This window comes from Gallinula chloropus, assembly GCF_964237585.1.
Source record: "Gallinula chloropus genome assembly, chromosome: 1".
NCBI lineage: Eukaryota > Metazoa > Chordata > Aves > Gruiformes > Rallidae > Gallinula > Gallinula chloropus.
Genome location: NC_140085.1, coordinates 120,817,772 through 120,889,860, shown reverse-complemented (window position 1 = coordinate 120,889,860; position 72,089 = coordinate 120,817,772). Strand labels below are relative to the sequence as shown.

Here is a 72,089-nt window from a genome sequence, read left to right as displayed (position 1 = left end):
AGAGAAGATTTTTTTTTATTCTGGAGTTGAAATGGCAGGTATAATCATACAGCAGATTAAACTTGGAGGTATCAAAGGTATCTAATATGTCTGTAGTTTATCACACAGATGCTACCATCATGAATGCAATATATATCAGTGCAATTTCACCAGGAAACTGTTGAGTCATTTTAAGCTTTACTTAAATAATTTTGCTTTCTGTTAAATCCTGCTCTCCAGAAGCCAAGACAAATCTGAACTAATTCCATGGGCTTTTATTAGGGGACTGTGGTTTCCACATCAGTGTAAGGAAGAATAGCTGACAGCTCACACCAGCCATGTGTTAATGATTGGATGCAAAGTTATGTTTTGTAAGAAGTATCACAAAAATAACACACCTTCCCAAGGACAAAAAAAGGAGCGAGGAGCTGTGCCAAAAGGTTTTGGTTGGAGTATCCACATTCTGAGTGCTTTCACTGCATAATGACTTTCCTTCACTGCTAGCTTTCATATTTTGATGAAATAGTACTTCATCCTTATTATCTGTGAGAAGAGTTTTGTGAGATGTTCATAGGCTGAAGTTTGCAGACCGAATCATTCCAGATTTTCTGTGGGCCCGATTCTGCACCAGGAAAGTTGATGTGATTTTTATTACTGATTTGTCAGGGCATCTAATGCTTTTATCTTAGAAAATGTTCATATGAAACAAAGTTGAAAGTACTTTTGATGTTACATTTTATTCTTCTAATATGCTAACAGAAATTAAATGAGACATGCTGGTAGAGACTTAGATGATATGGACTGTATAAGATTGAAGGCTCTGAGGAGCAGACTGCAAGTAGTGGGCAGCAGTGGCAACAAGTAGGAAGCAAAACTAATCTTTAAAAATGGATTCATTTTTATTGAAGAAGAGGTTAGATGTGCTGGTAACACACACCTTCTAAACAGTTTTAGAATATGGGAGGCAAAGTGACGAAGCATTCCCCCAAAACAGGGGAAATGTAAAAGATCTGACCAACCTCAACCCTGACTGAGAGTTTCTATACTTTCCATGTCAGAATGTAGTTTTCAGTTGATATGACATGCAAATTTTAAACAGAGAATATTCTTCTTTTAATGTGTATTGAATAGTAACTCTAAAATAGGATGCTTCCTGTCATTTCGGGTGTGCCATCCCCTGTTGCCTTCTCTTGCTGTCCTGACGGTTTCTGGGGAGATGGGCTGAGAAGCCATTCACTGGACGATGCAAAATGTGCCAGGGTATTGCTTTGTCCTCAGAGATCATTTATTTATTCCTTTCTATCACTGGTACTTATATTACATTACGTTACATAAAGTTCTGGTGCTGTATCCTTTAGAGTGTTAGGGATGAACTTAATAAGCACATGTTGGTCATGTTGCTTGTTGAGTTCGCCCCTAACACTCTAAAGCATACAGCACCAGATATACCAAATACTGCTGGTGTTTGTGACAATTATTCAAAGCACAGATCTCTGCTTTGCACTAAATTGCATTTCAAGGGCTCCTGCTGTGCATTAAAAAAAAAAAAGACAAAAGGAGATGGGTGATGGTGACATGGTGCCATGGATCAGACCTTGTGTTAGGTCCCTGCTACAGCCCTGAGCGTGGTAAGGGCGGGAGGAGCGAGCAGGACAGCAGCCCTGGGCTGCCCCAGGCACTCTGCCTGACGCTGCTTCTGCAGAGAGCTTCCCTGGGCTCTGCACAGCTCCAGCTGCCCAACGGCCGGCCCAGCGCTCAGGCGCCATGGAAGAAAAGCGAAGTGTCAGCACTTGGCCAGCCCTGGTCACTATGAACAAGTTCCTCTGTAGGCCGTGGGGGTGGGTTTTGTCAGTTGCAAGTGTTCACTGGTGACACGCTGGGAGGCCTCTCAGGAGCCTGGATAGATGCAGAATAGCGGGTAACGCTACCAAAAGGCTGGAAGTCACTGACCGTGTTTCAATGTGGGAAAGTAAATGTTTAAGGATATGTATTTATTTGTTACACAGGGAGCTCTGGTTTAAAGCAGGTGCCCATGAGACATTCATTTCACATCCCAGTGTTTCCTGAAGCCAATATTCAGTCTCCTGATGAAGGCAGTACATTATTAAGGGTCTTTAAAAAAAAAACAACAATCCAACACAAACAAAACCAGGACTCACTCTTTATCTTTAGCACACACCTATTGGGATTTGGTCTGATGAAGATGATCTGAAGAGTAATCAGGTCCTTACACAGCTAAGGTCTTTAAACATGAAAAACTGAACCTGACTACTTCGACACGGTCCATAGATAACTGCAATTTGCCAGAAACTGAAGTCCCTAGACAAAGCTATAATGGCTTCCGAAATGGATGTCATCAGCAATCCCTGACAGGTTTCCAGTACTGCGTATGTTTAATTTTACTCAGAAAATATTATACCCTGGAAGGATCTCATGGCATTTTGGGATGCACACCCATATAGGACAGAATCAGCATGCTTCATGTGAACTCTGTCATGTCATTGAGGAAACAGAGTTCCAGCAACACTACCCATTATTTTTTCGTATTAAAAATCCTATTACATTGTTGTGGTTTAACTCCAGACAGCAACTAAGCACCATGCCGCTGCTCACTCACTCTCTCCAGGGAATGGGGGAAAGAATCTGAAGAGTAAAAGTGACATAACCCCTGGGTTGAGATAAAGACAGTTTAATAGGTAAAGACAAAACCAGACATGCAAGCAAAGCAAACCAAGGAATCCATTCTCCACTGCCATGGTCAGACAGGGGTTCAGCCATCCCTAGGAGAGCAGGGCTCTAGCATGCCTAACATGGGAAGACAAATGTCATCACTCCAAATGTCTCTCTTTTTCTTCTTCTTCCCTCAGCTTCACATTCTGAACATGATGTCATACATTATGGCATATCCCTTTGGTCAGTTGGGGGTCAGCTGTCCCTGCAGTGTCCTCTCCCAACTCCTTGTGCACCCCCAGCCTGCTCGCTGGTGGGGTGGGCTGAGGGGCAGCAAAGGCCTTGGCTCTATGTGAGCGCTGCTCAGCAACAGCTAAAACATCCCTGCATTCAGCATGCAAAACAGCACCATACTAACTGCTATGATGAACATTATCTTAGCCAAAGCCATCACATGCAATTCAAAAGAATTAGATTAAGCGGGAAAATCCTTGTAGTTCCAGCACATAGTCTTTGTGTAGAACTGCAGTGGCAATGGCAGGGTATTTTAGTCTGAGAAGGCAGCTTGGGCTGTATCAATGATGCTCCTTGCTAATGTAAGCAAAGCCCAAGCAAGAAAACAGAACGGAATTCACTCACATCAGAAGCAGGTGCCACTCTGCTGACTGCAGGCTCTAAACCAGCATGCATTTGGCTCAGGTCATCGCTCACATCTAGTCTGGGTATTGCTGGCAGACCCTTTTCTGCCCCACTCTTTCTACATGCAGAAGATCTCCTCTTTCTGCATGCAGGAACTCTGTTACTGAAGTCAAGACTTACCCTGGCCAAGATATCTGGTTAGTTTGACTTCATTTTCAGCGAGTCACAGTATAGTGCTGGAATCAACCATTCAGTCTGCTGAAACACAGGGTCGCCCACTGAGCTCTGTGCCAGCCGGAACCATCCCAGAGGGTGCCTGTCGGAGCATCACTTCCCCCTGTGCCTCCCTATTACCTCCAGCTCTCTAAGGCAGGTGTTTCCAGCGTAGTGTTTGTGATCTGTGGAGAGGTTAAAGCAAGCTAATGCAATCTGGTTCCAGTTCAGCAGAGCTTGTAAGCACATAGCTTAATTTGATTGGAGTCCCTGGGACTATTACGTTGTGTGTTATTAACCATGTGCTTATGTGCTTTGCTAGACTGGGAAAGTACTTCCCAATTTTGTAGATCTCTCTTAGACAGTACAACTGTCTAGACAGGGCCCAAAACAACCCTTGTCTTTCAGTAGTTGTTCGGTAGGAGCCTTTCTTCCCCCATGCACTTTGCAACAAAGCTTTGCCTGAATATTGCACTGAGCCAAAGAGCCCGGGGTCTGCATGCACAGGATTTATGCAAATTATATCACTGGATCCTGAAGTCCCAAGCTCTGCTGTTTGCCATCTCTTCTAAGAGAAGTTTCAGAGGAGGCTGGTTATGTATCTACTTCAACCAGCCAAAAGTTCCCTCTTTCCTGCTCTGACTGCATTGAGCCACTGTATGTGTCTCAGAAAAATTGCATTACCTACATGTTTTTATCAGCTTTTCTCAACCTCACAATGCCAAGCCTGAAGATGGACAGTCCTCTACTTCACAGATCTGATCTGCCCAAAAACTGGTCTAGCTTTTTGCCTTCTTTTCAGTGGTCAGCTACTTATTTAATGCATAAAAGATAACAGGGGATTGGGAAATTGTAGTCATGGAAGAGCAGGTCTTCTACCCTCACAGGACAGTCCTTCATGATCAGCCCTGATGGGCCTCGTTGTCCACTTGTTGTGTACTTTTTATCATAAATGCCTCAACAGCACCAACAAATGCCTCCTCATGAATGCCTATGATGAGACAGGCACATGCTACTACCATGTATGTATCTCCAAGGAAAGTCCAAATTAACAAATAGCAAGAGTTCCTTGAAATCAATCACAGACTTTCATGGTATGAAACCCTAATGTCAGAGCCTTTCCGTGGAAAATGAAATTTCTTCCAAGAGAACAGATATTAACATTAGAAATGAAAACATACCGAAGTCATAAATCTCTGTCAAAGTAATGACTGACCTTAGATCATAGACCTGCTGTGCTAGAACACTCTCCTGTAAACTGGACAACAGAGGGGTACAGCATTTAAAAGTATTGGCTATTACATTTGGGAAAATCAGTGCATTTTTCTGTGTATAAGAAATGGAACATTTCAGTGTTCATTCCCTGGTTGTTTGTGCCATTTCAAAAGAGCAATTCCAATTAAAGGAGCATATGACCTTCTTTTGTCCTTGCAGGAGACTCACATAGTCCTCTGGTGTAATGCAGCTGGGTGCAGCAAGGAAAGTCTTGTAAACCATTTATGTGCAGTGGTGTCATACTAAACCAAAGAGTGATACTGGACAGAGGGATCAGGTCAGAGTATCAGATGACCACGTGAACTCATACAGTTCACAACAAAAATGGAAAGCGCAGCAAAAATCTGTGGATATTTGTCTACCCTTTGGACATTGTTTCCAATTCAGGGCTGTCCCTGGCATTGACCTATCTAGATTTTTGATGAACATATCACTGATTTTCAATAGGCACAAAAGATGAAATCTTAAGTTCTTGAGTCAGTGCACCATTTGCCTCCCAAAACATGCAAAGCAGAGCATGTAACAATAACCTGCCGTGTGTCCATGGATATACATGTGTGTGTGTGTGTGTGTGTGTGTGTAAACAGAGGTGCACTGCCAATTGCCAAGTGATTCTTTGCGGCAGGATTACACACTTCACTACCTAAACCTAAGGTCAAGTTATTTTATGCCTCATTTGTGTGGGGATGTGCCCAGAAGATAAAGAAAGGAAACAATGTAAGAGGTTTAGAATATATGGATTATAAAAATATAGAAAGTCAGGCAACTGAAATGAAATTACATGCTTCTGAATTGATGCAGAAGGACTGCACTTCCAAGGGGTGTTGTGGAAATGCTATAAGCTTATGGAAATATGAGAGCTGTCACAGCCACGGGGAGAGAAGAAAAAGAAATGGGTCCCTGCAAAAGACCCACAGCATAAAGATTCAGGCAACCACTATGCCAGAGAGGGGAAGGTATTCTGCTGACATTTAAATAACAAACCCCAAAGCAGCACGCTCCCAGCTTTGAGTCAGCCAGACCAAGCTGTTGTCCTAGCACACAGAACAATCAGAAGTGATGAAGATGTGTGGGATTTTGCCCTTCTATATCAGGATAAAAATGTGAATCACCTTTTCTCCAGTGAATCCAGTTTATAGATGGAATTAGCTGAGACTGGAGCTCTTTCCTTGTAAAGGCAGAACCATCAAGGGGCAGATGTCCATGGAAAAGCAAATAGTTACCATTTTCTTTCCTGAAGGAATAATAATAACATAGGGATAGCTCTGTTTCTGCTTCTTTGCCACAGGAGAGAGGTAAAAAACCAAAATGCAACAGCAGGAATTCCTAAAAAAAAAAAAAAAAAAAAAAAAAGAAAAGAAATAAAAGAAAAGAAAAGAGAAGATACAGAGAAAAACATCCTTTGACTTTCTTATATTTCACAGCAATTTTTGCATGTGTGAATTCGCAATCAGCTCACGGTGCTGCTGGATGCAACTAATGTAACAACAGGCCTGCTGGGGGCGGCCAGCTCCAAGCAAACCCTGCTGCACACCACAGGAACCCGGAGGACGGGAAAACTTGGGTTTATCGGGGGGGGGGGGGGACGGGGGACGGGGACGGGGGACGGGGACGGGACTATGCGCCGCGGCGATGCAGCGAAGCATCTTCCCGCCGGGGTCCGTTAGCAGGAGCTGCGGTTGCCATGGGAGCGCGGATGCTTTCCATCGCATCGGCGTAACGTCTGTGCTGCGATGCTCTGGCTCTTACAATCGCGCGGACCTTTTCTCTGCAAAAGAGGGTGACTTTCCAAACTTTGGGACCTGTCCGTGTCTGTCGAAAGGAGGGTGGACGATTCAGCCTCGAAATTATTTTCTTCCCCACAGGATTAATTCTTTTTTGGGGATGGGGTTGTAGAAGGGGATGCAGCGGCCCCTGTCATTTGAGCAAAGGGCTCTGTAAACACCCTCTAAAGGGCTCGCTGCCAGGCAGGGATGCGGGGCATGGATGGGCGAGGCGCGGAGCTGCCGCGGGCAGGTCCCGGTGCCGGTCCCGGGTGCGGACTGCGCTGCGCGGCGCGGCGCGGTGCGGTGCGGACCGGCGGGCAGCTTTCCCGAGCCGATGCCGCCCTCTCGCGGGCTGCTGGGCTGGCAGCCGGTGCTGGGCAGCTCCAGGCAGCCCTTCTGCAGAGAAGGGGAAGAAAGAAAGGAAAGCTGAAATAAAGCCGCGCTGCGCCCTGCTCTCCGGGCAATTACCGACCTTTCAAAACGGAGGTGCACGGACGGAGGCTTAGCACAAGCAGCGCTTTTTTGTGTGTGTAGGGATGGGGTTTGTGCCTTTCTTTTCTGTGCATTCATGATGGGACGCCTACCTGTGCGACCTGTCCTAGGGAACCTGCTTTGGCGGGGGGGTTGGACCCGATGATCTCTCGAGGTCCCTTCCAGCCCCTACGATTCTGTGGTTCTCTGTTTACAAAGCTATTGGTATGCGCCTCCCACCGTCGGGATGCAGGGGGAGGGGGGGGGGGGTCATAACGACTGCTGGCGCGTGACAGAAAGCTCCTGCCAGAAGAGCACTGGAGAAACAACTGGGCGTCTGCTGTAGAGCTTAATTAGAGCTCTGCCGAGACAAGCACGCTCTCCCTTCAAACCTAACGCTCGCCAGGCACAAGCTCTCCCGAGCAGCTTGCTGAGGAAAGCACCACGTGTGAGGGCTTTCTCAGGAGAGTACATTGCCTCTGGTTTCAGGTGCCAAAAAAGCCCCACAAAAGCTGCCCTGCAGACCCAACCTGCATGTGAAATTGCCCCTTTGGTAGCAAGGCTCCGAGAAGGCAGGCAATCTGGAGCCAGTCTGAAATTTTGGCCACTGGTTTAAATCATGTGATGTCATCTGGTCAGAGTTACCATAGCTGAGGGTGTCCCTGCCCTGCCAAAGGCTTTTTGTGTTGCCTTAGGCAATGGCTGTGTTGCTGGGACTTGACTTGAGTGCCTGGACACTTCTGAGATGCTGAGCTGGGGGGCTCAGGTTCTCACCTGGATAAAAGGTGCCTCTCTGCTCTGCGTGCTTGGACAGCAGAGAGTGAGGGGACTTAGCTCGTGAGAAATACAATGTGACAAAACTTTAAGCATCACAGACTAGCATCTCCAGAAGAAAAATGCACCAACTACTTAAACCTTGGCTGCACTGTGCTGCCCTCCCAGGAAGAACAACGGGTGAGTTTGCACTAGAAAAGAGGGTTTATATCTTCCTGGCAAGGATGATCCATTCTGATTATCTAAGGTTAAATGCAAACTGCTCAGCGATTACTCGTAGGTTGAATGTACGTATTCCAAGAGCTGTAGAACTAGATGGTCTGAGATGTTTCCAGGCTGTTGTGCTCTGCAGGCATTCTTGGCCAGCAGCAGCAACAAGAAAAGCTGCGAAACATCAGCAACAAGAAACTCCATGCTTGCACCCTACCTGGCTCCAGGCTGCAGGTGACCAAGAAGCATGGACCATCTAGGGGATTGGATAACATTCTTTTCCTCTAAATTAATCTTTCCCTTGAAATTGAGTGCAGGAGCTCCCAAGAAATCACCTCAAAAGAAAATACTGTTTATTTGCTATGTTATTGACAATCCCCTTGGATCAGTAGTGCCCATCTTCTCAGCTCCCAGCACGTTTTTGCAGCCGTACCTCAGAGCTTGATGGCACTTCGGGCACCTTGAAGAAACAGCATTTCAGTGTTGCTGGTCTTGGAGGGGATGATAGCAACACTCATGAGGATTAGTACAAAAGGTCTGGAGGATACAGCCATGGCACTAGAGGGACCTGTAACCATTTCACAGTGAGTTGTTTTTCCCCAGCTGGAAAGGGTAAGAAGGTACCACAGGAAACAGCTCAGTACAAACAAACACTTGCTTGCCAGTGTTGAAAACCCTCCACAAATGCAGAGGCTCTTCCCAAGGACTTTATCACTTATCACAGGCAATAACAATTTATTTCAGTGTCTTCACCATGAGGTATAATAGCCAAACAGAGGTATGAAAGACCCAAGCTGACACTCTGGTTGAAATCTATTGCTCTGCCTCATCATTGTATAACCAGTCACGGCTAAACAACAAATCACCAGTGTGGCTATAAATTGTGTATTTGCATAAATAAATAACCAGGCAGTCTTCTGCATTCAGCTTTCCCATTGCTTAATGTGGTTTCCCTACAACACTTTTGGGGGCTTCTGAGCATTGCTTCTCAAGCTCCCAAATCTTTTTAGTGACATCAGGTTTGTCAGTTTGTCACCAGCTTCAAAAGCTCCAATATTTTGTTTTGCTGAGTCCAGACGACATTTGGGCACATTTGGGCTGCATCTGTTTCAGAGAAAGGGATCCAAACCATACAGAAGAGGAAAAAAATAGAAGAGATGTCCTGGACATTTGTGGTCATGAAACAATCAGTTGCCCTTCTATACAAAGGTAGGGGGACTCACCACACTCTTCTGGGTGCTGCCCATTCCTACCTCCAAACCCAAACCTCCCCCTGCAGCTTTACTGTTGTGTGTGGTTAAGAAGCTCCTGTTTTTCAGCCCCCTGTGGATGTAATTATTGCTGCATATTCTCTTCTGTAGCACACTTTGGTATCTTTGGGAAACAAAAGACAGTGCATGCATAAAGAATGTGATGATTATCCATAGATTTCAGATTTTCTGGATGAATGGAGGGAGCAGCAGGCTACTAATCACATGTGTATGAACCTTTACATTATATTTGCTGTATCTCAGTGTTCATGATTGTATTTTTTTTCTGCTGTTGCTTGATACAGTGAAGTAGCCTTGGACACTGCAGTTCCTTTAATAGGCTCAGTGCAGCAAAGTGTTTTCAGATCATGCACAGATTCACAGAATCACAGAATGGGTTGGGTTGGAAGGGACCTTTACACATCACCTAGTCCAACCCCACTTCAGTGAGAAGGGAAATTCTCAACTAGAGCAGGTTTCTCAGAGCTCTGTCCAACCTGGCCTTGAATGTTTCCAGGGATGGGGCATCTAACCACAACTCTGGGCAACTTGCTCCAGTGCCTCACCATCCTCATTGTAAAAAATTTCTTCCTTAGATCTAGTCTGAATATGCACTCCTTTAGTTTAAAACCATTAGCTCTTTTCCTATCAAACCTGCATGCTTCTGTTGATTTCAAGGAGGGAAAAGCAAAATTAAGGCATCTGCATGAATCACTGAGTAGTCAGGCCTTCCAGTTTTGCTCCAAATCCTTCTAAGAGTTTGCTCTCATTCAATGTAGGCTTGCAACTATCTCCTCTCCTAAAAATGACCCTTTGCCACAATTTGTATCTACAAAGGGTGAAATACATGACTCTCTTCCCCATCTTCTTTCACACACTCAGTGCCAGGATCTGCACTTTAAGTGAAAACACAAAATAGCAGGAGAGAAAGGGAGGCTTGGGAGGTCACCATGAGAAAGATAATATAACAAAGGGATAAATGACTTGGCAGATCTGAATCCCTTTTTTAAAGAAAGTCTGATCATCATGGCTTTGTTTAGGTATTTGTATCATACTGCACAGGTGGTTTACTTTTTCATATTGTTAATGACATTAAACATAAGTTGCTAAACATCCTTCTGAAATAATGAAATTTGGCATTAAAAGGGCATCTAATTTTAAGTTATGTTGTTTCTGTGGACACAGTATGGTCCAACAAAAGGCTAAACATGACTCACCAGCTTAGAAATGGGCTTCTCAGATGATCCAGTCCTCTGGTCTGTGTCCATTACTCCAGCTGTTCCATGCCCAGGAGCCTTGGGCACCAGCCACAAAAGCCCTGAAACCCCAAATCTGAGGTTAAAGCAAGTAAGTTGGGGCCATCATGATATTGCCTGGTCCATGTTAAAGACACATTGAAGGAAATTTCATTCTTTTATCCAGCTGAAGACCTCAGTAAGAGATACATACCAACAAGCTGTTATTTCTATGATTTCCTAAATAATTTTCCTTGAACAAATTTTTCTGGAGAGCTCTGGGCAAGTGCTGCCTTGGACCTGTGTGACATCCGTAGCAAAATCCCAGAAGACAGCAATGTCTGGCTGCCTCTTGTAACAGAAGCATGAGCTTCTATCGTCCCACACTCCCCAACGCAGGGGACAATCATAGTACCCACCAGGCCTCTGCAGAAGCCTCTGCAAATAAGCCATTTGGCCCATCTTTGGCAAAGGCCAAAAGAAGGCCTCAGATCAGATTTGCACCTTCATCACATGACGCCTTCCCGTCCAATCTCTGCAAGGTCAGCCATTTGCTTTACAGATTGCTTTAGACCTCTTTTCCAGCACACCATATGGCTCTGGAGAGGTACTAGCTGATCTTGTTTTAACTGCTTAGCATGTCTTCTACTAAGACAGATAAATAATCTAACCCTGTTCCTTCTTATTTTAGAAAAGAACTTCACTAGGATTCCTGCCAAACCTCTTGTTCAGGCTTATTTTTTAACTCTCCTCCTACCCACGTACATACCAGATGTAGTCTACTGCTGGTTTAAGGAAGACCAAACCTTTCTGTCAGAGTCCAGCTTATTAATTTTAACATAAGAATTCAGAGATGCCAAACAATTTTTTTATATATGTTAGCCATGCCTCTAGAGCTCCTGCCACCTTTAATTCTGACCTGTCTTAATTTCTTCCCTTACAAGTCCTCCTGATAAGGGCCAATCATCAAACAATGCCAACTAAACTGCAGTCCATGTCCTTAGAGGAGCAGACCATCTCTAGTAAACATATAGCCAACACAAAGTACCTCTACGCTTACTGATGCTGATGCAATTTTTGTTCGTTTTTCTGGTTGTTGCATTGAACTCAGTTAATTAAATTAGGGATCTCGATTATTAGTACTTTTGCTGGTGTCATGACCTGCAGCTTGGCTATGGTCTCTGACTGGAACCATCCACATGAGCCATACCCCACTGAAACTTCCTCAGAAGCATAGTTTCCAATCCTAGGAGCAGACCGCGGTGGAAGTTACTCGCATTCTTGCTCTGTCAGGAGCTTGCAGGTTTGGGGCCATATTCTCAGCTGGTACCAGTGAGCATCACTTCTCTATAGCCAGGCCCAAACAATGCCTTCTAGATCCAGTCCAGTGGCTCTTCTCAGATGGGTGATAACACACTATACTTCTAAAAGCCCATATAACTTCCTTCTTATCTGTATTTGAGAAGGGACAGTGAGGGTTCCTCATCTCAGATGTTCTTCAGATTCTTTTTGGTATCCACTGGATATTCTTTGCAGACCATCCTGTCAGGTAGACATAAATAAGATGCACCAAACTATTATTGAAAGCGGAATATTTTATTGATCCTTGCATTCATTTACCACATAGACATTTGGACTTTGGGCAAAGTCAGTCAGAGGTTTTATTTTCTTCTACATTAGTCCCTTTTCTTGGTAATCCACACACAATATATAGGGGCCAGCAGTGTAATTTTGTACCTAATGAACCTTGAAATTATCAGTGGTGTCCACTGATGAATTAGTAGCGGACATTGATCCAAATCATGGAGTTTAAGCCTTTTTAGTTCAGCAATTAATTAACAACGATTAGCATACAGCATGTGGGACATCAGGCATTCTTCACTACAGCAGTCAGTTAGCTTTCTGCACAACCTGCCAAGCAAGTCACCTCAGGATGTAGCTCTGACAGCACAGGTAGGGACTGGTCCATGTGTGAGCACAAACCAGAACAACTGAGGAGGAGAGGGCATGCACAAGAACGGGATCCTGCACCAACGAAAGCATTGCTATGCAACCGTCACTTTACTCACTGATGAGGACTACATTTAACCCAACTTGTCCTGGGCATGTCTTTCCTATTATTCTTTACCATGGGGCCTCCTGAGCTAGTAAGTAATTCCATAGACATCCTGAGGGTTACTCTGTGGAGACTTTGATATTCAGCAGAGGTGTCCCCTCAAGCTCACGGGTCAGAACAGCCCAATTTCCATGCCCAGTGCTGAAGCTAAGGAGAGGAAAGGACTTACTTTTCTTCAGTTCAACAGATATAAGAGCAACTGTTCGCTGAAATGTTTCAATGGTGCTGAAGCATTCAAGAACATGCACATTGGCTAATGTGCAGGGCTTCTTCTAAACTCTTCCCCAGCAGGCACCTTTTCTTTACCCGAGCTCTGTGCATCTTGCACCAACCACTTTCTCCGTTGAAAACACAGAACTGAATTTTGCTTCACAGCACACCCATTTGCAGTTAGCAAGGAGCTTGACTCAGCAGAGCCTTGCATACTTAGCTGGCTAGTCTACCAGAGTACGCAGGTCAGGCCATAAAGTATATGTTAGAAAGACGTGGATTTTTAATGTTTACACCCGCAAATCCCAAATAGGGCTCTTCACACAAAGCAAATATTACCAAGAACCTTAAAACATGAGATTTGACCGTGCACAAAATACAGCAATCTGGGCATGAGAAGTAGTTCTTTGCTCCAACCCCAGGGGAGACGCTAATTTCTCTCAGCGCTGAAAGCCAGACGGAAGAAAATGACCAGGCAGCTTCCAGTGCCTGCCCACAACTGTTTCTCCAGAGCCCCCCTCCTTTCCATTTGCTTCTTGCACCCTGCCCTGGGCTTGGCAGCGCTGCAGTAGCCAGAGCTTGGCCATGCACGGTTCTCCTGCCCAGACCCAGATGTTTCCCCCTGGCAGTGGGAGTGCTGCTGCTCAGGGCCAGAGCCCAGCTCCAGCCAAACCTGGTTAATTGCTTCTTGTCTGAAGCACTCACAGTCCTGAAGTATCAATTAGTGAAAGTGTTCAAATCTCATGGCATCAGCCTAAAATATCCCCAGACAGTGTCTACCAATATTAAACAAGCTTTATGGGGTTTTTCTTAGGGCACATCAAAGTGGTTAGATGTTCAATGCAGAAACAACATTATTTTATCTACAGGAATTAAATATTCAATTAAGATAGAGTAGGGCTGAGTCAATGATAGGCTGATGGAGGCAAATGGAGGCTGATCAGGGCCAACCTCTGAGGGAATATTCTGCTTCAGGGTACAGCAGGCCACAGCCTAAATGAGACACAGGACTAAATGTCACCAGAGTGGATTCTGCTGTCTCTAAAGAGAGTTGCCCAATAGGAGCATCAAAAATGGCTTCCCAGTTACTGTCAAAGAGAGAAAAGATCTTTCAAAAGGTATAAAATTTTCCTAAAGTTCTGGCATCAGAAGTTATGACATCTTTCAAAAGAGATGATGACATTTTGTGCTTCATTATTGTTTATCTGATTTGGTTCTATATCAGAACTCACTTGGGAAGGGAGTTTGAGTAAGTTAATGGCACAATTGGAGGAAAAAAAGAAGAAAAGAAAATACATCACATCTGTTAATGTCTAAAAATCTTAATTTGAGCTTAAAGAACAAGATTGTTGCAAAAGATGCAGTTCAGCTCTGGAGTTTTCTGGAAGGCAGCCAAACTTTCAGAGTCACACTTTATCTCCTCTGAACTGGAAATACAAAATGTCAGGTAGAAAAGGGTATTGCAGCAGCAGAGAGTGGCAGGCTTTAAAAAAGCCTCACTGTAAAGCCTGGTTCCAAGGAGCAGGCAGCATGCTCCTGTGTCGGAGCATGTCTTTCACAGCTGAGAAGTGACCCATCAGGAAAGCAAATGCCTCAGCTTTTCCATCCAGCCCATCAGAGGTGGCACAGGGCCCAGCAGCAGCCTGCTCAGCAGCTGGGTACAGACGGAGGTGACTCCTCAAAACCTGCCTTGGCTGCTTTCCTGGGAGAACGCTTTCCCACATGGTTTAGAGGCAGACTGCTCAGATGGCCCTTGGGTGCCCTACTATTTGGGACAGTGTCCTTCTGGCTCACAGCTTACTCACCCCTCAACAAATTGTAACCCTAAGGTCACCCAAGGAGTCTGCTCAGCAGGAGTGGGGATGGTCCAGTTTGTGGAGATACACACTACCAAAACTCACCAAACAGAGAAATCCCCCTAGGTCAGTCTGACAGAAAGTGTGTGGGGAGGGGATGTGAAGAGAGAAGGGGAGATATCCAAAGGCACAGGTACCAGAGGAGTCACTGTGAGCTGGTTGCAGGTGTCTCTGGGAAGAGCAAGGGGCAGGTCGGGAAGGGGATGCTGGCGAGGTGCAATGGCAGCACTTACCCCTGCTCAAGAGGTGTAGGTCCATTGCAAGGACAGGCTATGTAAGCTCAAAGGAAGCTCTGGTAAACAGGAAGGTAGGATAAAAGCAGCTCCAAGTCTGGGAAAATAATCTAAAACATACCCTTTCCATTTTGCACTCAGAGCTCTTCAGCCAGAGAGTGAAGTATTCAACCAAAATTAAGTTGCCATCAAAAACCTTGATACTTTGTCTTCCCAGAGCGCACATTTTCTTTTTACTTTGGTGCTTTTAAAGAGAACTTGCCTGACTCTGAAAAATAGGGGGCATCTTTTACTTCTCCAGAGGTATCCAGTGTTAACAGAGCTGGCATCTACTTTTCATGCCCATCCCCAGGCAAGCAGGGCAATCTCAGGATGCAAATGACTACCCACCAAGCTGGCAGGTCATCCAGCCTGATGTGCACTTTAAGTTTCAGGAGCTGGAGAGAAAGAGGCAATGGAGTCACAGCCTATGACTGCGTAAGTCCATTGTCACTGTTTTGGCTTAGATATTTTCCTCGCTGTTAGCCATTGGCTAGGGTTTATCACTGAGATTTTTATTCATATTCTGAAAGCAGGAGAACAGATCCAAGCCAGCTATGTTGGACCACAAGAATGTTATTTTTCTTAGCTTGTAAATTATCTGTAATCCACTATTCAAGGTCTGTTACAAGGAGCAACTGTAGCCCCTGATGTTAATTCTTTAGGTTAAGCTTAGACAGCTTATAGACTTATCTCTGAACACCTACATATAAGCCACTGGCGTCTCAGCTGGGACGGTGGCTGTCATACAAGCACATACTATGCTGTCTTTCTCTCTCCAGATACAACTAAAGTTGCAGACTCCCTTGGGAAATGTCATGATGCATGCTAAAGCATTGTAAAGACAACCCTTTCCCATATGTTTAAGAATATCAAGTCTGTCACATTTCTGTTCATTGCCATGTTTTCAAAATGTCTCAGTGAAACACTGCTGAAGCGAAGGAGGTGAACATCGTCATTTCAATTGACAAGTTATGGTTAAGACCAGTAACGTGTTCTGCTGCCAGTGAGATCAGCAGCCTCAGAAGGGTTGTTCCACTTCTGTGGAGCTTAGTGTTCGAAGAATTTAAATAGAAACAGATGTGAAACTCCACCTCTGGCTCACTTTCTGCAGCAGCACTTCCTCTATGCCTGGGCCACCCCCCCTGTCCTACTGCTGGAGCACTGAAGAAGGGACCCTGGTGGCTGTGGGACTTTTCTCTTTGGGTCTACACAGGGCTCATGAGGCTTGGGAAGGGGATTTCTGTGGCAGAGCAGGGTCCAAACTGTGGTGGCAGTCCTTGAGAGCCTAATATCAGCATAGGGGAACATGTCCTCTATCCCAGCCCCATGGCTGTTGAACAGGTTTACGTCATGTCTTGGCCTCCATCACAGTGCCCTGGGAGAGGTGTGCAGGACCTGGCAGGGGTGGCACAGGCAGGCTCCTGTCCACCAGCGCTGTGTGAGAAGCAAACAAGGGACAAGGAGATAAGCAAACTGTTACATATTCAATGTCCAGTCAGCCTGGGAGCCCGCTTTTGCTGCAGTCCCAGGGAGATAACTGCCCTTTGTTGTGCCAGCTGTGTCTGTCCCTGCCTGGAAAGCAACACCTGGTTTATAGTACCTGTCTTACAGTGCCAACACCGTACATTAAGCGGATTTTGCATAACGTATTTGCAAATATTTTACAAACATTTCATACATTGTTCAGCCCATGTTTTGGTCGTGAGGGAAAGCAAGCAAGCACTTATTACAGCTGAGTATTAGTACAAGCACTCTAGATAAGTGTGGAAAGAGATGCCTATTTCTAATTGTCATAAAACATCTTGCCTCCAGAAGCCTGCTCCTGAGGGTGCCAAATGTTTTTATAGAAATGATTACACTTGCACAGAAATCATAAGTGCACAACTGGAAATGCTGTATTTTTGTACCAGCTGCCTCAGGCCTGACTAGAGAAACAGGAATAATGAAAACAGCCCTTGAAAACTCAGTATTTCTCTTCTAAGAGCCATGCCAAAAATTTAGGGTGTTTTCTCAAAGTTGCTACAACTGTTGAATTCTCCACACAACTGAAATGCAAAGCAAGTACTGCCAATTCTTCTGACTCAATCAAAACTCTTGTGGTTATGAAACTTTGCCTTTGAAGAACTGGATTCCAGGTTCCTATATAAAAATCATGGACAGCGCTGTTTTTAAAGAAGTGAGCTGCTTCTGCAGAGAAGAAGCCTCAGCTATAACCTGGTGTAAGATAAGAATGCAAAAGAATGGCTACTTTCTAAGGGTTTTTTTCATTTTTGTTCTACATCTCAAAAGTTTTAAGCCATTTTATGATTTAGCAGAGCCTGTCTGATGGTTCTTGACCATGGTGACCTGGTCTAGTGAAGGTGTCCTTGCCAAAGGCAGGGTGGTTGGAACTAGGTGATCTTTGAGGTCCCTTCCAACCCAACCCATTTTATGATTCTATATGCCACCCACAATCCTGGAAACTTTGTGAGAATAAGACCATGTATACCCCATGATCTGGGAACAACAATTGCCCGTGTGGTTCCCTTCTGTCACTTGCCTACATTTCTGGTAATCAGGGTTGACACATCAACAGATAGCTTCAACCTTTCCTTCATGGCTAGCTGGAGAGTGACTGGTTAGTACTGGAGAAGTCACTTCTCACAGCTTACCGTCAGACAGACTGGAGTACCTGGACAAGGAGAACCTCATATCTACAGGCTGTTTGGCTTCAAAAATGCTCCCAACAACACTTACAGAGCATGACAAGAAGGAGGTATGAGAGGATGCAGAGTCTCTCTGAGGGTGAGATTTCTCTGATGGTCACCTTGCTCTGGCACTGGGGCCAAACACATTGCTTGGAGTTGCTAAGCCTCTGGAAGGAAAAGTAGATGCTGGGTCTTGTGAGAAGAGCCATCTTTGTAGTACTTCAGCTTTTATATCCCATCTTAATCAGATGGAGCATGGCCAGAGATGCAGGAAAATGCAAAATAATCATGAAGAACTAGGGCCCTCATCAGCCGCAAAGGGTGAAATCGCTATAAAGTCGGGCTTTGTGGAAGTTTGAATGGGTTGCTCAGCAGTGCTTCACCCACATGTGCATGACAGCTGCATATCTGCTTCTGCAAACAGGCACTGTGAGCGTGGAGGTGTGCAGTCACAGCAGTGGCCACAGGCTGCCTCCGAGTCAGGCCTGTCCTGACAGTAGATGAAGGCCTATGCCATGGGCTGCATAGGCCAAACTGCACAAGAGAAGGGGCTCCCTTATGGCACTGCATCATTTGAGTTACCACTGCATTGCCCATTTGAGATTTTAGCCCTGTGTGTGCCTATGCAACCTTCAGAAACCAGGAAGGGTTGAAAAAAACATTCTTTTCTTGCTTACCTTCTTTTACCATAGGTGTTGCAGGCACCTACCTGCTCTTCATAGAAGTGAGCGAAAAGTTCAGCTAACTCTGACGTTATCTATACTGCAAAAAAGTTCAGCAGCTGCTAGGAAAAATTCAGAAATCAATTACATTTAGGAAATTAAGTCATCTGTTAATAAAGTGTTTAACAGGTAACTGGGGGGTTTATATCTTCTACATTCATGCCACCACAGCTGCAATCCTAAACAGGAAAAAAGCATTCTAACTCCTTTTTTCCTTTCCTTTCTTTTGTTTTAGAGGTGCTTAAAAATACCTGCTGCCTTCTGGAGTGGATTTCTGCTAGATGGACAGAAAAAAAAAATTGTTAACTACCTAAATATTCTGTTTGTTAATGCAATGGTTCATTTTATGAGAGGCTTTTCCTTTTCTGAATGAGTGTTTTCTTTTTTAAAGGCTTTGTCAGCTTCTGCTGTAATGGATCATGGAAGTAGTCTTAGCATGTGGGCTTTGTGGGTTCTAAATTCCTTCTGACCAGTGCTGAGCAGAAGCTGATGTGTGCTTGAACCTTGAGGACTTTCCATGCTTGTGTGTGTACACATGCATGCATGACTAGAAAAATGTAAACACACACAGTTCCTCTGTTAGGAGGATCCTGGAACAAGAATGAGATTTTGGCTGCAGTCACCACTGCCAAGTATGCGCTAGACATAGTGTCGTCTGGCAGATGTTGTGCTGCAAGATTAGCAGATTGATGTCTGGCAACAATCAAAATGCAGGTAAAACTAGAAGCGTGAAAGCTGGACAATTACCTGAGCTGTCCAAATATCTCTAACTAAAAACCAGTCTGTCTTTATTTAGACAAACTTGGTGATAGGGTCAATATGAGATTTCCCAGAGGGAGCAGAATAAAGGCAGCTCATCTGCCCTGGGGATGAGAGAACAGGAAATTGTCCTCTTGGGATATCAGCACTTCCCTTTCCAGTCTCAGCCATGTCCAAGAAGCACTGAAGTGCATAAAAATATAAGTAGAAGCCCTGATTCTATCTTTTGAGCTCATGCATCTCATCACTCCACATGCCCAAAGTGACAGTGAACCTGTAGGTAGCATCCCTACATGTTGTATGGGGACTTGTCTGCTCCCTGTCATTTCCTTTTAAGTTCTAGTTGATGCTAGAAGGAAAGATTTTAGTTTTCCAAAGGATCTTTCTTTTCTTTGCAAGAGTGTATTTATACTGCCTACCACTACTACACATTTACCTGTAAATACAATTTAGGCAGGATAAATTGCACCTGTGAAACACACCTCTCTGTATGAACTGTACAAACAACCTAGATGTCGTCTTGTTAGACGAAATCAGGAGAGATGACTTGTACTCGGAGTCAATCTCGCATCATGCCTTACGATAAGGTATGCTTTTGGTTGGGTGTCCTAGAAGTAAATTAGTAGCATCTTTTTCACATACAGGAGGCTTGAAAGTGTTTATTCCACCTGGGTGCTTAAGCAGAAGCTATGAAAGCAGGAAAACCAACTTCTTCAGGCTTGGGGAGGAGAAGCCTGGCAGCTAGCACACCCTGCAAGTCAGCAACTGCTTTGCTGGTTGGCAGTGACTCCATTGCAATTGCCTGCAGCCTGTTGTGCTCACTCTTGGCTACCAGACCATGTCTCTTTTCCTGACTGGAGAGAAATCTGCATAATTCAGTGTGGGCTGAAGGTCTGGGACTTCCCTGCATGGGGTTAACGGGGCGCTGGCAGGGGACACAGCTACTGTGAAGGGCTGGAGACATGGGCAACCAGATCCTTGCCCCCTCACCGCGGCAGCTCCATGGGGTTTGTCACTGAGCTGGTTCAAGTCTGCAGCAAGTTGGCTGGGACCAAGGATCTCAGCTGCCCAGCCATGCAGCTAGGAGAACCAGAAGCAGGACTTGCTGCCCAGGTGACACATGACAAGGAAGAGCAGATCCATCCTTACACCTGGAAGTTGTTCCTTTGCTCGAGTGTCCTGATGCAGCCTGCCCTGTGCAGCCATTCTGGATGGCCAGAATGCTCCCTCCTGTTCCCCATCTGTGGGTCACCACTGTGATGTGTTTCCCAAGTCACAAAGCCAGTGATGCTCCACCCAGATATCCCTTTGTTCTTGGACAATATTAACCCATCAGTTCTGCATCTGCACTGACTGCTGACTGCAGCAGGCAAGACAACCAAAGCTCTTGTATGAAGAAGGATTTTCTACTTTATTGCATACACAATAAATACACATAAATATCCACATGCACGTCATCAATATGCTTTACTCCATAAGTATCTGAATTACATGTCATAGTACAGGTACAGGTATTTTTCTTCAGTGGAAAATAAGACAAAAAGATCTAGCATAGTTCTGATAGAAGAATATTTAATAAATGGGATTATTTCCAATCAGATTAGTCACCAAGGGATCTGAATGTGATCAGCCCACCTCAGACAAACAAGCAGTCTGAGGAGACAGCAGGCATGAACTAGAAAAGAGTAGCTATTGAAATGAAAACAACCCCAACTCTTTAACAAAGCTGTGGTTCACGGGCACAGAAAAAGCTATAAGAAGTTCTTCTCCGAGTGGTTTACACTAATACCCGTGTCCTAACCCACAAATACACACGAACTTCTGACCTTCATTGTAATCATGTTTATTCTTTTTGTTTCCAGGAATCTCCTGTCAATAGTCATTCCCTCATCACATAAATGTTTTATAAGGAAAAAACCGTAACTGGCTATCGTCTCCTTAGAAATGTACGTGAAAGCTAATCAAATTGCAGAGGAAGTAAAATTTTCCTTTTAAAAGAGTCAGTGATTCACCACTATGTAACCTTCAACACCTGCACACACAAACCACCCCACAGGTAAAAAGGTCAGGCAGCTATAAAACCCAACATACGGGAGGTTCCCTCCGCTCAGAAAGCGTACTTTCACACTAAAAGAGCAAACACACCAAGCTGTTTATTGCTGCAGGCTCCTCTTAATAGCTCCATGACATTCAAGATAGTAAAACTAAAATCTGGAGAAGTCAAAATCCAAAGGGCACCAAATAAGATACATGCTTGCTTAAGCACTGTGCAGCCGACACACAGAAACAGTCTCTATGCTGAGGCATGCAGCGTGCACCCTTAATTACTGGTGGCTGGTGAAGCTGTAGGGACTAGTCTCAGGTGGCTGTGTCATGTAGACAAAAGTCCAGAGAGGGAAATTAGGGTACAGAAAAAATACGAAGTGAGGCCCACGGTCAGACTGCTTGCTAATGGTGCTTGTACCTTCTGGCTTGGCTTGGCACTTCAGCCTGTGCTGTGATCCTCAGCCTCACCCTGCAACCCCTGTGGAAGTGACAAGCTTCCTCAGAAGGGGCAGAAATCCATCTCTGGAGGCATTGCCTTTCTTCCAGCGCCTTCTTAAAGCATTACAGATCCACTGCCAACACACAAAGAAAGGTGCTGTGAATCCCTCCTCACCAGATGTCTCCACTTCCAAACCCAGGCATAGGTGTCATACTGCTCCAGGCTAATGGTGTGGTTCCCTGTCTCTGCTGCTTCCTCTGGACAAGGGGCAATGGGCACAAACTGGAGCACAGGAAGTTCCATCTCGATATAGGAAAAACTTTACTCTTGAGTGTGACAGGGCACCAGGACAGGCTGCCCAGAGAGGCTGTGGAGTCTCCTTCTCTGGAGATATTTAGAACCTGCCTGGACATGACCCTGTGCAACCTGCCCTAGGTGTCCTGCTCTGGCAGAGGGGTTGGACTACATGATCTCCAGAGGTCCCTTCCAACCCCCAGCGCTCTGTGGTTCTGTGATTCTGACACTGGCTACCCAGACTGGTTTCACTGTGAGAGGTTGCCATTGCAGAGACTGCCAATGGAGCCACGACCATGCCTGTCCAGACTACCCGTGGGTGACTTTTTCCTCGCATGCCCTCATTCCTCTTTTCACAGGTGTAAGATGAAAACTGAACTAATGATGCCTGTATCTCATAACACTGCTCACAAGAATGAAAACTACTCAAGAAACACCCCAAAATATTTAGAATGTTTCAGATTGCCCTCTCTCTTAAGCAACTCATTAAGAAAACAGACAACAGGCAATACGTTTTCCTGGTGACACGGAAGCTCAAGGTACCTGCAAAGCTACCTGTTGCTTCGCCCCTCATTTTCAACTCTATAGATGTAGGTAGCTTCATGGTCTGGACTTGAGGTGACAGCAAGGATTTTGCCACCCTAACCAGGCACCCACACTGGCTCTAGAAGTACTGCACTGTGCTTGTAGCATGTGCCAAAGGCGCAGGCAGAATATAAGCACAGCTACCTCCTGCTGCTGTAAATTATACTTACATCTGTGCTCGGCATTTCAGCAGTAGGTAAATCAGTGCCACTGAAGGAAAGCAGCAAGCAGCTCCCATTCAAGAACAGTTTTCCCGTCCTTCCTCTCTGTTGCCCTGACACTACAAATTGAACTTTGATTGCTTCACTCTGCCTGTATCATACATAACCCCGTGAGACCCCCGCAGACTCACGCTGCTTGCTGTGTACAGCTGAATGCAGCAGGGCTGCACACGTATTTGTTAACCAGGAAGGTACGTGTAGCCAGGGACTCCCACTTGCCTTCTGGGGCTGTCTTTGTTTGAAGCTGGCAGTCAGTACTGCTAAACAGAGCTTGGAGAAACTACACGAGGTGGTGTTGATGGACAGCATCACAGGGCACAGTCAGGTTTTTCTTGCAGACTTAGCTTGATCAGAGATTAATTTCAGGGTTGTGGGTTTTGGGTGGGTTTTTTTCAGTCTAGAGCCAGATGAAGACCTTTTTTTTTTTTTCTCTGAAGAGTTCAAAAAGTTTGTTACTAAGTTACACAAAACAGAAATAATGGTTCATATTCTAGAGGAAGTTTCGCTATCACCAGAAAAGCGATAGTGACTGTCATAAAAACTATCATATAGTTATGCCAGAGGTCAGTAAAAATTACTAACAATTCTCATGATTTAACTTTAACCAATTCAGTCACAATTCTTAGCTAGAAAATCCGACAATGTGTTACTCTGGCACATTTCCAATAAATTATTACTTGTATTTGAATAATTGTGCAAGGGAAAAGGATGTACTTGTCTCTAAGTCAGTCTTAGGAAAGAGCACGATGTTATTTCTAGGATTTGTTTTAACACCCATAATAATTTCCTACCAGCTTAAAACCATTTTAGGATCTGACATTCTCTATTCAAGTTCGCAAAACAGAAAACATGCAATTAGCATTATTTTCTTACTACAAAATTGTGATTCCTTGGGTCACACTAGGAGGAGTGCTGAAAAGACAGGGTAACTTCCAGCCAAGGACTTTCAAGGAAAGACCAAACAGCATCTTGGAAATGAGCCTTTCTCTCTTTCTTGGTTCAGCTACCTGACAGAGATAGGAAAATGCATCCGTGTGACCAATTTCTACCTGGTGCTACTTAGTTGGGGCTGGGTCTGATCGAAAAGCACCTGGGGGCACTGCCCAAGGAGAGGGGGGCTGGCAGAAAGGGCTCTTAAGGGTCCCAAAGCCCTGCGGTAAGTGTGGTTCTTGGGAGGGGTGCTGAAGGTTTTAGGTATTCAGTGAAATGGTTGTTAATCTAAAAGATAAATGAAGTTGTCCATATGGCTTCAGCTGGCTGCATCTTGTACATGATTTGCAGAGAACAGCCTTTATTTCCTTTTGGATGGTTTCTGTAGGTTTCCACTGCTGTTTTACCGACTAGCCAGTGAGAAGGCACAACAAACTTCTCTGACCTGCTTTCTCTGCAAAGCGTTTTGATTATATTTTGCTGTTGTATCAAAGGCTGGAGTTCCTTTATTCCAGGTGGTGTTTCCAACAGGCTTTTCTTTACTCTCAGATAAAATCTTATTATACTTCTTTGGTATTTAACTCTCTCCACTAATGATCTCCGCTGATCTCCCCATATTCCTATAATGGCTGCTCTACTCTACTGTAATCTCTAACCAATGCTTGCTCTCCAAAGGTACTATCATGTCCAGACTCTTGTTAACAAGCTTTAATCTAATCTCAAACAACACCAGCAATCCATGGGCTATATCCAAACCGCTCTTCTGCAGAGCTGGCAATTGAAGGAATGTTTTGTTAATAGCACTGAAAGTGCACTGTAAATCCCGATGCATAAAAATTATCAGGTAGTGTGATGGTGGTGAAGGGCACATAGAAAGTTTGATAGCAGCAACGACACTGCACAGTATGAGTCTGTTTCATGGGCTTTATCTAACACAAGCAAAGTTCAAGTCTTCACATAAGGTCCTGCCCATTAGCTGGAGCATACATTGTGCAATACAGACACTCTCCCCACTGAAGGTCAGAAGGCGCCCACACTTGTATCACATGTGAAGCCTGAAAAGTCAGTGTGGGCAAAACAGCAGGAGCTGCTAAACGAAGAGGGGAATTAAGTGAATTTAGTACACCCTCAGAGATGTAGTGGTGTGAGTCTGGTGTGCAGTGACAGAGTTGGAGACCTGAATTGCGTGGGTTGAATGTTAAACTCACACCTGCTGGGGGGCTGAATCCAGGAGGGAAGACTCAGAAAACTCTTTCCTGTGTCCAGAGGCAAAGGCTGAATCACCACAACTGCTCCTTGCTGTCACCTGCACACCTGCTTGGGGTCACCGCATGCCTTTCGGTCAAAACTCTTGCAGACATCTCCCACTGGCAGCTTTTTGGGCAGCTCCTTTTGAATGCAACCACATGCTCTGGACTGCTTCTGTGGCCACTTTGCCTCCAGCTTGCTCCTTTGTGAAGACCCCACATGTGCTGCCTTGGAAGGTCCTCACCCATGGAGACTGGAGGAAAGAGCTCCAGAGGTCTGAGCCTGCAGCCCTTCTTCTAGACCTTCCTTGCAGACTCTCCCACCTCCTGACCTCATGCTGCAGCTGTCAAGTGTTAGTAGAACTAAGCATCTGAAAGGATTTATTTAATTTAAGCTTGTTGAAATATTTTAGGTCTTCTTTTATTAGAAAGCAAAGAAAGATGTATACATATTTTTAAAATCCTTATTACTGCAGTCAGGGAATATCCTTTATCTCATGGTTATTAAAATAAATGCCCTTTATAGGTTAAGGACTCACAAAGATAACAGGGATAAAGGGAAGACTTCATGTTTGTCTTCATGCTGGTGGTTGAACTAACACATGTAATTAAATACAAAAGCTAGTGAGCAAGAGAAATTAAAAATGAGTTACCAGCCTGATCTTTTGAGTCACTGGTACTAACTTTAACTTGAATTGCCTCTGTTTGCTTTGTTAGCACCAGTCATATGTCTGAAACTATGTCGCTTTCACATCTTCTGTAAAAAAACCCAACCCTAAACCACACAAGTGGGGACTGTAAATTTTTAAAGGTGACAGTACTTTGTGATGTCCTAGTACAGCCCCCAGAAGATGTTGTTTGGAATCCGCTGGTGCCACCATAGTGGTCCCTAACTAGCTATAAAATTAGAAAGAGATCTAAAAATCACTGCTTTCTTTGAGCAAAGGTGTGTATGGGGGAAGGCTGAGGCCTGGGGCAAGAACAGGCTTATTGCACTTCACCTAATTCTTCTTGCAGCACTGTGTATGTCCCTTTTAATACCAGGAAGAAAACGTTCCTTGGTCTGCCTTTGGCCAACCTGAACAACCATTTCTTTGTGCAAGAGCTGCCTGGGCATCTCTGACTTCCTCTGGTACACTGAGATGTGGGCTTTATTTCACCCATTGGTGAAGACTGCCCAATGCTCGTTAAGATGATACTCAAATTGTCAAGATCTAATTTGAATAAAATATGTGACAGTCTTGAGACTTATACCAAAGCAGAGAGTTTGATACTGTTAAAAGGTCCATAACAATTTTAGTCAGCCTGCACAATCACGCAGGGAGGTCACTTTAACAATTTTTGATGAGGTAATTCAGTTTCCTTTAAAAACTATCTTCTGAATTTTTGTACCCCACATGCCTACGTATGTCATATTATAAAGTGAAATGGAGCTGGAAACGTTTTACAGAATGAAATTATTGATGGTATCCTAGCACAGAAAAAAATATTTACCTAACTAAAAATACTGAAAATTTTATTCCACATTTCTTTGAAGTCAAAGTATCTTTTGGTAGCCCAATGTAAAAAGATTTTATCCAGTGAGTATGTAACAGGTTTCTCTGAGGGACCAGAAAACTTCATTGTGCGTAGCTGAGTCTCAGGCTGTATTTTGGTTTTCTGCTCCCAGGTGTAGAGAAGCACTTTGAAATTTAAATGAAAGTTTTAGATGTATTCAAGTAGAATACCTAGGGACATCAAAGCCGTAGTAGTTGACCTTTTCCTCATTGCTTTAAGAAAACTCCTTACATGCAGATGCCCATCTTCCCCACCCCCACCAAAAGTTTCCAGGCCCCCAAAATGCAGCACAGCTACATGAATTATGCCTTCTGCATCCTGGGACCATCAGTCACTGAAGATGAGAAACTCTTCCAGTGATGGGGGCTGGCTTGGAGCACCCTGCTCCCTGTGTAACCCTCCATGTCCCACTGTCACTGTCTTGCACTCAGGTTGGACACTGCACCAGAAGGTCGGTTGGATGCTCAGTAATTGAAAGAGTGGGAGACACGAGTCAAGGAGGGGATGAACACTGAATTTTTATTGCCTGTGTATACATTGCAGAAGACTGTGGCTGTGAGTATAAGGTGATATGAATTAATCAGATGTTAATTGCCACAAGTGATGATGATTTGCTTCAAGGTGCTTGTTCATTGATTAGAGTTTAGTGCAATGCCTGAAATAGAGCTCGCCAGGCAGCATGAAGTCACTGCAGTGGTGGAAAACGTGCCAGTAAAAATGAGCAGTGATGAGTAAACATGTCACAGCCATCTTTGTGTACAAAAGCATTTTCCATACCAGTGAAGGCTGTTTTACAGCATCAGACTGATGATTGTTTTCTGATGGTTTGGGATACAAACCTGAGTAAAAAACATGGACTTGGAAAACTAAGAACATACAACCTAGTCAATAAAAATATTCATTGATATTCTCCAATACCAGTACCAACACTTACCAGTTTGATTCCTACCATTTTTACCAACCTGTTGCACAGTCTCTTTATGAATTCTCTACTGGGGCCATTCCAGTTGGTCTGAACAGCTCCCTGTTCAATGGACCAGAAAAAAGTCAGAGTAGCTGTATGAGCAGTCCAGGATGGATCTGCTTGGGGCAGGCAGCTGGATTGCCCCTTCCTTGCTACATGAGGATATGTTTTCTCAATTTCCACTTCATAAAAACCTTGGACAGACTCGTATCCCTAGTTGGTTGTTTGTATTTTGTTTGTTTCTGATGAAAGTCTTCTAAAACTTGAAACATTTTGTAGAATGATATTTATTCCCCCCAACCTCTCATGGTGTATTAATATTGTGCATTTATATGTGCTACATTGCCCTTTATCATTTCCCTTACTGACAAAATCCTTGGGGAAAAAAAATAATCAACAACTCTGTAAACATCATTAGCACTGTAAATTAACTGATAACCCCAAATTTAGCATATAGGAGTCTAAGGTACTGTTCCAAACCAGAAATATGCCCCTAGAAAATACAGTGTCACCTAGAACTGAGGCTTGAAGTTGCTACACACAGTGCACCCTGTTGCCCAACACATGTACTCCCAACAGAACTACTGAGTCCGATCGTTGGAAAGGTTTGGGTTATTTTTCTCAGTTTTTCATATTTGAGCTTGACATTACCCAGAGTACTAACCATATAATTACCAGAATTAAAATGTTTATGAATGTAAATTTATGTGATTCAAGCTTTGCAAAAGGCTCTGATACTCTCTGGAAAGCTCATCTTTGTGCCTGCAGAGTAGAGTGCTAATCAACACAGATGATGAGTTAATGGCAGAAATTTCAGCTGGCTGTAACACTTAAGATGGCATGTTCTAGGGTATTTCAGATAAGCTCTGTTGATGTCATTAAGATACAAGAATTATGTGACTTTAGAGGTGGTTAAATGGTGGTAATTATGATCTTAATAATGACAATCAGTCTTCTAGTGATTCTTGCCTTATAGCACTTAGGTTCTCTCAACTTAGCTGTCGAGAGACATTCATGAAACAAATAAAGAATTACAAAATTATACTGTATACATCAGTGTACAGATAATGTTAGGGTCTTTTTTAAAATTATTTAGACAAAACTATTTTATTTTAGTGCCAGGGATTTCTCCCTGTGTTTGTGTTCCAATTTTTGGATGCATCGGCAAAATAAAGTAACAGAGAAATCAGGAAGGAATGAAAAATATCTATGACTTCCACAACAATAATGACTGATCTTACTTATCATTTGAGGTACTAAGCAGATGCAAAATAACACATAACTGAATACTGATGACATCATCTGGGAAGTTTGACTTCCTCCTGTCAGGAGTTGGCAAAATCAAAAACAAACCATTCATAGTACACTAAAGAACTCGACCATGACACTTATCTTTGGAATTTTTTTAATGTTCTTTGGTGAAGAAATTGACACAATTTGGCCCATTCTTGGGGCTACATAATTTTGATTGTTGCTGCCCCAGTTGTGATCTCAAATGAAACCATTGCTCTGGGTGACCCACTGTATTTCCCAGCAACTTTTCAGCAGCAGGAATCTGTTTTGTTCCTGTTTGCTATAGCACCTGTTGCTTGTGTTATCTGCAGCTAGTGCAGCACACTTAATTAGTGTCATCTACTGTTGCAGTGCACATCTACTTTATTTCTTAAATACCTGTTTTTATTTTGAAAGTGGATCCATTGTCCTGGCCCTTGTCGTTTTGATCCATGTGGAGCTTGATGATTTCATTGATGTTTCTGCCCTCAGTCACTGTTAACATAGAGTGGTTTTGGTTGGAGGGAAGGACACTCTTGAGTTTGAAGATCATCTAGTTGAAGTCCCCTTCAAATGCATCAGGTTGCTTAGGGCCCCATCCAACTTGACCCTGAATGTCTCCAGGGATGGGGTGCCCACCACCTCTCTGGGCAATCTCTCTCCACCCCCATCACAAAAAAAAAAAAGTTCTTCCTTGCATCTAGACTGAATCTACCCTCTTTTAGGTTAAAACTGTTACATCTTGTCCTGTCACTAGAGGCCCTACCAAAAAGTCCCTCCCCAGCTTTCCTGTAGGCCCCTTCAGGTACTGGAAGGCTGCTAGAAAAGCTCCCCGGAGCCATCTCTACTCCAGGCTGAACAAGCCCATCTCTTTCAGTCTTTCCTCAGAGGAGAGCTGCTCCAGTTCTCTGATTGTTTTTGCGGCCCTCCTCTGGTCCCGCTCCAACAAGTCTATGTCTTGCTCATTTGACACAATTACCACAACCCCCAAATCCCAATTTCCCTCCCGCCCCCGTAAGAAAGCCAAGGCATTTCCGAGGACACCAACTGCGGAGCGTTGCATTCTCATGCAAGAATCAGGTTGTTCTCACTCAATAATGCAATACCCAGGTGTGCAGCACAAATGCAGAACCGGGGCGACCCTCAGGATTTCTATCAATATTTAACAAGTGGCATTAGGCTTTCCTGTAACCACGTGGACTGTAAAGGTCTTCTGTGCTTACTTGGAAGGGGACGGGCGGGCTCTCTCTGTTTTTCCTACTTAGCTTCAGGGAGATGACATTTACACTTTGGCAATAAAACCTGTACTAGCTGCGAAGCGCACAGGAAAAAAAGGGAAAATCACAACCATTGAGTGTTTCAGGGCCGCGATAGCAGAAGCACAAACAGAACTGGTATTTCGGCCACCAGTTATTGTTCCGGGCGTTTTCTCTGGGAAGCAGCGTGCGTGCAGAGGTTACCCCTGCGCTCCCGGCCTCACGGGCCCAGCGCCACTGGGACCCATCCAGTGAGCGCCAGGTGAGGCCTGTACACCGCTCACTGCAGCTCTCCCATGCTCACCGCTGGCATACTCCTAAGCTTTTGGTGGGCAAGATGGGGCTGAGCGAGCACGGGCTGCTAGAGCCGCCGCAGGCAGCTGCAACAGGCGTCCCTGTGCCGCCCATGTGCCTCACAGCCTCCTGGTGCACCCGGGCAGCGAGTCCAGACACAGCCGGTACCCAGGCAAAACCTTTACCCTGGGGCAGGGCTGGGCGGCGGTTTTGCCGCGGCCTCCCTCCGGCTCCCACTGCCACCCCGGCGGGATCTCGCACCGCCCCGTCGGGCCGAGCCGAGAGCCGAGCTCCGGAGGGGCGTGGTGATCGCAGACCCCCGCCCAACGGCGGCGCTCATAGGCGGCGGCGGCGCGGGGCGCGCCCGAGGGCCGGGCCGGGGCGGGCGGGACGGCGCTGTGCGCTGTCCGGCCGCCAGAGTCGGGTCGGAGCCGTCGTTGTTGCTGACGCCGCTGCGGGAAGGAGCGAGCGGCCCGGACGGGGGTAGCGACAGCGCCATGGCCGAGAAATACGACGTGGTCGTGGTCGGGGGCGGCATCTCAGGTGGGTCTCGGGGGGGCGGGGCGCGGCGCGGCTGCCGCGCATCCACCGGCGTCCTACGGGGCACCCCCCAACCCCGAGAGCGGTCCCGGAGCCCGTTCCGCTTCGGGGACTGTCGGGGGGCACCGGTGCTCGGGGCCGGGGTGCTCCCGGCTGGGCAGCGCGGGGCCTGGGGGCAGCGAGGCCGGGGGCGGCCGGTCCCCAGAGTTGGCCTTGAGGCTCGGGCGGGGGTTAACGAGTGCCAGGTCTCCAGGGGCTTCGGATGCGCTGGGGTGGGGGGGGAGCGGGCGGGAAGGAAAATCATCCAGGTTGGTGTTTGAGGACGCGTTCGCTTCTTGGCTACTTTGTGCTCATCAGGAGAGAGTCTGTGGAAGAACGGACTTTACAACGGCCACAGGTGTGGGAGAACGCAGGGATGCAGGCTGGGGTGTTTGGCCCCCGGAGAAAGACGGTGTTCTGGAGCTGGGGGTTTGTAGGCGGCTGAAAATACACTTGGGGTGATGGCAAGCGTACCGGATGGATAACTGCTGCAAAAACAGGTTGCAGTTCGTTACCCGATGCAGTAGACCTGGAAAAGTACTTCCCAGAATACTCTCCGGGTTCAGCTTCAGATGCACTTCAATCCCAGCAAGTGCGGCATGGCCCCTGATCCTCGGGCTTGGAAAGGAAAACCACGACGTTTTTCTGGTGGTACCTGATGAGATGGAGTGTCCCTGTGTTAGAGAGAATCTGTCCTTGGCCTGTCCATCAGATAAATACCGTGTTAGCAGGTCTGGCCAGGCTTCAGTTCTCAGGGGGTTGCTACCTCCCTGCTGATTCAGGAAAGGGGAGTTATGTGACTGACTTCTGACTTCAGTGATGCTACAGGCATTGTTGCTCTGGGCAGAAGTAGTTTTTATTGGAATTGGGAAGGAGACAGAGGCTTTCCTTCCTTTAATCTGCGGTGAATTAATGCACAAAACAGCAAATTGTCTACTTAATTACATTATTTAATTTGCTAAAACAGCAGTTATTGTTTAAACAATTATTTGTGATAAAGTAAGTATTCAAATAATCTGCAGTATGGCCAAACAGACCTAGTTTTGCTTGCTTTTTATTTTTACGGGGTGCCTGGGAATTTTCCTGCTAGCACAACTCAGTCTTCATCCTTAAGGTTCCTGTAACGCTCAGAGTGCCCTTAGGGAATTAGCACCCATACTGTGGGCAGCTGATGGTGACCTGAACTTAATATGGCTTTTAAGGCTCTGGGAAGATCTTCTTCCCTTGAGGATACCTTGCCTTCTCTGCCTTTCCAACCTGTAGCAGTGTTTTGGAAAACGAACAGAGTATTTTTCTGTGGTATCTTGCCTCACTAGTACAGGAATTGGTAAGTTACCTTAGAACATCTAGGCCTTGGACTAAAGCCTGGTGCGGAGCCTGAAATGACGCCAAGCAGGAAATTTCAAGGCGTTACAGTCCCTGAGAATTTATCAGTGGGATTAGGAAGACAAATAAACATGTCACAGCACACTTGGGGTGCAGGAACATTTTTCATGCCAGTGGAAACCCTTATGTCACACCAGGGGCGTAGAAATTGTTTGCCTGTTGCGAATTTGAACAGGCACCATTTTAAGAGAGCAGCCTTAGAAAATTGAACGATAAATGCTTTATTTCATGATTAATCCATCTTTCTAGTTCCTGGCAGCTCTTGGTTTGTTTTGCTTTTTGCACAACTTCTCTGTCGCTGCTGTTCCTGTACTAATACACCTACACCTCAGTTCTGTAAGAATTCAGGTAGTGCTGCTTTCTACAGTACTAAAAAGTAATCTGTGTCTAGAATTTTGGTTCTGGCAAGACAAATAGTAAAACATGCTCCAGTATGAGCAGGGTTTCACCCTGTACATCTCTCTGACTCTAGTTTTGACTTGCTACTGCTTATTTCTCTGAAGATGTATCTGCAGTTGCCTTGTCTGATAAGATTACCGTCTTCAACTGTATCTTAAATAGTTATTGCCTGATGCTTGAAAGAAAGGATAGGAAACTTTGAGATAAACTAGTTCTTTACTAGAAATGCATGAAATGTATATCAGGTATAAGCTAGATGTTTGTTGTAAAGCGTGAGCTTTGCAGTGGTGAGATTGTGGCTTTTAAAAATATTTCTACAATATTTGCAATATGAAGCTCATATCCTGACTGGTAGCTCTGGAGATATCTATTCCTCCAAGTGAAGAGTGGTCTTGAGAGCCGGTTTCTGTCCAACCTGAGATACACTTCTCTTCCCTGCTCCTAGCCTCTGTATGTGCACATCTGCACGTGGTCATTCACAGCGACGCAGAATCCTCTCTCCCTCAAGGAAGCTGCAGTCTAGGGATGGAGGGAGCTTCTGCAAAGAGTGCTTGATGGTAGGGAAGCTCTTGAAAGAACTACTTGGCTCTGGTGGCCTCTACCACTGAGATTTTCGTGCTGTAGTCTGTGGAATTATGTTCGAACTGTCCAGACTGCATCAGCACCAGACTGCATCATTTGGACCCCTACAGAGAGGGAGTTGCAGAGTTTGGGCTAGATCCCTCTTCTCACATGGGCGTGCATGTTAAAAATGTGGATGGTGGCCAGGAAAGGCTCCAGACATGTGTTTATATCATTCTTAATGAACTATGTGACCCGTAGTTCATGTAACATTAACTGTCTTTTATACTCAAGCATGTTAGATAAACTGATGCCTGAAGTTAAAGACTTTCCCCATACCTACAGGGTGTTCTTATTTATATGTCCTAAATACTGCTCCCATTTTCTATTTGGGGGGGGGGGGTTACTGAACTGAAGTGGATATTCTGGCTTATATTAATTTTGACCTTTTTCTTGTGCATTTTGGTGTAGGCAGTGTAATTGCTTTGCTTGTGAAACACAGCAGGCTGACAGAACATGTCATGCCATGGAAGCGTGTCTGATTAATCGTTGGGACTGTAACCCTGATGTCCCATCAGAGAGTCCTCTGACACTTGAGTTAAAGAGCTACACTAGTTGAGGAGGTAGTCCACACAGAGGACGACAAACTACTGTATTGACAGTAAGTTGTCCCTTTTATGCAGCAAGTCACTGCTGACATGATGCCCCCATCCCAGGCTCCATTCCCTGCTCCGCAAGCTAAGACCACAGTTACAAGGAAGTTTGGATTTTGGCTCTGTAGCCCTAGGATGGAGCTTGTAAGTCACTTGCTCTGACATATAAGTTTTGTAGAGTTCAGGGATACGCAGTCACTCCTTGAGGATGCTCGTTAATGACTGGACAGCGTTAAGTGCTGGAGAGTTTTGACAGAAACCTCAGATATTTCAGCTTTTCAGATCTAGAAAATGGCTGCTGACTACGTGTGACCTGTAATTCATCAAAACTTCTTTAGCTGACCTTATTGGGGCATATTTTCACATGGATAACAAAATGCACTATGTTGATTCAAAGGCTTCCTCCTTGCCAAATTTCAAGTGGCTGCTAGAACTTCCAAAATAGGAATTAAAAAGAAGCCATGAGTTTTCAGAATCGACGAGCAATATTTGTTTCCCAGAGGTTTAGAAATAGCCAGGAAATTTTGACCAAGATTTTTCAGCCAAAAAGAGTCACTCTGGAAATCACCCTGAACATTCAAGCTTAAATAATTTGATTTTTTTTCTTTTTTTTTTTGGAGGGGGGGGGAGGGGGCTGGAGGGAGGAAAAAGAAGAGTGCAAGCAGAATATTACAACATTTTTTCAGCAAGAAGTTTAGAGTGCCAGCCTCATCTTATGCATGAATTTTGGCGTGGAGAATTAAGAATGTTTGTTCTACATAATGCAAACCAGAGATGGACCAGATAAGGAGGGGTATATCCAGACACAGGCAAGTCCAAGAAAGCTTCTATGCAAGTACCTTCTAGAAGAATTTTCAGCACACTGTGTGTATTGCAAGAACAAAGCACAAGGGAAACACAGCCCTAACTGAAGCTAGCACTGAAAATTACTGTTCTTTGACATGGATAGCTCTTATTTCTGAATAAAACCACATTTCTTAACTAGAAACGTGGAGAACTCATGGCTCAGCAGGATGGACACTGAGGTTTGCCAGCCACGTGCGGAAACAGCCCTGTTTTCTATTGCACTTTACGGAGGAGGCCAAGGGCCACAAACTGTAGGAGAAGCCAGGGTGTAAAAAGAGTAGCAATTAGTCTGTATATTGAAAGAAAACATATGATACATTATTAAGGTTTTGGGGGTTTTTTTCTTCATGGAAGAGTGCTGTGTGTTGGCATCTCCTGCTCCAGGGTGCGTGATCGACAACGTTACCACTTGAGCTACCTACGCATTGGCTGTGATCTCTGAGTGAAAGACTGAATAATGAGGAAATGCAGATTTTCCTTGCTTGCTATGATGGCAGCACAACGTATGTTGTATATTGCTCTGTTTGTTTTGACAGCATGCCAGGCTGCTGGTGGGTGGTAGTGTCAGATAAACTGTCAAATACACAGTTACTAGTAGAAGATATAATCTGTACCACCTGCATAAATCTGGAGCAGTTTTTGGTAGACTTTTTTCTACTGTTACTTCTAAATTTACCAAGAATTTGACTTGTAGGAATGGAATAGCTGGTTCCTAAAATGTATCCTGTGCTTATCTCTTTTCATCTGCCCTGGTGCTGGACTCCAGCTGCCTGGTTCCTTCCTGCTTTCGTACTGGATCCAAGAGGAAAGCTTATAATTGGTGATAATATTGTTACTCAGTACCAGAAATTCCAAAAGGTCATTTTTTGGGATGCAGAAATGAATAGCAATGTGTTCCACAGAGCTCTCAGTTCCCTGTGTACAAGATGACTGTCATTATAAGAAAAGTTTACAGCAAGAACAAAACAATCAGACCCCTGTACAAAGTGTAATGGATGTTTTATACAGTAATCTCAAATAAGCAGAAATTCCATTTTCCATTTGTCTGCTTCTTGAAAATATACTTTGATGGTTTGCTGTTAAAGATGCAAAACCTTATGAGGTGGAGCATGGATTTTGGTTAAGCCAGTCCTTTGTGCTGTGCTCAGTGCTTGATACTTAGTTTTGGCCAAAATACGATTGTGATTTCTTCATTATATAACCAGATGTAGAAATACTAAAATTTTCTTCATCTTTCATCATGTCCTTCATGTGGTTTTCTATGGTAAATGCATCATTTCTAAACACTGTCTAACTAAGGGTTAACCTGATTAGTCCCAGCCAGTCCTAGTCTGGAATGAAGAACATGTTGCATTTTGTTTCTGGCAAAAATAAAATGTGCACCAGCAGGATCAAATGCTTGGCCACTTTAGGTCTCCTATGTGAGTGCTGTAAACCTATGGTGCTGTTTACTCCATCAAGCAAAAGATGTAGCTGAGTAGTTAGGATAGATCCTTAAGTGTCCTAGCATAGAAGAGCTGGTATGGGATAGGAGTGATGTCTTTCCTGGGAATACCAAAGCTGATGGTTTCGGTATTTGTGGTAATTATGTTGATGTTATGGAGAGAAGGGATGCTATCCAGAGGGAATTTGACAGGCTTGGGAGGTGGGGCCATGTGTACTGCATGAAGTTCAGCAAGGCCACGTGCAAGGTCCTGCAAGTGGGTCGGCTCAGTCCCAAGCACAGCTACAGGCTGGGCAGAGAATGGATTGAGAACAGCCCTGAGGAGAAGGACTTGGGGGTGCTGATCGATGACAAGCTCAACATGAGCCGGCAGCGAGCGCTAGCAGCTCAGAAGGTCAACCGTGGCTACAGACCAACCGTGTCCTGGGCTGCATCAAGAACAGCGTGACCAGCAGGTCGAGGGAGGAGATTCTGCCCCTCTACTCTGCTCTCATGAGACCCCACCTGGAGTACTGCATCCACATCTGGGGCCCCCAGTACAGGAAAGACGTGGAGCTATTGGAGTGAGTCCAGAGGAGGGCCACAAAGGTGATCAGGGGGCTGGAGCACCTCTGCTATGAAGACAGGCTGAGAGAGTTGGGTTTGTTCAGCATGGAGGAGAGAAGGCTCTGGGGTGACCTAATTACAGCCTACCAATACCTAAAGGGGTCCTACAGGAAAGTGGGAGAGGGACTGTTCACCGATGAGTGTAGTGACAGGACAAGGGGCAATGGCTTCAAGCTGAAAGAGGGCAGGTTTGAGTTAGACGTTAGGAAGAAATTCTTTTCTATGAGGGTGGTGAGGCCCTGGCCCTGGCACAGGCTGCCCAGAGAGGTTGTGGAAGCCCCATCCCTGGAAGTGTTTAAGGTCAGGTTGGGTGGGGCTTTGGGCAGTCTGGTCTATTGAAAGTGTCCCTGCCCATGGCAGGGGGTTGGAACTAGATGGGTTTTGAAGTCCCTTCCAACCAAACCATTCTATGATTCTAAGATCATAGCTTTTCACCAACATTTTTTTCAGATATTTACTTAGCTGAAGGTTGCCATTCAACAGAGAGAAATTTATTCTGCATTTTGATTAAACCAATTATCAATAGTTGGCCAGTATGCAAACCTCAGATGTTTACATAAAACAGATGGAATCAAACGATCATCATTTTAACTGGTGCTACTCATTTTAATATGTAAGGGGATCGAGGGTGGTCCATTTCTAACCCCATGCGTACACTAGGTAACTTCTTTCTGATGTTGTTCTGCAGGGAGGAGGAGAGCATTACTCTGGTGAAGAGCTGTTTACTGCAGTGTGGTTGGGACTTGAAAATCAGAGTGGGTGTGTACAGAGGAGTGGATTCATCCTCTATGCAATTCCTTCTTCCTGCCTACTGTGTTTCTGCTTATGCTGTCCATGAGAAACTGCCTTTGTACCCTTCAGAACAAGGCTTGCATCTGTTGGAAGCATTTAGACAGTAGCGCCATTGAAACTGGTTAGAGTGGCTCAGCCTCAGTTGGACAATGTGCTTTGTAATAGGAAATATTTATTCCCTTTAAGTAGAAATCTTTGCTGAATCAATTGGATTATTTTTGCTAGAGGGAGAATAAAGGAATTGGTGAAAAAGATATGAAAAGCATTTACCTGAAAATGACAAAATAAATAACTGTGACCTCTTGCCCAGTATCAACTGTTCTATCGGGGTTGTGAGCGAAGTTCCCAGTTTTTGTCAGAAAGTTGGCGATGTTATGGTATTAGGCAACACTGAAGAAAAAATGAATGTAGACTTGTGACCACAAAGTGTCTTCTTGCTGCTTAGTGTGTATTGAATCACAGAACTTTAGGAGTAGGAAGGAACCTTCAAAGATCATCTAGTCCAACCCCTCTGCCAGAGCAGGGTCACCTAGACTAAATCATACAGGAATGCATCCAGGCAGGTTTTGAACGTCTCCAGAGAAGGAGATTCCACAACCTCTCTGGGCAGCCAGTTCCAGTGCTCTGTCACCCTCACAGTGAAAACTTTTCTCCTTATATTCACATGGAACTTCTTATGCTCCACCCATTGCTCTTTGTCCTATCACTGGCCATCACTGAGAAGAGCCTGGCTCCATCCTCCTGACTGTCACCCTTTACATATTTATGAACATTAATAAGGTCACCCCTCAGTCTCCTCCAAGCTAAAGAGGCCCAGCTCCCCCAGCCTTTCCTCATAAGGAAGGTGTTCCTTAATTGTCTTGGTGGCACTGTGCTGGACTCTTTCAAGGAGTTCTGTGTCCTTCTTGAACTGAGGGGCCCAGAACTGGACACAATATTCCAGGTGTGGTCTCACCAGGGCAGAGGGGGAGAACTACCTCTCTTGACCTACTAACCACACCACTTCTAATATACCCCAGGATGCCATTGACCTTCTTAGCCATGAGGGCACATTGCTGGCTCGTGGTCATCCTGCTGCCCACCAGGACCCCCAGGTCCCTCTCACCTATGCTGCTCTCAACAGTCCAGTCCCCAACCTATACTGGTACCTGGGGTTGTTCTTCCCTGGAGGCAAGACCCTACACTTGCTCTTGTTAAATTCTCCCCACCCAGCTCTCCAGCCTGCCTAAGACTTGCTGGATGGCAGCACAACCCTCTGGTGTGTCAGCCACCCCTCCTAGTTCTGTGTCATCAGCAAACTTGCTGACTGTACACTCAGTTCCCTCATCCAGGTCAGTGAATATATTGAATCGTGCAGGTCCCAGTGCCGACCCCTGAGGGACTCCACTAGATACAGACCTCCAGCTACACTCTGTCCTACTGATCAAAACTCACTGGCTTCTTCCCTTCAACCAGCTCTCAATCCAGCTCATGACCTTCCAGACCACACTTCCTCAATTTAGCTACGAGGATGCTGTGGGAGATGCTGTCAGATGCTTTACCAAGGTCAAGGTAGACCAGATCTACTGCCCTACCATCATCTATCCACCTGGTTATATCCTCATTAGATTAGTCAAACATGACTCCCCCTTGGCAAAACTATGTTGACTGCTCCTAATGACCCTCTTATCCTTGATGTGCCTAGACACAGCACCAAGGATAAGTCTTTCCAACACCTTTCCACGGATGAAAGTGAGACTGACTGGTCTGTAGTTACTTGAGTCCTCCTTGACCTTTTTGAAGACTGGAGTAACATTTGCTTTCCTCCAGTCCTCAAGCACCTCTCTCATTTCCCAGGATTTAGCAAAGATGATAAATAATGGCCTAGTAAAAACTTACATCAGAAAGGAGCAGCGGTTGTAATTTAATTAATAAGGTGTGGGTGGGGCTTTCTTTTTAAATTTGTAGTGGCAATTTTAAAACTTTAAATCCTTAGTCTGGAAAGGAAAACAGTTTTTTCATTCCCAGCCTTCTATATGTTGTTGATCATTAGTGGTTTCTGTGGTCACTCTGATATTACTGTGTACATTTTAACTATATTTTAAAACTTCAGTAAATACCATGATGTGTGCAAAAATTGCAATGAAAAGGAAATTGGACAGGGGAGAGGAGGAGGAGAAAAAGGTGAGGAAGGGAGATTTACCCTACAGTCATGGTAGAAATGTTTTGTGTCTCCTACTGATAAGTTTGTGCTTATTTGGAAAAAAGACTTCTAGTCGAATAATGAGAGCTGATTCTAAGGTGACTATTGCCAGAATTATTTACTCAGTTGTGTTTGGAAGAAGCTAGGTTTTCCATCAGGGAAAGAGTAAAAATAGTATGCTGTTACAGTGGAACTTTAATGAGGATATATTGACAATTTTCTCAGTTTACTGATGTATTATGAGAAAAAAATGTTTAAAATGTATTCACCTGCTAAGAGCTGAAAAATGTAGAGATTTTCCAGAAACAGGTTTTTTTCTTGTATTATTCAAAGCCTGATAGAACACTGCAATAACAGGTTAGTAGTCTTTCACATGATGTAATTATCCCACTCAGTGTACATTAGGGTGGATTTACAAGGATTTTATGAAGGAATGTTTCGTTAGGTTGGTTTTGGTAAACTTTCAGCTCAGTGGTGGATGAAAAAAGGCAAATACACCTTGCCAAGGAAGCTAGTGAGTAAGAAACAGCGCATCTAGAAAACCAGCACACAGTTACCTTTCCCATAGCAACGGGTAATTTTCTCTGCCTTTGTTCTGGTGTGCTCAATATGGGTCATACATCCTGGCCTCAGTTTGAAGGGTTAAAAGATTAATAGCATCACAATGTCATAATTCCCCTTCCTGGCCCTTTGTCATCCTGTATGGGTACTGCCCTTGCATGTTTTGGAGACACTCAGTATACATCACATAGGAAGCACTGTCTCTGGGAGAGACACTGGTGATTTCTGCTTCTGATCATGGTATATCAGTGAATCTCTTTGATGTACTGGATTTACAGAGATTTTTTTTTTTTTAAAGTATAATGATTACACTATTACTACAGAATTAATACCACATTTCCAATAAAGTAGCTTTTAAAAGAACTTTTTTGCACTGCAGAACTTGTGTCTGTTCGTGAGCCTTGTATCAACCCTAGTACTGACACAACTTGGACTAATTCTCATAAACACTAGTCTTAGAAATGCTTCCTTATGAAAGAGGGAAGCATTTTCCACATTATGGGGTTTGGCTGGGAGTCAAGCTCCAACTTCCTAAATCCCAGCCCGGTGTGCTACCTGTAGAGCTGAATGTCTTCCCCCATAGGAGGTAGAGACATGCTTTGTTGTGTTTTCCATCAGACCACATAAAAAATTCAGTATTCAGCATCTGTGTGTTTCAGCCATAGTGTGTGTCTGGTAGTCTGCAGATTGGCATAAATTCATCTAGCTTAGTGTTTTGGTTTTTTTAAACTGTATTTCCAGTGTTCTGAAACCACTTGTCTTGGTCGGGTTACAGCAGCTTTCTGAAATGAAAGCAGCAGGAGTATGATCTGTAGCAGCAGCGATTCCGAGTCCCTAATAGTGCCGCAAAATCAATAGGAGCAGAGCTTTCCAGCATGGCGTCTTCAGACGGGGGGAGCTGGGTGGGAGATTGCCATAGAAACCCTTGTGGAGGATGTATAAGTCATCTCGCCCTGTTCTCATCTAATAACAAGTGAATTTCTTCAGCCAGATACTTCAAACGAGGCATGGTTTTGGCAGGCTCCTTTCATCTTTCTGAGGCAAGTAGTGTTTTTTTTGATCCACAGAATTAGAGCGGTGTCTGGAAGGAGCACTGCCAGTGATTTGGGGTGGTTTGCAGCTTTATCTCTAGGCTAAGCTTGGAGGAGGAGGCACAGCAGCTGCCTTGGCTGTGACAGGTGTGTCCGTGCTGCAGTCATATGTAGGTGTGTTTTAAAATAACCTGGCTGCGGCCTGAGAGGTCGCAGGCCGGTGCTCGGTTTGGCCTGGTATGGTGTTGCCTCGCAGGATACCGTGGGTGTCCACACCATCACAGGACATGATGGCTGGTGTCAGAGCCCACACATGGGCAGGAGGCCACAGCTCTACAGCAGTGCTGACATTGTGGGAGGCCACTGTGGTAAGAAGGTCCTGCCCTCCGCCTTGGCAACTCCTGGAAGGTCCATCATGCCTTCTGGGGAGGGAGTGGAGGTGTTGGAGATGAGGTGAGAGGCTAGCTCTGCGCAGGCAGAGATGGGGCAAGGAGCTGGGAAGAACCAGCTTTTGTTCCTTCCTCTCTCTCATCCTCACCCCACTGATCAAATAAAGTCACTCTCTGGTGTCCAGTCCTGTAGAGGGTACAGGAACAGTGACCAAAGCTTTGCACATTCAGGGTATGGAGAGGATGAAGGGGAACTATGCAATCTATTTGAAGTTTAATTCTGTAACTAAAGCACATAGGCTTCACAACCTGTGGGATGCTTAAGACATACATACCTGTGGAAGCACCTGCATCTGTTGTGCTTCGGTCACACCAGAACGGAGCTAAAGAGTTGAGTTCAAGAAACAGCAACTCAGAGATACCCCACATATAGGTGTTCTTGCTAGTCCTCCATTTAAAAAAAAAAAATTTCCATGCTTTAAACAAATAAATGCATCCTAACAATCTTTAATCAATATATTTTGCATTTGGTTTTATTTGCAAGTCAGACACTCTCCCAGTTGTCAGTAAGTCACCTCTCTGTCCCAATGTACATCTTGCTTTTTCCAAGTCTGTGTAGCTGTGAAGCCTTCTTTTTGGGGGGCAGTCAGAGTCTACTGTGACACCTGGGTTAATGACAGAAAGGTTTGGATTGGAAGGGACCTTAAAGCCCTTCTAGTTCCAACCCCCTGCCATGGGCAGGGACACCCCCCACCAGACCACCTTGCCCAAACCCCCATCCAGCCTGGCCTTGAACACTGCTAGGGAGTGGAGTAATGAAAGGCTGGAGTGCAAGAAGTACAGTTTAACACATGAACAGGTTAGAGAACCTCAGTCACATTACTATCTTTTCTTCATCCTTCAGCAGTCCTTTGTTTGAATACGTCATATAAATAAACTCTGAACCAGTAGTAAGCTTAACTTCCAGCCCAGACCAGTACAACCATTACTCTTGCTAAACAGTTGTGGTATGAATATGGCTGTTGTAGACACCATGAAATGATATGATGGTCTTAGACGCTGAGGATTTGGACTTTTTTTTTTTTAATATCAAGGCCAGATTTTTGCTGCTTCAGTTTCCATAAGGTAACGTGTGTTGTGCGTTTTTAAGACTTGTTTATCTACAGTAAACTTGCTCGCAAAACAATGATCCAGTCTTACCTGAGTGTCTAGTGGTATTGACACAGAATAGAGAAATATATGTAGGACATCCACTTTTTTTGACCAAAAACCAGTGTATATTTCAAAAAAGAACACTCAAAACATTTTGTCTTATATAAAAAAATATTTGCAAGAAAATACTGCAGTTTGTGTTACAGACTTGTGCATTCTGTGTTTATGTTTAGGAAAAAACACCATCACTAAAAGGATTGAAGAACAATAAAGAAAAGTAAAATGTGCTTTAAGACGTTCATGAAGGAAAAAGTTTATCAAAAACTACTGAAAGAAATTAGATCCATTTATAAGGTGCCTATTTCACTAACAAAGGACTTGCATTTTTAAAAATTAGAATATTAAAGGAATGGAAGAATTAAGTACACTTCTGCAGCAGCAGTCTAAAGAATACAGTGCAAGGATGTAAAGTTATTTTTAGATGAGTATGGAAATTGTATATTTTTGTCAATGTAAGACATTTGAACTTCCTCAGTTCTGGTGTTCCACTTCCTCTGAAAGGGTTATGTGGATAGAAGTTTATGGGCTGTTCTGTATTGTCCTCAGAATAAAGGAGTGCTCTCAACACTCCCCAGAACAATTCCTCTCTTCTGGTCTTTTCAGACGTGCATTCTTTGTCAGCTCACCAACAGTTGCTTTTAGTGACATTTCAAGGTAGTGTAATAAACATGAATATAATATTATTATTCCTTACTGCAGGGTATCTTGGAAATTCTGATCAATAAGGCTGGCTTTCGTATACTTAAGGAGGGGAAACAACTCCAAAGAAGCCATTCTTCAGTGCCAGATTGGCCTGCAGGGCAACGGGATAATCTGATTTCACAAACTCATGATTGCTTTTTACAATTTCAACTCACATTTGTCAAAGCAAAGAGGACTCCTGTCCTATTGAATTTTCGGTTGTCTCTAATGCCTCCATCACGAAGTCCCATAATTAGATGAATTTTGCTGAGACCATAATTCCTTTTATAAAGTATCTACATACGGCCTGTTTGACTGCCATGGTCAAACTCCACTGCTTAAAATGAATCTTGACAGTGAAGCAGGCTTTCTTTCTGCATGTGAATGAGGACAACAGATAGCAATAAAGCGAATAGAGCAGAGACCTGTTGAGTGAGATAAAAAAAAGTTGGAAGCCCACCTTGCTGAAACATGCCTATTTAGTGTATTATTATTTGTATCACTTCAGTCCTGCACAGTCTGCAGTCTGGGTTCTGCCTTTCTATGTGCTGCACAAATGAAGAGTAAGATGTGTGTCCCTTAGTAGTTGAGAATTTCCTGGTTTTAAAATGCCAAAATGCTAACCTGAGGGGGAGAAGTTCAGTCTGTGAATGCCACTTATGGAGGTGGTTATAACATGCAACTAAGCATCAGCCACATGTTTTCTGTGGTAAGACACCATGGAAAGTTTCTAACTTCATTCAGGAATTTTGGAAAACAGTATTGACCTTGAAGCTTTGGTTCAGTTTTTGACCTTGATGTGACTGATTGCTGTCACTTGCTTAAAAACACTTTCTTTTTTTTCTGGTAGGTCTGTCCGCTGCCAAATTGCTGTCTGAGTCTGGGGTCAGTGTAGTGGTTCTTGAGGCCCGGAACAGAGTTGGAGGAAGGACATTCACTATCAGAGTAAGTACTTCATGAGATGCTGGACCCTCACTTGTGCTGATCTGTGACTTGGTAAATGTCACTCCTATCTTCAAGAAGGTCAAGAAAAAGGGCCCATGGTACTGGGTCAGGCTGCCCAGGGGGATTGTGGAGTCTCCTTCTCTGGAGATATTCAAGACCCGTCTGGACACCTCCCTGTGCGACCTGTCCTAGGGAACCTGCTTTGGCAGGGGGTTGGGCTAGATGATCTCTGAAGGTCCCTTCCAACCCCTAAAATTCTGTGAGCCTGTGAAATGCAGACCAGTCAGCCTCAACTGAATCCTTGGGAAGGTGATAGAGGATCTAATCCTGGATACTACTTCCAGGCATATGAAGTCATCACTCAACATGAATTCGCCAAGAGGAAGTCATGCTTGACCAGCCTGATGACCTTATATTATGAAATGACTGGCTTGGTAAAAAGAGGAAGGAACAGTGGATAGTGGATGTTGTCTACCTAGTAGTAATTCAACACTGTCTCCCATAAGATCTTCATAGACAAGCTAATTAAGTATGGGCTGGTTGAGCAGACAATAAGATGGAGTCAAAACTTGCTGAACAGCCTGGTCCAGAGGATGGTGATCAGTGGTATGACGTCTAATTGAAGGCCAGTAATTCGTGGTGTACCACAGGGGTCAATACTGAGTCTGATCCTGTTCAGAATCTTCATTAATGGTCTGGATGATGAAAGGACTGGAGCATCTCTCCTGTCAGGAAAGGCTGAGACAGCTTAGCCTGGAGAAGAGAAGGCTGAGGTGGGGCATCTCATCAGTATATAGGAAGGAGGGAAGGAATCATAGGATCAAAGAATGGTTTGGGTTGGAAGGGACCTTAAAGACCTCCTGGTTCCAACCCCCAGTCATGGGCTGGGACACTCTCCAGTAGATGAGGTTGACCAAAGCCCCATCCAACCTGGTCTTGAAGGATACAAAGAGACAAAGAAAATGGAGACAGGTTTTCTTCAGTGATGTCCAGTGGCAGAACAAGAAGCAATGGGCAAAAACTGCAACACAGGATGTCCAAACCATCTGAACATCAGGAAACAATTTTTTTTACTGCGAGGATGACCAGTCACTGGACCAGGTTGCCAGTGAGGGTTGTGGCATCTCCCTCTGTAACCACCTGGATGTGGTCCTGGGCAGCCAGCTCTAGGTGACCTTACTAGAGCAGGAGGGTTGGACCGGATGACCTCTAGAGATCTCTTCTGACCTCAACCATTCAGTGATTCTGTTGGGTTTGACATCAACCAGGGGGAAGAGGGCAAATAGAGTTCCCAAAGAAGACAGGTGTCTCAAGTTGGCATCACTTTTGTCAAGTAATAAAGCTCTGTTTAGACAGTGGCCTTCTCTTGACAGGAGGTGCTTTAAAATTGGTCTGGAAGCAACTCTGAGAGCCATCAAATGGTATTTGGGTGCCTAACCAGAAGTCCGTAGTGCCATTTTAGCTGCCCTAGGACACCTTGCTTGGCCTCCAGGCTGCAGGTCTTCTGTGGGTCATGAGTCAAATTTGTCCACCTTGCACAGAATTCTTGGATACCTTAGGCTGTCTAAACTGGTGTTAAACATCTGTGTTAAGGTAACTGAATTCCACCCACACGGTCCATACCCTCTGTCCAATGCAGGATCTGCTCTGTCTCTAACGTTACTGAAGGAAATTACCACCTGAGACCGCGAGTGTCAGAGCCTTTCTCCTCTCATTCCCATCTTGCTTTGCGTACCGTAACAGGCCCGATAACTGAGAGCCCTACAGGAAGCAGCCTGAGCAGGGCCACAGACATTCATTACAGCTCAAACATACATTTTAATGCAGCTTAAAATTATCTGAAATAACTCTCCCTCTTTTAAAAATGGACCTCATCTTTATTGTCATTAAAAAGAAAATGAGAGAAATGACAAGTCACCCGTGGAGCAGGGTAATGTAATTCAGATATTGCCTCTACTTCCCAACCTGGAAGTAAAGGGGGGTTAAATTATGTCAGGTGCCATTGCTGGGGAACCAGAGATAAACAGTGGTTTTTCAGCAGAAATCATTGTACGTGAAACATGAAGTGTAAACACCATCATTCTATGACACTGAGAGTGCCTGGCTAAAAATGCTCACTATAAACAGTATTATAAAGTTACTATTTGGGGAAATCAGCCTGCTTGTGCTAGTATGCATCCTTAGAACTTTTTTTCTTGATTCCTGCTTCTGAAATGAGAGCAGTGCTGGTGTGAGAGGTGTGTGGAGCACCTTCAGTGGCAGGCATGGGTGGGGGCTGCTAGCCAAAGCTCACCAGGCGAGAGCCAAGATGTGCCATGCTGGAAAGGGGATTACTGTCCTTGAATACTGCAGTGCAGTGCTCAGCATCTACAGCATTAAATCTAAGCAGATGTCTACAAAGAGAAAACAGGCCTCTGTGCCAGAGATGGTTTCAACTTGACAAATGTTTTGCAGTAGCAGGAAAAGTAACATGAATACTGAAAAAGTGGGGTTAGACTTCACCAAAGTATTGACTGGTTGGGTAGTTCTTCATCTTCTCATGTCTTTTGTGAGACTGAAAAGCTAATACTGAAAACTATAGTGAAATTTAAGCAAGAGTTAAACCCAGTTGCACACATGTGCATGACAGAGTGAAGACACTGTGATCTCTGTGTGTCGATACTGAGCTCAATGCTGCCTACTCTGAAGTCAGTCAGTACACATCTTCTCCTGTGCATGTTGTTGTAGTGCTAGCCAGTATGGGATAGTTCTTCTTCTAGGCATTTGTATTGAGGAGCTTCCTTCAAAGCTTCTGATTCATGTGTTCTTTCTTTTGACAGAACAATCAGGTTAATTACGTAGATGTTGGTGGATCGTACGTGGGGCCTACCCAAAACCGGATTCTCCGACTGGCAAAAGAGCTGGGTGTTGAGACCTATAAAGTGAATGTCGAGGGCCACATGATGCATTATAAAGGGGTAAGTTTTGCACCTTTCATTGTTGTGATACCCAAGGGTATCACGGAGCTTTGGAAATTACTGACAATCATTAAGTTTTCATTAAAAGCTTGCTTTTAGTAATCTACTAAGCGCCTGTTTGAAGTGGTGTTACACTATTTTAACATTTTGGGAGTGGTATCAGTGGTTCTTGTTTCCTTTTGAAAAGGAAACTTTGAAATGGAACTGACAGCAGGTAATAAATTTGGAGTTTGTTTCACACCTGATTATCTTTGCACACATCCTCTGAAGAATTTTTTTTCCTGAAATTCTGAGACTACTTTTTCTGAAATGAAAGCCAAATTTAAACAAGAAAAAAATGACACTGTTGGATACTATGGAATGACAAGACTAGACAACAGTATTATGGGACTTGTCTGGGAGTAGTATAAAGTATTTTCCCAATTTACTTGGTAGGCGATGTGATGGATCCTTAGCTGGCTTCCTTTTTATTATCTTCCCACTTTTTCTTCTGACAGTTAGAGGACTGTGCTCATGCTGCAAAGTTTTATCATCTCCTTCTGTGGCCTCTTCTTATTGGGCCTATTCATGCCATGCCCATAGAATAGTCACATTTTAAACATTTGCACAGGCACTCCATAGTACTAAAAAGAATGTTATTTTAATGGAAAATTGTTTTAGTTCTACAGCAAGTGGGCTGGGCCAGTCTGTAATGGCTGAACATTTGTCCCACTCTACATAATTTAAGCTCAGACATGGGTCTCTCAGCATCTTAAAAGGCACTTATCTTCTGTATGTTAAATAAAAGGCTCTAATGGGTTACATGAATTTGAGTCCTTAATCCATTTTGACACTGAAGCTGTGGCTTTTTTTGTCCCATATTACATTGTGTGCATCCTCACATGACCATGTAATAAGTTTTCTTTTAAGTGGAAGCATGTTCCTAGGCAAGAGACAGCACTATTAGCTATTCAGCTGATCACAGGCTGTGGATCAATTCTAGATTTGGCATCGTGATCCTGCCGAGCTAACCAGGGTCCCCGAGGGAGGTGTAGTTATTGAAACATGGTGACAACAAAGGGGTGTTCAGGTCTCCCAGAGTGGACAGACTTAAGTACTGGAGAAATAATTTTGATGCTTCGCCTCCAGTACATCTCATTCCTACCACATCTTCTTCCCATGAACTTCAGGCCTTTTGTTTTCCTTCTCAAAGGTATTCCACTGTTCTTTCTCGTTACTTTTTCCCAGAGAACTTGTGTAGACAGTGTACCCTTTATTTTAGGGATCTGTTGTTCAACCTCCTCTTACATCCAGCTGCTATGTGAAGCCTGTTGAAAACAGGCAGCACAGTCCTGTCCATTGGCTGGGCTGGTGAGTGCTCAAGGACCTCTGGGCTTGCACATAGTGCCTGTGCACCACCCACTATGCACCACATGCTGTTCCCAGGCTGTCACAGTGAGCTGTCCAGGTAGGGATCTGTGCTCTCCTGGCTATAGGTGCACCCCACATGTTCATTAAAGACATTTCAGGAACCTGAGCACCTGTGATACTTCCTAAAAGATAGAAAATGTGTTAGCAAAGAGAAGATTAGATATTAAAGGGTCATTGCCTGGAAGTTGGATATATTCAGTTTCTTGGGCTAATACGCTGTCAGCCGTGAGCCAGCTGCTGCCTTTCAGGTTTGAGACATATGACAAACTCTTTTTCCTGGTGTCTCATCTGCTGTTTCTGTCAGCTGATGGCTTTCAGGGAGGGAGTGAGTGGCTGAGGTCAGGCAGGAAGACGTGTTCCCAAGGCCATTTCTCTGAAGGCTGCAGTGCTGTGTGGCTTTGTCAGAGCTGAGAGGGAGAGTGTTTTGAGGAACGACTAAACATGCCTTCAGATTTTGTTATGACAGTCCTTCAACTGTGTATCATCTGCAGTATCCTGAGATTCGGAGGATTTTGGTCTTTTGCTTGCTGTACCAATTGCTTCAGTTTGGCTCTTTCTGAAATTTCCAGGGTACCGACTGGAACGAGTTAGGGGAAAGTGAGGAAATAGTTTATCCTCACAGTGGAAGCAGCCAAGAGAAAGTGGAAATCCCCAGAGGGATTTCATGAGCTTCTTTGCTCTGAAAAGAATTTTTCCCATGTGTGTGTGGAAAAATTCCATGTACTGCAAGCTTTAAAAAGCACATTGCTTTGTGTGGGCAGGTTTCCCTTGTAGTTACAGCTTATTTGAAAAATCTAAATATGTAAATACTGTTTATCTTTTTCTTTTTTTTTTTAATTGTTCATTCTTTCCCATCAGTTAGCATGATCATGTGGAGTGATAGAAATCAGGAATTTGTTTGTGTCCTGTGATTGTAAATCTGTAACTTCAAACCCTAAATTTTGTTACAAGCCCCAGACTTCCTTTCCTGTGAAATTGCTGGGCAGCCACTGTCCTGTAATTAATCCAGAATGCTTTAGGTCTGAGAAAAGGGAGATTTGCTGGAGTTCTCCCTTCCCAGAAGGCACGTGTAGCTTTTTACTCTTACAGAAGTCCCTGAAGGTCATGCTGTGCTTGATTTTCACCTTCTCTTTTGTAGAAGACCCTAGAAAGTAAAGGTGTTATGGCCTTGGTGTGGTATTAAACTTCTCTCATAACTGTGGTCCTTTGATAGCTGGCTGCAGCACCCAGCTCTGGGGTATGTAACGTCAGTAAGGACTGTTTTTGCTGCTTTGTTTGCTTATGATTTTCAGAGCAAGGTAACAAAAAGATGGACATTTATCTGCAGTGCTTCATGCTATCCATCTAGTCTTTCCTTTATCCAGCTTTAGAATTAAGAGCTTAGGGTGCAGCAGGTAAGTCTGTGACTAAAACTGTGCAGATTGCCATGAATCTGGAGTTTCGACATGGGAATCACAGGCAGTCCAAGGCACTGCAGTGCTCACAGGGCTAGATAGACCTGCTGCAGATACTGAGCAGGGAAGGATGCCCATCTGAGGGCTTCCACCGTAGGGATCCTCTGCTCCAGCTGCGTCTTCCGCTCTATCCTATGCGTGCTGCGCACGGCCCAAGGGCAATAGAACACCTGCCCTGGGATACAAGGGATGCTCCTCCCTGTGCTTCCTGAGGGATGCTTATCCTCAGTGCAGCGAGCAGGAGCTGGATTTACCTCTCTCAAGACTGAAAAAATTGTCTGCTCCTCATGGATTGAAACTTGGGGTGGTGTCACAGCAGGGGCAGTTCAGGCTTAATTCCTGTAGTTCCAGCTACAAGCCACAGCGCAGCCCTTGCTCAGGGGGAAAAAAAACCCCGACCTTGAAGACCACATGTCTCTCTGCTGACTTCTTCCTAACCACAGAACTACTGTGCTTGGGGATATTGTTTCCTTTGGATCGGTAAGAGGTAACTAATCCAGGCGAGGCAGCGGGACTCAGATCTGAGGTCTGCAGGAACGAGTTCAACATGCCAGGAAATGACAAAAAAACCCAGAAGTTAGATAAATTCTGTGGGTCAGTCAAGCAGCCTTGTGTTAGCATGGGAGCAGAGCCAGTAGGTTATTTGTCTTTCAGTTAAGAAAACAGTAGTTCTCAAAATAATATACTCAGAACACTATAAACTTGTTTAAAAATGGACTATTGCAAGATCTTGCCGGCTTGCAGTGAGCTCCTCTGTGAAACATGCAGCCACAGCTCCTCTGCCTAGTAGGGAGACAATATTAAAAACAAATGAATAACTTGCCAGCCCCAGGTCGTTTGGGCTGGATTTATTCTCTGCTGTGGAGATACTTGTGCAAGAGAGAGACCAAAAATTGATGTGGCTAAAGCTCACACTCACTGATGGGCAATGGGAATTTCTCTCCTGGAATTTGTTAGAATTGGGTTTTCCTGTGGTCAGGTCTCACCTCTTACAGGTCCAGCCCCCCTGTACAAGGGGTTATTGTGTCTGTGATCAATTTCAGGCTCTCTGAATTCAGACTCAGTTTCTTCAAGGTCTGTTAGGACTGTTGTGTTTTTCCAGCTTTTCCTGCCATCATCCCCAGTCTTACTGAAATTATGGGGGTTTTTTTGCATGCAGCAAAGAGTAACAAGCAATACAACTTTGGACTGTTAATTATCAGCTGGCATTTCATAGATTTCAGGGGATAAAAAGCGTTTTCCCATTGATCTTCCTGGGCTATGCCATTGACAAAAGGTGTGGGGTTAATGGTATTTTCAGATCAGTAATGAAAGGATAGTTATTTTTCCAAATAGCAGATAAATGAATACTATTGTGGTATGTGTCATAATGTGGCTGAGGTGGTAAGTTTTCCTGCAGCATTTGGTGGTCATGGTGGAAAATTTGGAGGAAGATGTTAGGTAGCCTGGCAGTGGGTACCTGTCACCAACTGGCCCATCTGCAGCAGACAGGATAACTTGGGAGCTTCTAAACCTGTGGCTCTTGAACATGGTAGAGCTGTTTTGGTGCAAACCTCAGCATAGAGTTACAGAGAGAGACTTTCTTGGGCTGTTGTTTTCAGCAATATAAGGAATAGGTTTGGCTGAAAACAAGAGGAGGGGAGCCACAGAAGTAGATTGACTTACTTTTTAAATAAGTACTTTTTTGGGTGTTTTTTGGTTGGTTGGTTTTGGAAGGTTCTTTTCTGAGCTAAATAAGCCAAGAATAGGTATTTGCAAGCTGCACCACTCAGTACAAGCACAGTCACTGATCAGAAAACTGTGTTACTGAACAGTGGAAAACTTTGGGGAGTCTTCCCTGCTGCTCCTGAATGGCAGTCTTATCTTTTCCCTTCGTCCCTTTGCAATATTGGCATGACAGAGCTTCAGTAATAACTTATCTTCACCTGTTGGTGGGTGGCCTGACAGCATCACACCTTGTCTTGGCTTAAGGGCAGGATTATTGGTGTTGAAGCATGTTAAGGGAGACACGTTTGATGGCACCTGCATCCCTGATCAGAATAAAAAGTCTAGCAATAAATGAACTTTAAAGGAGCAGTATTTGATGATCTTCTTGAAAAACAAAATATTGCACAATAACCAAAAAAATTAATAATTTATTACTGCTTTGTATCAGGATTTCCTTGTTTGATACAGCGTTGTCCTATGACAGTAAAAGCTGTGACATGCAGTGTGTCATTTGGCATGTGATATTTGTTCCTCTATTCTGTGTCTGAACACACAGTGCCCCAAACTGTCAGTGAGAAATCATGCTCAAGGGGAAGGAAGAGAAGTGTCATGCAGAGGATTCCTTCACTGGCAGTTTGTAGGAGCATTTTCTTTGCCCTTGCTGTGGCAGAAGCATGTTGTGCACACACATGTCCAACCAGCTAGAGCATCATCCCCCACTCACCTTCCTCCAACGTGACTCTCTAAAACAGAATGAAATGGGGGTAAAGGAGGGAAAAAAAAGAATGTGGTACACAAGATTAGGATTACATACCCAGAAATTCAGAGGTAACCAACCACCTCCAGAGTCATCCTGATGACTTGAAAAGAAAACTCAAGATTTATTGGAAATTAAAAAAAAAACAACAAAACAAAACCCACATTTGGATCTAAAGATGACCCAAGTGCTGAGAGCACAACTTTGTTCTTTGCTTGGCCCAGAGCAAAGATTAGTTTGTCTAGACTAAGCAGGAGAGTGTTTTTGGTGTTGCCCTCACTGACATTGGGAAGGAGGTAAGCCCACAGTGGGCTGCCATCCCACACAGCTGCCAGAGCTGGGGCACCACTGGAGCCATTCTCTGGGGAGAGAGGGACCGAGCAGTGCTGGTCATAGCAAGGCTTCTGTTTCCTACCTGTGTACTCCACTCCTCTGTTGTACCTGCCCTGGGGATGACAAAAGTGGACCAAAATGTGGGTGTTGGGGTTTTTTACCTCTTTTTCCAAGTCACTATGATCTCTGAGCTTCATCTCATACCTTTATTTTCATTATGGTCTTCAGAGAAGAATGTCCTGAGGAATATCAGAAATCTGTATGTATCTACACACACACACAAAGTTATCAGTGGGGAAGACCAGTAAATTCTCTTATGCAGAGTGTGGGGAAGGAGCATCTGGCTCCTGCTTTGTGTCCTCCATCCTGGGGTCACCATCTCATGCATCTACAGCACTGTACCCTCTTGCTGAGGCTGGGACTCCCACCTGCCAGGGGCAGTGGGCTGACATGGTGTACGTTGCACTGAACACGGTTTGCCATGGCAACTCATACCTGTCATAGTCTGGTGTGTTCTCTGCATCCTCCCAGTGTGTCCTCATGTGAGCTTTGGACACATCTGGGCAAGCAAACATTTAAGAGGCCTGATGAGAGATTTGTTGTTGACTTAGGTGGGGGCAGGTTGAAAGCAATGTAATGAGATAAAATGTTGCCTGCTCATCCGGGCCTCTTTCAGATTAAAGTTATCACAAAGAACCAGCTGCTGCTAGATTGTTTCATTTATCATTATATCACAGGATAATCTGAAACAGTCCTTAGTCCTGTTGCAACTGTATGTCATGCACATTGTAAAGCAGTCATACCAATTTTTCAAGTGTAGGGAATTTTTATTTCTACAGCCAAAAACTGTCTTTCTGGCAATCATTTTGTATTTTTTTTTAGGTCAGATTTCTCCCAAGTACTTGTCATAACAAAGAGGTGCATTTGCTTTTTATAGGTGAAGTGTACAATAAAGGTGCTTAGTTTAAAATTTTAAAATGTGTGCAGTTTTAGACCTCTGCAAATTTCAGGATGCACATTTCAGTGGGTAGGCAAACATTGGATTCATTCATATGTAATAATGAAGAATGCTTAGGAACAAGGAGTCTCCTTGGCCATTGCTTAAGTCTCCTTAACCCTGAATATGACACCTTTCTTAGAACAAATATACCCTTCCCTTTCCACTCAAAATAATAAAAAATAAAGTATTACTGTCCTTTTTAATGTCAGTCCAACTCTTTTTCTCATGGTACTTAGCATCTTGCATTCCACTGCTTACATTCATATGCAGGAGAGAAAAAAAAAGAAAAAAAAAAAGAAAAATAATAGGTCTTTGGGGGCAAAAAGTCAACCATATGATAACTGAGAATTTTGTGTTCTTGCTAATGAAAATATTTTCTGTCATGTTTCAGTTGTTTATATTCTTATGTTTGTTTTAGGGAAAGTTACGCCATCTCACAGGTATTTCCCCTTCAACGTGGAATCCTTTAGTTTATCTGGATTACAATAACTTCTGGAGGACCATGGACAAGATGGGAAAAGAGGTAGGTTGTGTAAAATGCATCTGTTTCCTAAAATGCTTGTGTCACAGTGAGTAAATCTGGTTTTGGTTTGTTTCTGGCAGGCTTTTTTTCTTGCTTTTTTAATATTTAAGAAAAAAATCCCTCAGGAAAGAGATCTGTGTTTCCCAGGCACTATCAGGAATTACAGGGCCTTCTCACTGAGAGGAGGTTGGGCTAGATGACCTTTAAAGGTCCCTTCCAACCCAAACCATTCTATGATTCTATGAGAGGATACAAAAAGATCTGGAGGTGACTGAGACACCTGAAAAAAATTAAGTTGAACCTCAGTGTATGTACTTCCTCATGCCAGAGAAAACCATTCCACAAACTGGGAGATGAGAGAGGGGTTTTCCCCTCCCCCTGTGACAGTCTTTGACAGAGTAAGGATGATCCTTTTTGTAGCTGCCCAAGCTGGGCTCCAGTTTGGCATCATAGTAATTTTATTTCTAAAATTTTATTTCTGAAATTGCTAAACAGTAACTGCTTTCAAAATATGAGCAGTATAACTGCAGATCTTTCTGTGTGCAAAAAGTAGTCTCTGGAGCATCATGCTGTCCTTCAAATTTTCATCAGTTGCCTTATCATCTGACTACAAACCAAGAGCCCTGCCTTACAGTAACCTTCAAGCACAACTAACTGTATTCCTGTGAAGTTCATCAAGTTTACGTGGTTTTGCAGAATCAAAATTAATGCATGATGCTACTGTTTTTGTCAAATAATGCATATTATCTAAAGATTCAAATATATGATAGTGTCCTCACATTTCACAGTAATACATGCAGCAGATAATTGTAGAGGATTTAACTGTCTAAAAATAATATTATCTTGACATTCTTACTCCTGTATTTAACAGGGAGGCGTAGAGTTCTTCAGATGCACATCATGTAGCTTACTGAATCTCTGACTGGAGAAAGAATTGTCCCCAAGACAACTAAGTTAGAAAAGACACCTCACTTCAGGATGACTAAAGGCCATATGAGTCCCAGTGTATGGGTATAGTTCATTGGTCAGAAAATGCTGTGTCTGGTGGTCGTGGTACAATCCATGCCCAAGGGTGTTAACAGAAACTATTCTATTTAGTGAATTTATCACAAATTTGCAGCCAAGTGCATGGAACAAAAGTCACTCCTGGCCAACATATCTGTCAACAATGTGCTGCTTACTAGCTGTGACCAGGAAATGGTATAGAACTGGGTAATTTATTGAATATTTTGCCTCTCCAGATTCCTCCTGAAGCGCCGTGGGACGCTCCACATGCTGAAGAATGGGACAAAATGACCATGAAAGAGCTGATAAATAAGATTTGCTGGACAAAGTATGTAACTATTCAGTTTGAAATCCAGCTGCAGGATGATAGTGCCTCCCTGGAAAATTCTGAGATACAGTTCAATACGGTTGGGGGTACAGGTGGTGAGAGAGCAGGAGGTGTTTGAGATGAGGATGGAATTTAGGATGGGCTGTTGTCAGGAGGTGGCTGGGGGCCTGTGGGTGATAAGGTGTTAGTCAGAGCTTGGGCTGGCTGACAGGTGTGAATAAAGGTGCTGGAGAAACCCGGGGTTTGCCTCAGCAGGCCCGTGCACACAGGAGTGACAGCGTGGGCTCTTCCCACCATGCTTTCACTTGACTCAGTTGGAGAGCATCTGCCTTGGTCATTAGAAAAAGCAACATGTAAATAAAACTCTGCTCTAGACCTGAATAAAGGTCACTCACGGGTGCAAAAATGGGGCTTCCTTGTCTGTGAGTAGCAGGTCCAACAGGGCGTCAACCCTAGTTGGTAGGAAGAGGATCCAAGGTGATACATTGCCTAGGAAATAGCAGATTTGTTTTATATGTCCATGAAGGACCACACTGTATGAGTAAAAAAGGCACAATGTTCAATACAGGTGACAAAACCTGGAAATACTCTTTTCTTCCATTCCTTTTTCAATTGGTTCTCTTTGCAAGGCCAAGAGAATTGTGCTCATATGAGCGCTTGTACCCCTGCTTGCTGTGCCAGCCCCTGTGCTATTCTGTGACACTCTCCTCCCTTGCATTCAGTGTCTTTTATTTCTGCAGTTGTGCTCTGTTTGCCCTTTCACTGTAACTATGGTTTAACACTGTGCCTGCAGCTTCCTGACCAAAACTTACCTTTTGAAGTTATTTGACTGGCTTAAATCTTGCTGCAGCTCCATGTGATACAAGGTGCAGCTCCTTGGACTTTCTCTTGCTCTATGTGGCATTGTAGTTTTCTTTCCAGTTAGTTTTATGAGCCATTTGCCTGCAAATTCAGTCACTTTGAACTACCCTTTCTGTTGCAAGTGTACTGGCTCTTCTCGTTTTTACTGTACCTCTCAGTCAAAGAACCCATGGAGCGTAAGCAGAGCTGGCTTTATAGTCATCCCTCCTGTAACACGCTTCTCTGCAAGACTGCTTCCACTGCCAGTGGTTTTGTGGCATTCCAGTTTTAATAGATGTGCTCAGCTGAAACACATTCAAAAACTCAATAAAAAGCCATGTTAGATCTTCAAGCCAAGCCAGGTTTTTCTACACACAGTTAAAACACATAGTGCCCTAAACAGAAAAACTCTTCTGCGGCATTTTCTATATGGCTTGGGTCAAGATTATAAAAGAAGATTTGATTGCCATGTGTCACAGATCAACATCCTCTGATCCTGGAGATCTACTGATCCTGGACTCTCTTCACATTTCTCTGGCCTGAACCTGCTACAACTGTTTAGTGTCTTGGTGCTTTCAGGATTGTGACATCCTGCATGCAGGATGTCTTCATATCCTGGCTGATAAAAGAGAGATGACTGGATTTCATACCCAGGGAAATGAGGTTATAAAAGTTTATAAGTTAGGTATTTTAGCCCAGATATCTTGCAAAGTTCCTTCCTTTAGCAGATGATTATAAACCCATGTAGGTTTACAAAACTTCATCCAAGTCAAAGACCTTTCACCTTCTTTGCACAATGATCTCAATTCTCTTGGCAATCTACTGCCACAAGTGGGAAGAAATGTGAATAGTCAGGTCCTCCTTTCCTGCTGGTGTTCAGAGGACTTACTGTGGCAGACAGCTGACCCTGTCTGTATAGCTGTGATTGCCAATTTGGTTTCTCTGGGCTATTTTACTGTGTCTGATTCTTAGTTTCACCAAAGACCTGTGTCACACAGGAATGTCTTGGCTCTGTGGCTGGTTGAGTCCCTCGGGACCCGTCAGACTTTGTGAATGATGTGCCTGATGAGCTCCCCATGGAGGGTAAATGCAGAAGAGTTTCACTGACTGGTTGCTAAATGCATTTTCTGTGGAGAAAAATATTTGTTCTCATCAAAGCAATAGCAGCTGGGAGATTATTTAAAGGAGTAACTAAGGTGAAATCAGTGGGATTTCAGACTGAATGGGTAAAGACTTTGGGGGGCTTGCTGATATAAACCTATTGAAACAAAAAATGGGATAGATACAAATAACCCTGGGTTTTCTGACTTTGGGAAATCAGCCCTTACAGAGAATAGGAAAACCCTGAAAGCAGTCAGGAAGTCACATGTGCTCACTGCTGGTTTCTGCTCCCCTGTCTTACGCAGAGCTGTGAAAGAATTTGCCACCTTCTTTGTGAATGTCAACGTCACGTCTGAGCCTCATGAAGTCTCTGCTCTCTGGTTCCTGTGGTATGTGAGGCAGTGTGGGGGCACAGCCAGGATTTTCTCTATCACCAATGGGGGCCAGGTACAAAATGTCTCATACTCTTCCTCGTCTCTTGAAACCATAAGGAACAAATAGTGGTGTACACATCAAAGCCTTGCAATTAATGAAAAGAGAATGAAACACCAAGTTCATGTAGCACCACAGACAGTTATACTCTCAGGGTGGAACAGGCCTCTCGACTAACTCTGTGCAATGACAAATTTGATTAGTTAGGCTTTGGGATAAATTGGGACAATTTAATCAATCTGTTTTTTTTCCTGCATTCATTTTAACACAGTCCTTTTGTGGCTGTTTTGTTGCTTTTTTTTTTTTTGCCAATTTGTTTCCTTTGGGTTACTTAGCACATTTGAGTATTTTCAACAGTTCAAAGCAAATGTACCTCAGAGTGAAATAAGCTTTCTTGGCATTGAAGCCTCTAATGACAAGAGTGGGAAGTAGATAGCAAAAGGCCCTTGGTTCTTGGGAGAGCTCACATGGCAGTTTGCTCTGTGACCTACTTCAGACTGTTTCTTGCCTTGGTCATAGCAGGTGCCTGGCTGCCTGCAGAACATAGCAATTTTCACATGATTGTTCTGGATGAAATTTCAAAAAAGGGGAGAGGGAGCTGTCAAAGTAGTCTGTGTCTGGTACGTTGGCACCCTTTCCTAGCCTCCTACCTCAAGATAGAGAACGCATCCTCAGAAAGCACATTTCAGACTTTAGGCTGCCAACGGCAAAAAATGGAGACAGATACCACACCCTTCAAGTGCACCAGGAGAGGGAGACATTAAGAGAAGCTGTCTGGAGGGATGCAAAGTCTCCACCAACATCTGTCTGTTGGGTAGGAATAGATAATCATGTGTGAGGAAGGATGTAGGTCAAGCTAATGCTGCCCTGAGGTAGGAGCAAGACCCAAGAGCCTTCCTCCTCAGGGGTGCCTCTGTTACATCTGTTGTCTCACATCAGCAGCTGCAAGAATTCAAAATAAAATTAATCCCAAGATACTCATAGCTAAGCAGGACATGTGGAGAGGGGAAGGCTAGCCTGGGAAGAGCTTTTCCTTTCTTTTGTGCCTGGATGGGACAAGCTCTCTTGCTTTCTACCACTTTCCCCTCCTCCCTCACCTCAACAGAAATCAGTTGAGCAAAACCACTTAAGGTTAGCATCTATGATGAGTCGTTTAAAACTTCTTCAGGAAGCCATTTCAGCCTTTCAACACAAGACCTGGTAGATTCTTTCCTCCCTGCCAGTACCAGCTTCTTATATGTAAAAGTGAGCTGCTTTGATGTAACGCTGGTGGCCGGTAGATAAAAGAGGGTTAGTGCTTCCCCTGGGCCTCTGCACAGACATCGCATGGAAATACGTGTCCCAGATTGTGCTTTTTCCAGACAACAATGTCTTTGTGCCTTCCCAGGGAGAGATTAAGCCCTCTGCCTGCCACACTCGAGGCCAGACCCAGTTAAAGGTCTGTCTTGCTTCTGGGCTGGTGCAGGCTTTTGCTGTACAGATGCAGGTCGGTGTCCTTGTCACACAGAAGGGTTCTGGTAGCACCGTGACAGGCAAAATACTCAAACCCTCTTTTTTAATGAAGTGATATTGTTATACTGGCTGGAATACCTGCATTATATGTGTTTGTTGTTTAGGCTTCAGGAGTCTTTAAGCTAGTTAATTGAGGAAGCCATTGCTAAAGTGTTGTAGGCAGCAATCCCCAGTGAGGCTCCGGTTTGCGCCTTGGCTCTTCTGAATGTCTGAGACTACGTGCCCTTAAGACTTGCAGATTTAGCCTGGAGTTGCTTGAATATGAGCAAAAGTCATAGTCAATGTCAATGTGATTAATGCCTATGATTTTTTGTTTGTGCTCCTTTTCTGTTTGTTTTTTAGGAGAGGAAGTTTAAAGGGGGTTCTGGTCAGATATCAGAGAAAATAATGGAACGCCTCAAAGGCAAAGTTAAACTGGAGAGACCTGTGGTCCGTATCGATCAGACAGGTGATAATGTCATTGTGGAGACTCTAAACCATGAGATATATGAGGTAATTGGATCAGAATAAAAGTAGTGTATGCATTTAGTGGGGGGATACATCTGCTGTAGCTCTTAGCCAGATGTAATCAGAAAGTATCCATTTGTGTGTGTCTATTTCTCGGACTATGCTGACACTCTGTGAAACCTGCTTTACACTTTATTTACGACTGGGTCTCTTCTTGGTGTTCTGCTAGTTAGTTTCTGTCGTGACTCTGCCTTTTCTGCCTTAACTTTTTCTGTGATTATATGTATTTTTTTACATTTTAGTTCTGCATTGTGAGTCCATTTCAAGGAAAGGAAAAACAATGTTCCTGTTCGTATTGAAGTTTGTGGTTTGCAGATAAAAAAAAAAACAAAACAACAAAACCCCACCACATTTCAAATGTCTTCAGTAAGATTTTGAGATTTTGCCTCTGCACAGTGGTGCTGTGAAATGCTCCATCAGTACATGATTACTCATAGTGGCACCCATGGGGCAGCAGCTCTCTTCTGCATGCAGATCCCAGCCTGCCGCAGGGGTTTGTGCCTGTTGTGATACAGTGTCACCAGGAGCTCCAAAGCAGAGTGTCCTTCATCGCTCCAGTCAGGCACAGGACCTGTGAGAGTGATGGAGCTTGTTTAGGAAAGCTGAAATCACCATCAGTGTTGCTTGTCCTGAAGTAGTAGCATGCACAAAAATGTTTGGCTTTTTTTTAAAAAAAAAGCTGATTGCAATTTGGACAAATGTGGGTCATATTTTCCTGGGGATGTTAAAAGGCAGTTTTCCTTAATGCTCTAAGATCTGTCTTGTTCTATTTGCCCACCTGTCTCCAGCCAAGTTTCAACTCTGTCCTGTAGTGTCCAGAAGGCTGTCGAGAATCATCTAACCACCACATTCTTCCCCAGCTACTTTTTTGAAGTGGCAGGATTATTTTGGTCACCTGGAAGTAGTTGTGTGGGAAAGCAAAGTAGCAAAGTCAGGTCTGGGAAAGCTTCTTAACAGGTAGTAAGTGTGTCTTTCAAACATATCCTGTGGGGTCAACTCCGTGAGAGACAGCACCTTGTCTGTACTGACTCTGTTTTACATTTCAGGGCAAGTATGTGATCAGTGCTATCCCTCCAATCCTGACAACCAAGATTAATTACGTACCTGAACTGCCTTCAAAGAGAAACCAGTTAATTCAGCGTTTGCCTATGGGCTGTGTCATAAAGTGCATGGTGTACTACAAGGAAGCCTTCTGGACGAAGAAAGGTATGTGGGGGAAGCAGAGGACTCAGGAGCCCTGTAGAATCATAGAATGGTCTGGGTTGGAAGGGACCCCAAGGATCATAGAGTTCTAACCCCCTTGCCACAGGCAGGGCCACCAACCTCCAGGCCTTGAACACCTGGCCTTGAACACCTCCAGGGATGGGGCATCCACCACCTCTCTGGGCAGCCTGTTCCAGCACCTCACCACTCTCTCTGTAAAAAACTTCCCCCTAATATCTAGTCTAAACTTTCCCTCCATGATACGTCATTCTTCAAGCTCTGCTGCCTATCAGGGAATAAATCCAAGGGGATGTTAAATGTGCAAAACCAAACACACTGAAAAGTGAAAGGTAAAGCACCTTAGGAAGGAGAGCTCTTCCTCCAAGCTTGAGTGCATGCCTTGTCCCGAAGATGAGTCCAGACCCAAATAGGATCCCAAATCTTGTTGCTAGCTGAGAAGAGACAACTGAGAGAATGAGTCAGGTTTCCTTGGGAAGCATTGCTGGAACCTGCAATGCACAGAAGCAGTGACCTTGCAGCAGCACTCACCTGCTTTTCTCTGCCAGGGACAGAGTTAGGGCAGCCAAAGAGAATTTGCAGCAGATGACAAGAAAAGCTTGAGGTGGAAGCAAGACCTTTCTCTGGTTTTAATCCTCTGTTCTACAGACTTGATTTCTCAGAGGACTGGAAAAAGTAGGTTAGCTTTTTGTTTAAGCCTAAGATATTTTTTCCATGTGCTGCAACATCATGTGTTTCTCAGCTTTCACTGATACCATTTCCGGAACTATTTGTAGGGACAGATTAGTTTTACACTTCCTGTGTAATGATACTGAGAGTTGCACTGGGTGAGAATACGTTTTTAAGCAAAAGCATACAATTTGCATGTTTCAGGGCATAAACTGGCCGTTTGGATTGGAAAGAAATGTCAGCAGGTTTATATGTTCTTATCTGTATGGGATTTCTTGCACGTTCATGTTCTGAAACACATACTGACATGATGCTGGGTTAGCCAACCTGTGTTTCTGCTGCATTACTGCTAGGGAACACCATTCCTGACAGTCTTATCTGCAAAATCAACACAAGGTGTACATTTGAGCCTGCAGTGACCAGAAGGGTCACTGGGGTTTTTTTTCTGCTGTTGCTGTTTTGGCCAAAGTTGCTCATAGAATCATGGAATGTGTTGGGTTGTAAGGGATTTTAAAGGTCATCTCATCCAACGCCAACTTTATTTCTAATTGTTTATTTTTAATGTTTATTGCACCCAGTAAAGAAAGCCAAAGAGACTTGCATCAGTCCATAGAAATTCCTTGCTAAGTAATAATGGAATTTAACTATGACTTTTATAAGTCTGTGCACAAATTTTCCCAGAGTCGGAGGGAAGAGACGAGAGAGACTGTTAAAAAACCACTTCAGACGTGTAGGCATTATTAGTGACGAAGAAATTACTGTATGGTTCATTTTATGGATAATTTTCCTCGCTCATTGGTATCTGAAACAGTGATCTTCAACAAGTTCTGCAGACAATCATTTTGTTTTCTCTTCCCCCCACTTAGGTTATTGTGGTTCCTTCGTCATTGAGGATGAAGAGTGTCCCATTGGAATAACCATAGATGACACAAAACCTGATGGATCTTTCCCTGCAATTATGGGGTTAGGAGCTTCTAGCCCATACTTACAGATGTGTATTTCTTTTTGTATGAAGGAATGGGAGGAGGAGGAAGAGGGAAATGGCCAGGTTACTTCAGTGGTGCCTGCTCCCATGGTGTTCACAGGTGGAGGAGAGCACTGCTGACAAGCCTCTTGTGCCTCTCTAGGCTGTATAAGCTTTTAGGTGAAGCTTCTGCTACAAATAGCCTAATACAAAGGAGATGGTTGGGAAGGACTTGATGAATTCAGCTTTAGTTAATTTTAAGCGTTGAGTTAGTATGTGTGGTGGGTAGGATTTTTGGTTGTTTTTTTTTCCTCTGTGTAGTAGATTTAGAAATAAATCCCTTTCTTACCTAGCTTAGTGAGTCTGTATTAAGCTTATGTTGGGCCTTTTATTTAGTGCCTGGGCTGAAATGAAAATGCAGTTGTCCAAGAAATCATAGAATCATAGAATGGCATGGGTTGGAAGGGACCCCAAGGATCATAGAGTTCCAACCCCCCTGCCACAGGCAGGGCCACCAACCTCCAGGCCTGGATCTACACAAGGTTGCCCAGGGCCCCATCCAACCTGGCCTTGAACACCTCCAGGGATGGGGCATCCACCACCTCTCTGGACAGCCTGTTCCAGCACCTCACCACTCTCTCTGTAAAAAATTTCCCCCTAATATCTAATTTAAACCTTCCCTCCTTTAGCTTTAATCCATTCCCCCTTGTTCTGCCATTGTCTGTCCTTTTAAAAAGTTGATTTCCCTCCTGTTTGTAAGCTCCCTTCAGGTACTGGAAGGCTGCAGTGAGGTCCCCCTGCAGCCTTCTCTTCTCTAGGCTGAACAAGCCCAGTTCCCTCAGCCTCTCCTCATAGGGGAGGTGCTCCAGCCCTCTAATCATCTTCGTGGCCCTCCTCTGAGCCCTCTCCAACAGTTCCACATCCTTCTTGTATTGTGGGCCCCAGATCTGGGCACAGTACTCCAAATGGGGCCTCATGAGGGCAGAGTAGAGAGGGACAGTCACCTCCCTGTCCCTGCTGGCCACCCCTCTTCTGATTGATTATTTGCCTCCTCAACCGATTGAGCTGAGGCAGGAGAGCAAACATCAGCTAGTGGTTGAGCAGGGCAGCAGCTGTGCAGAGAAGGAATCAGCATTCTGAAGAAACTGCTGATAAAAAAAGTTGTAATTCGGACAAACAGATAGGAAATACGTAAAAGCACTGGCTGGCTTTTAAATTGGGTTAAGCCAGCATCAACAAACAATCTTTACAAATGTTTCCACTGTAATCCGAGGTGAGACTGCCAAAAAAGAGGCCATTATAAACAGCAGGCAACTGGTCCTTAAATACCTGGCAGGGAAAGCTTGCCACTCCTCCTGAACTGTAAATGTTTATGGGCATGTTCAAGGCTTAAAAGCGTCCATGACCCGAGGCAATCAGCCTCCTCCAAACCCCATACTGCAGATTCCTGCTTTCTCCTTGTGGATTTATGCAGCTTTCTGAAGGAGGGCAGGAGTGTACTTCCCTCCCCAGATATCTCCACTAAGGTCAGATGAAATGATCACCAAATCTCTTTCCTTCGAGCTGAGTAAGTGCTAATCCCAGCTCCTAGAGGACTGGTCCATGACTCAGCGCAGCGCCTGTGGGAGCAGCAGGCTCCCACTCGCTCCAGACGACACGGGTACAGCTAGCTGCCTGCAAATCTCCAGAAGCTCAAGGAAACTCGGGGTCTGAGTCCTTCTGGATAAGAAAGACCTAGGTAGAAGAGGGTAGGCAGTACAAGCTAGTTTGCTGGACACTGTCATGTCTCTGCTCACTTTGGGTATAACTTTGGTCTCCTGAGTCAGTGGGGTTGGAGAACTCCTTCCCACAGAGCAAAATGAGGCCAGTGGTGGCAGATTTGAAAACAGACTTGCAATCCACAGCTTCCTTACCTGGCAGCTGCCGGGCAGCCTTCTGCTCCTGCCCCCTGGGAATGCCAGCTCTTCCTTACAGCTAACTCCCCAGGGTACCCGACACAGGCCTTTTCACCTGTGTGACCTGTAATTACTGTGATGAGGCTTGATGAAAAAATGTCAATCCCATGACATACCAGTGCAGTGCTATGCCTGTGTTTTTTTTTTTTCTTAGAAAACTTGTGAATCAGCTGGCACGCTGAGACCGTGCGGTGTTTATACGCCTTGTTTTTCTTTTCAGTTTCATCCTTACCAGAAAGGCTGTTAAACTGGCCCACCTCAGTAAGGAAGAAAGGTAAGAGTTTGGAAACTGTAAATGTTTCAGAAATAAGTCAGTTCTCTGGGATGCTTCCCCACAGGAATACGTGTGTGGATAGGTGCATCCATATGCACGTGTCCAGTGCAGCTACCAGTGCTGGAAATGGGGGCAAAACCTGAGCTTTTTAGCATAAACAGACCAAGACACTAATGCTCATATCCATCCAGTTATAGATATTTCTGAGTTCCCAAGTCCTGCTCTCTCTTCCACATTACGACTTACAGCTCTGTGTCTCTAGAGGAGCCCTGAAGATTTTTCCAAAGACTCCCCCAGACCCTGCCCCCGCTGGATGATGCTTTCGCCCCAGGGATATAGGGAGTGCTGATGAGTAGTTTTGAGTATCTTTCACAGACTGGGAGATTAAATTTTTAAAACTCTGTGTTTACAACAGGAGGTTTTAACACCTCCATTAGTCTGTGAAATGAGCAAACAGTACTTTCTAAATGATTTTTGGTAGACATGCAAGTGAAAGATGAGTTCTTCCTAGGAATGTGAGTAGTATTCTCCAGCTCATACTTTATTCTCAGCTATAGTAAATCTGTAGGGATTTCATTGATTTATAATTCTTCTTCTCTTCTGGTCTTACACCGGTGAACATGAGAATGAATTGGCTCTGCATCCTAAAATAACTACAAAGATTTATTAAGTTTTAGAGTTCGTTGCCAGAATCAGCCTTCATTTCCCATTCCCTGTGTCCATTTTGGATGTCACTTCAAGGCATCAGCATTTGAAATATATATATTGAGATGAGAACTTGAAATCAGACTAAAAAACAAAGCCAAACACAACTTTCTTGCCAATGTATATGAGGGGTTTTTATAAGAGTGATAGCTGAGAGGTTCAGCTTTTTTTGTTTGCTTGTTTTGGTTTGTGGGGTTTATTTCTGACTCTGATTTTCTTTTCATATAGGAAGAAGAAGATCTGTGAATCATACGCCAAGGCAATGGGGATGGAAGAGGCTTTACATGTAAGAAATGAATGCCTGTTTTCACCTCTCTTGTACAGTAATGTTGCTCCTTTGCTCTGGAGGATGAAGCCAAAATTCCTGATGCCTAAAACGTGTACCTAAAATTGCATGTTGTGCCATTCAATCTGTACTCCCGAGGGGAGGGCAGCAGCATCTAGTACAGAAAGAAAAGAGCTGCCAGTCTCACTCTTTACAAGAAGAGAGAAGGCAGTGCATGGTTTAATTTGTCCTGTCATTTCCCCATGGGAGGCCAGTGCGTCTGCACTAGCGCAGAGATGTGTTTGGTGTGGCTGGGTAGCGTTAGCCAGCTGACACAGCACTCCTCTGACAGGTATCCTTAGCCTGCTTTTTTTCCCCCCATCTTCTAAAGAAGTTTGCTTTTTATTTCCAATTTCTCTTCCACTGTTTTACTCTCTAATGTTTGCTGATACTTGCAGCCTGTGCATTATGAAGAAAAGAACTGGAGCATGGAGCAGTATTCAGGGGGTTGTTACACAGCCTACTTCCCACCAGGCATAATGTATTCATACGGAAGGTAAACCAGAGAATGCTTTGCTTTCTAATTTACATTTCCTAGCTCGTGCACAATGATATGCTTTATGCAACAAGCATATGGCTTATGTAGCAAACTGGGGCAACTCTGACCCTCTTTCCACTCCCCTGCTCCCCAGCTAAAAAGGACCTTGCTGCTGTCTTTCCTAAGAGCAGAGTTACTCTTGCGACTTTCAAGGAAAATAAAACCCAAAGGGACCTGATAGAGCCAGGAAACCTTTCCCCTCTGTGTTACTTACAGACAGGGAAAAACCTGGTCAGGGCTTGCCCTCAGAGCAAGCACATCTCTCAGTGGAAAAGGGAGCTTCTTACCCGTGGCTGGGTTGACTGGGAAGTTTGTGCAGATCTGTGTGGCTCAAGCGCAGGATTACCCTAGGGGGTGAATGCGATTCCCTGAGTGCTGAGGCCTTCGGCTGTTGTCCCCTTTTGGTAGGAATTGTGTCCAGGCAAGTCCAGCCTACAAAGAGAAGCTGGTATTAGTGACCCATCACTGCAAAAACATCACTCACATCCCACTGTAATGGCAGGATAACAGCAAAGCGGCCGTGCAGAAGACATCAATCCATCAGCTGCATTGCATTTCTAGAGAGTATCCCAGTGCTAAAATAAGGCTCATAGTACTTTGCACACAAACTGGGCACACTGATTTATACCTTAGATTTTATCTCTCCTGTATCTTGAGTTTTGTTTACAGAAGCAAGTGGAATCATAGAACCATAGAATCTCCTGAGTTGGAGGGGACCCATAAGGGTCATCGAGCCCAACTCCTGGCTCCAAAAAGGGCCAGCCAAGTTAGAGCATGGGACTGAGGACATCATCCAGACAGTTCATGAGCTCAGCCAAGCTCAGTGCTGTGACTGCTTGCCTGGGGAGCCTGTTCTAGTGCCCAACCATCTTCTCAGTAAAGAATCTCTTCCTAACATCCACCCTAAACCTCCCCTGTCACAGCTTCACACTGTTCCCTTGGGTTCTATCACTGGTTACCAAAGGAGGAGATCAGCGCCTGCCCTGTCACTCCTCCTCATCAGGAAGCCATAGATGAGGTCTCCTCTCAGTCTCCTTTTCTCCAGGCTGAACAAACCAAGGGACTTCAGCCTCTCCTCATAAGACTTCCCCTCCAGACCCTTCACCACCCTCGTTGCCCTCCTCTGGACACTCTAGTATTTTAGTGTCCTTCTTGTACTGTGGTGCCCAAAACTGCACCCAGTACAGTGTGTAGTGGGTGGTCCTCTGGGGACAGCTTACTGCGCCACAATCCCCAGCCCAGGTCTGCAGGAATTCTGGAGAGCTGAAGTTGAGTACATCATAGCCCATAAATTGCTTTTAGAGGGATCCTCACTTGTCATCTGACGTTCTGCATTTCTTTTGAAGGATCATTCGGCAGCCAGTTGACAGGATCTACTTTGCTGGCACAGAGACAGCCACCCAGTGGAGCGGGTACATGGAGGGGGCCGTACAGGCAGGAGAGAGAGCAGCCAGAGAGGTACAGACCATCAGTTTGCTTTCAATGTCTCTGTGAAAAGGTTTAACAAGATGAAGAACAGCTTGGATGGGCTGATTTTGTGCATCACACCCTGTAATCATGCTCCTGGAATCCATGGGGAAGAATCCTAGAAAAGGATGTGAACCAAAGTCGTGGGTTGGGTTGTTTTTTTCAAGCTTTACTTTGTTATTGAATAAAGTGAAGCCACAAATCTCATCCAAATCAGAACATTATGCCGTCTGTTGCTGCACCGGAGACTTAAAACAAAAGCTCGTGCCATATACCTCATGTCTAGAAGAAAAAAACCCTCCAACCTGATGCTGCCCTTAGATATACTACCACAGTTTCTAGCAAATTAATCACTGTATGTTTTAAAAGTAATTTAACTCATTACAAATGCTCGCAGCTATTTCCTGTGCAGCAATCTGGAAATCTGAGCATTGTTCTCATTTTTGATCTATCCCTTCTGCTGCTCCTTTTTACAAGAGAGGACTGGGAGCTGCTTGGCTTTATGAATTTGTAATGGGCAGCTCTGATAATGTCTGAATCTCCTCGGAATGACAGCATTGGGCTGGGTTCCCAGTCACAGTGAAATCCCTTTACAATAGTCCGGAGGGAGGGAAAAAACCCCCATTAAAGGGTGTACATTACAGTTCCAGCCGCTGTACGGCAGAGCCACAGAGCTGTGATTTAAGGGGAAATCAGCCCTTTCCTTCTGTTTGACAGAATATCATTTTCACCCTATAACCCTCATTACTTGTTCTGTTTCAAGTCGCCTAATTTCTCTTTTCTCCATGCCTGTGAACAGCGTTTGCAAAGACTGTTGGCTGCCTCTGCTGGAGATACTCGTTTGCCCCTCTGAAACTCCAGGGCTGTTACCATCAGTTTGTTCTCAAGAAAAGTCCTCAATGAGCTTTGTAATGCTCGAATAGCCAAGAGCCAGCTTTGTAACTGCATGCTCTGAAAGCCCCAGAGTTGTGTCTCTCCTCTTTCTAGTTTGTGATCCAAAAGCTGCATTGCTCCTAACAGGCTTTTCAAGTCCTGAGTGCGTGGTGACAGCCTCACCTCACTGTTTCTCAAACTATCAAGTGAAAAAGCATTTTTTTACATGTACTCAGAAAAAACCAAAATCCTGAGAAGCTGTAGGCCCTGTGGGTTTCTGAGAGAAATCCTCCTTTTTACAAATGACTCTGTGAAACTGCCCTTTTATCCTTAAAGCACTGACCATGCACACAACTGTTTGATGACCAGCTGTCGTGTATTTATTTATACAGACTACCAAAACTGCCGCCTCCTCCTCCTCTCTTTGCTGATAGAAACCAGAGGAATCACTGTACATTTTCTGGTTCAAAGCCCTTCCAGCCAGTCGTGGTTCTGCCTTTCATCAGCGCCGCCTTGCCCTGACAAGCTCTGGTGTTCCCGAGCTGAATGCAGCGTGGGTTTTCACTTGCTCTCACGTGGGACAAACATTTTTCTTTCTTCCAGATACTGCACAGCATGGGGAGGATCTCAAAGAATGAGATTTGGATGCCAGAGCCAGAGTCGAAGGTAAGCCAGACTTTCTCATTGTTATTGCCCGGTCAGGCACACACTCCTCGGTCAGGCTGCAGTCCCACTTCACCAAGGTTTTCCTTACCCCACATGATGACTGTATTACTTATTATTATTATTATTATCATTATTATTTATTTATTTTAAACTGATTTATCCAAGAAATATTGTTACTCCTGTCTGAGGTGTGGATGGCCAAGGGTCAGGGATGAGGATCTCAGAGTCTGGGGACTGGAAAACACAGGAAATCGCCCCAATTCTGCCCAGTCCCAGGCTGTGGCTTTAAGCCAAATATAACCTCCCTCCAGTCACAAGTAACTCCACCTTCACTGTCCCATGGGCAACAGAATGTACCTGTTCCACAGCCCTGACCCTCCTTCCTGCCCCGGTCTGTTCTCTGGAAAACCATGATCTCCCTGCTCACATGGGGAGGGAGACCCTTTGGTGATACCGTCTCCTTTCTCCCCCAGGATGTCCCAGCCCGACCATTCACCACCAGCTTCTGGGAGAGGAACCTGCCGTCCGTGCCGGGACTGCTGTGCCTGCTCAGCTCTACCATGTGTCTCACCTCTGTGGCTGCTGCGGGGCTCTTTGCCTACAAAAAAGGACTACTTGTTCGGAACTAGTGGGGACCACACGTCTGGTGGAAGCTGCGTGCTCCCTCTTCTTCCCTTGTACCAGATGAGTGTTATTTTTGGAGAGAAGTGGCACAGACAGCTGGAAGGGGCAAAAGTTGTTCTCCTTGTGATTTTTCTTTTCAGTACCGTAATTAATGCATCAAATCTACTGCAGTTGCTGCCAGCAAAACAGAAACAAATCACCTGGGGAGGGCGGGAGCATTTCAAATTTGCCTTTTCCCTGTCCACTGGCTTTGATTGGACATGACAATATCAATAGTCTATTCCTAACGCAGGGAAGATAAAATGCAGAGCACACCTTTCCTGAAAGGCAGAGAGGCCTTGGAGAGTGCGTTTGTTCCCACTCGCTGCTGTATTATTTACCACAGGAGGTCACAGCTGCCCTCGTGTGTTCACCGCCCCCAGCAGCCCGGGCTACCTGAGGGTATTTCCCTAACGGAAGAGATTAGCATGCCAATCAGACATAGAATCACCAAATTAATTTGCAGCCGCGTTTGATTGATCAATGATTAATCATCACAACACGAAACTTAACGGAGAGCTGCTTGGAAAGAGGTAATTAGCAGGAAGCAGCTTGCTAAGCGGCGCGAGGGGAAGCGCGAGTGGACTTTATCCTGCCCGCTACCGAGCAAACATCTGCCCTTACCTGTTCTGCAGGGCGCCTGCCTCAGCGTGGCACAGCCAGGACCTGGCTCTGGGCTGCCTCCTGGCCCAAGAGCATCTGATCCAGCCCGGCCATTCACTGTAGAAGTGGAGTGGAACAAATTAGTGAGGTTAAAGCCCCTCCAACTTGCAGCAGGTGCTAGCTGATGCTTTCCCAGCGGCAGCGGCTTCCTGGCTCCCAGTCAATTTGCTGCCCCTTGTTTCGCTCGTAATCTGTACCGCCTTCTTCCAATAAGGAGAAATGTATTTGGGGCTTGAATTGCTGCCTTGTAAATTACAGTAATTGGATGCATCTGCCTGTTCCAATCTTATTACGGACATGACACACTTAAAATAATCACTTTAGTGTTTAACTGAAGTCTGGAATGTATGTTTCACAACGTACCATCATGACGCGGTCTTTTTGCCATGAAATGTGAGCATTGTATGTGTCCATGAACTCAACTGTGATCCAACATGGGTGAAATGTGCCTTTCAATAGTCCTGAAACCTTGCTAAGAGGAGCTCTTCTATAAACTTTTCTTCAGATTCTTTCTCGTGTCATTTTTCCTGAGTCTGTGGAAAGCGGTCAGTTCTCTGCACCCCTGTTAAATCCCTGGGCACATCCCGTGCAGCAGCCACCGAACACTTGCTCTGCTTACTAGGACCTGTATGCACGCACCAACAGAAGTACCTACCTGCCCAAGGTGACTTCCCTCCTGGCCTCTGCTTCAGCCACATACCTGTGTCCTCTTACTTTTTTGTATAAAAGCCTTGCAGGCACCGTTAAGTGCAGACCAGTCT

At 44.6% G+C, this 72,089-nt stretch overlaps 1 protein-coding gene across 1 annotated transcript; it reads left to right on the top strand.

Annotated features, from left to right (window-relative positions):
- Positions 1–30,703: 30,703 nt before the first annotated feature.
- LOC311201743 (amine oxidase [flavin-containing] A-like) lies at positions 30,704–70,631 on the top strand (the record flags this gene model as incomplete). Its single annotated transcript, XM_084276171.1, has 15 exons — positions 30,704–30,755; positions 44,385–44,479; positions 47,299–47,436; positions 54,516–54,620; positions 55,862–55,953; positions 58,200–58,341; positions 60,181–60,330; positions 61,392–61,551; positions 63,102–63,198; positions 65,375–65,428; positions 66,362–66,419; positions 66,857–66,954; positions 68,343–68,454; positions 69,940–70,002; positions 70,476–70,631. The coding sequence occupies exons 1-15, from the start codon at positions 30,710–30,712 to the stop codon at positions 70,629–70,631; spliced, it is 1,566 nt and encodes a 521-aa protein (XP_084132297.1). The 5' UTR covers positions 30,704–30,709.
- Positions 70,632–72,089: the final 1,458 nt, after the last annotated feature.